Source organism: Prosopis cineraria, unplaced genomic scaffold (assembly GCF_029017545.1).
Source record: "Prosopis cineraria cultivar Desert tree isolate PC_DT_omini unplaced genomic scaffold, ASM2901754v1 PC3, whole genome shotgun sequence".
Lineage (NCBI taxonomy): Eukaryota > Viridiplantae > Streptophyta > Magnoliopsida > Fabales > Fabaceae > Prosopis > Prosopis cineraria.
The window spans coordinates 18,908,968-18,981,056 of record NW_026555334.1 but is presented as its reverse complement, the minus strand read 5'-3'; the positions used below and the strand labels follow the sequence as shown (position 1 = coordinate 18,981,056).

General features: G+C 32.2%; 1 protein-coding gene across 6 annotated transcripts; it reads left to right on the top strand.

Moving 5' to 3' along the window:
• Positions 1-38,967: 38,967 nt before the first annotated feature.
• On the top strand, positions 38,968-57,012 carry LOC129306379 (uncharacterized protein At5g43822). Of its 6 annotated transcripts, XM_054946947.1 has the most exons (8): positions 38,968-39,394; positions 44,319-44,560; positions 45,685-45,865; positions 46,072-46,190; positions 55,065-55,244; positions 55,567-55,626; positions 55,764-55,828; positions 56,869-57,012. In XM_054946947.1, exons 3-8 carry the CDS (start codon positions 45,734-45,736, stop codon positions 56,907-56,909), a joined length of 597 nt encoding a protein of 198 aa, XP_054802922.1. In that variant the 5' UTR covers positions 38,968-39,394; positions 44,319-44,560; positions 45,685-45,733; the 3' UTR covers positions 56,910-57,012. The 6 variants fall into 6 exon arrangements, with proteins under 6 accessions (XP_054802922.1, XP_054802924.1, XP_054802921.1 ...); XM_054946949.1 differs by lacking the exon at positions 44,319-44,560 and having other exon boundaries at positions 55,570-55,626; XM_054946946.1 differs by lacking the exon at positions 44,319-44,560.
• The last annotated feature ends 15,077 nt before the right edge of the window (positions 57,013-72,089 follow it).

Sequence of the window (72,089 nt, the reverse complement as noted above, 5' to 3'; positions counted from 1 at the left end):
TAAAATTGATAGTTAAGAGTTACAAAATATAAATATACTTTCTACTTTTAAGTTTTCATTTTCACTCATCCAACCATTAGTTGATAGTTAAGTCACATATGTAAGATATTTTCAACCAAATCTCACCCTAATAAAATAGTTACTTTTATTCAAACTAATATCATATTTCCATATTTACCATGTTATTGGGTGTTTCACTCTAAAATAAATATAAAATAATTTATTCATTAAAGACACTTTAAAAAGAAGACAATGATTACATTTTTAAATATTAAGAATACCTTATATCTTTAATATCCAACCCCAAAAAAATAAATTTTGAAAAATGCCTTATATTTTTTAACAAAAGGAGTAAGTTTACTAAAATATTATTTCAAACATGCATGTGTAGAAAGAAAATAATAAAATAAGAGATAAATTGGTCAATATAATTTATGTTTATGTTTATTTAAATTTTATAATCTTGATAAAATATTTTTAAATTATTGTCATAATTAATTGTTAAAAGTTTTTTTTTGGGCCAAAAATTGTTAGAAGTTCCTTAAATTAGGAAGCAAGAGGATAAAAAAATAGATTATGGGGGTAAATTAATAATTTAAATTTTTTAACATAAATAAAAATTATAAATTAAATATTGAATAATATTTAATATAATATTCCTAACACTATTCCTAACCATATGTAATATCAATATTTTTAAAAATTTTCACCTCCAACAATTTGAAATATAATCTAACTTGTTCTTTTTCAAAATGTGTTGCCCTATGTATCACCTTAAGAAAATTAAAACATGTACTATAATGAGTCATACTGCAATTTGTGTCATAATATTATTCATATATCATAATTATAATGGTTGTAAATTAAGCAAATAATATAATCCATATTATAGTACCATTTATCATTTATATATAAGCATTACAAGTAACATAATAATTATTAAAAAAGATTAGGTGTGAAGCGAAAGATAAATTTAGTAATATTATAATAATTAACTTGAAGCCCATAATTTTTTTCTTAAACTTAAAGTACATAACTATATCAATGTTTTTCATAAGTTTTTAAACCATAATCATCCATTAACTAATTTGCTCCCACACTCACATTTTTTAAAGGTAGATCACAAATCTACTTTTTTACTGAGTCGCACAACTATATTTATTTATTTTTTATTTTTTCAACAAAATTATCCATTAACTAATTTTTAAAAAATAAGGGAGGCTTGTAATCTATAAATATTGTATTCACTTTTAATTATAAGTTTCATAGTAATAATTTTTTTTAAGTTCCATGTGTACCTCGCCCACGTTACTCTTTACTTTTTTATTATATCATATAAAAAATTAATAAATAAAAATAAAAAAATGAAAAATGTAGATGTATACTATAAATTTGACAGTAATATATTATATCATTTAAAAAATTAACAAACAAAAAAAAAAAAAAGCAAAAAGTCATATGGGTACTTTATATATATAATATCCATCGTACTGCATATCTATAATATGGGTACTATAGATAAACAACACCGATTGACAGTAATATATTAAAAAAATTAATAAATAAAAATTAAAAAATGAAAAAGTTAGATGGGTACTATAGATTTACAGTACCCACCCCAACAATAATTACACTATATTATAGATATATAGTAAATTGTTTTTATCTAACTTGTCTATCTCTAATTTTTACTATGATCTTTCAAAATATAAAAATATCATCTCATTATTTCTTATACCTTGTCTAAAGTTTTAACATTTACAAAGAAAAATTTGTATAGAAATTTTTCATCCTTTATAAATACATTTGATTAATTAAATTACAAGTCCCACAACCATTTTTTAACCATTGATAATTTTTTTTCATATCTAACACCTATATTTTTATTAATAATCTTATATCCACTGCCAATTTTTACTATATATTTTACATAATCTTTTAAAATATAAAAATCTTAATATTTTTTACATATTGTCTAAATTTTTAATGTTTACAAACTTAAGTCTCACATCCACATTTTTTAATGGTAGATCTTCCATCCACTTTTTTCTGTTATCATGAGTCCCACAATATTTTTTATTTTTTCAAACCAAAACATCCATTAATTAAATTATAGGTCTCACACCCACTTTTTTTATCATTATTAATTTCCTTACATATCTAACACCTATTATTTTTACTAAAAATCTTATATTCATTATCAATTTTTACTATAAGTCCTACATGATCCTTTAAAATATAATTTTTTTTTTTGGTTCTCCAAGGGATCCCCTTCTCTTAAGTAATGTTTTTTCATACAAACCTCCAAAAATTGAACCCTGGAATGATGCTTAAAGGACCTAGACCGTTGCCATTTATGCTACTTTATTAAGTTATATGAATGAAAAGTGAAAATTAATTTATTATAAAAATAATAAATGATTAAGTTATATAAATGAAAAGTCACTACTACAGAAAGTTATATAATTGACGCCCTATAATTGACGTTTATTTAAAAAAAATGACAAATAAAAAAGGCGGAGAATACTTGACGGTTTCTACGAAACAAGCGTCAAATATTTAAGTAAATACTTGACGGTTATTTAAAGATAACCGTCAAGTATATATATTTGACGTTTTTTATAAATAACCGTCATATAAAGTAAAAATTTACATGTCGGTCTTCAATAAACAAACGTCAAATTAATAGTAGAAAAAAAAATTAAATTTTTTCACATACTTGACGCTTGTTTTGAAATAACCGTCAAGTTTGTCTGCCATATACTTGACAGTTGTTTTAAAACAAGCGTCAAATATGTAATACTTGACGGTTATTATGAAATAACCGTCAAGTATTGTCATTTAAATTCCCTCCAGATTTCTTTTTCGCTCTCCATTTCTGCAAATCTTTCGTCTTCAGAAACAAACCTAAAGCCACCGAAACCCATTTTTTGTCAATCTAACTGCCAAAAAACATGTTTTTGGTCTCAATTCTTGAGGGGTTTTTGATTCTCGGCCTCCATAAGTCTCGTGGGCACTCGTTCGTTGGGATTCTCGGTCTCTATCACTCTGCATCTGACTCTCGTCTCTGTTTTTCTGCACAGTCGGTGTTCCCTCTTCTTGTTAGGTAGGTTCTTGCTTTCCCAATCATTAATCTTCATTTTGAATGTATGGGTTGTTGATTTTGATTTTCATACATAATAAATAATTTTTATGTTATTTATTTTGATCTGCATTGTTGTTCTTCTCAGTAGTGTTTGAAGTTTTGAGTTTTTGGGTACTTAATTATTGAATTAAGGGATCATCCAATTTTTTTGTTGATATGAGGAGATTCATTAAGGATATGAAAATAGTATACCACCTAATTACCTTGTTTTTAATATTTTTATATTTTAAATTGATATTTATATAGTGTTTGATGTGATTTAATATGATTTTAATTAAAATTGAGTTTCTTATTAATGTTGTTATTATTGTTGTTGGATCATATATAGTCTCATTATGGATAACTTGATTTTTTTAAAGGCATAAAGACCTGGTAATACTCATTTTAAGCCGTTATATATACTATCAATTTTTTTTAAATTATTCTTGAATATAACTTTATGTGTTTGTTGTTGTGGATGTTGTTGTTGTCATTTAGATTAATAGGAAGAGGGGATAAGGCCTGAGCAACTCTCTTTTTTAAGTTGTTATGCTGTCAAAATTATTTCAATGGCTAGCATTAAAATATAATTATTAGTTTTAAACAAGATTAAAGAGGGAATGTGCAAACATGTGGTTAGTGACTTATTGACTAATTGATCTTTGTATCTAATTCTCCCACTATCTAGGAGTAGTCAAAGTCACTAATCATATTTCCCTCTTAATCTTTCTAGGAATTATGGATAAGGAATGGATGTTTGTCAATCGTCTATCCAAGGAATATTGGGATGGGGTGGCAAATTTTGTTAAGCTTGCAGTTAAGCATGCGGAGGATCCTACTAGGATTGTTTGCCCATGTTTAAAGTGTGGTCTTATGAAGCGGGTTAGTCCAGATACTTTTGAAGAACACCTCGTGATTAATGGGATGGATCAAAGTTATAAGTGTTAGACAATGCATGGAGAGACAAGAGATGATATTGGTTGCAGCCAGAAGCATAGTGAAAGCTGTGCATCATCTCCTGATGATTTTGACACATGCACACTTGAGGAAGATTGTCTTGAACAGATGGCCAAAACAGTTGAAGAGGACCTCAAGGATTATCCAAAAATGTTTGAGAAGTTGAAAAGTGATGCGGAGACACCGTTGTATGCTGGTTGTAGTGCATCAAAGTTGTCAGCAGTGTTAAAATTGTACAACATGAAGGCAAAACATAGATGGAGTGATGCAAGCTTTACTGAGTTGCTTGGGTATTTGAAAGTAGAATTACTTCCTAAGGAAAATGAGCTTTCTTGTCGAACATATGATGCAAAACAAGTATTGCGATCAATTGGCATGAGTTATGAAAAGATACACTCGTGCCCTAATGATTGCCTTTTATTTTGAAATGAATATGCGTCGTTAACCGAGTGTCCGAAGTGTAATGCCTCACACTACAAGCAGAACGAATCCAGTCCTGTAAAGGCACTATGGTATTTTCCAATCGTGCCTAGATTTAGACACATGTATAGCAGTACAGAAATTGCAAAAAACTTAACATGGCATGCGGATGAAAGGATAAAAGATGCATGCTTCGTCATCCTGCTGATTCTCTATAATGGAGAAAGATTGATTATGAGTACCCTGAATTTGAGGAAGAGAGTAGGAATCTACGCCTTGCATTGTCTACCGACGGGATGAATCCTCATGGGATTCAAAGTAGTAGCCACAGCACTTGGCCAGTCATTTTAGTGATTTATAACCTTCCTCCATGGCTTTACATGAAGCGCAAGTATATGATGTTGTCCATGCTAATTGCGGGACCTAAGCAACCTAGGAATGACATAGACATATATTTGGCTCCTTTAATTGATGACTTGAAGATCATGTGGGAGTCAGGTATAGAGGTATATGATGGGTATAGAGAAGAAAGATTTAATTTAAGAGCTATGCTCTTCGGTACAATCAATGACTTTCCTGCTTATGGCAATCTGTCAGGGTATAGCATTAAAGGGCAACTTGGATGCCCTATTTGTGAAGAGGGAACACATTCTATAAGGCTTCAACATGGGATGAAAAATGTTTACCTCGACCACCATAGGTTTTTACACCAAGAACATCATTATCGACGGTTGAGAAAAGCGTTCAATGGAAATCCAGAAGAAGGTAAGACACCTTTGCCGTTAACTGGTGATGAGTTGTTTGAGAAGATTAAGGATTTGGATATTGAATTTGGCAAACCATTTACAAGGCACTTGGGACAACCGGATGGAAGAAGAGATCTATTTTCTTTGAACTCCCTTATTGGACCACCTTGGATGTTCGGCATTTTCTTGATGTCATGCATATTGAAAAAAATGTCTGTGAGAGTCTTATTGGGACTTTACTCCAAGTGTCAGGAAAAACAAAAGATGGCATAAAAGCAAGGTTGGACATGGTCTCTTTAGGAATAAGAGAAGAATTAGCACCCCAAGATAAAGGGAACCGTACCTTTCTCCCTCCGGCAGCTTATACGCTATCTAAGAAAGAGAAAACTACATTTTGTAGTTCCTTAATGTAGTTAAAGTTCCTGAGGGTTACTCTTCAAATATAAAAAATATTGTATCAATGAAAGATTTGAAGTTGAAGGGCTTAAAGTCTCACGATTGCCATGTTTTAATGGAGGATTTCATTCCAGTTGCTATACGTGCAATTTTACCCCTTAAAGTACGAGGGACGATCACTAAGTTATGTTTGTTTTTTAAGTCCATTTGCAGTAAAGTGATTAACCCACATAAGTTGCCAAGGTTGCAAGCTCGAATTGTATTAACACTGTGTGAGCTTAAGATGTATTTTCCACCAGCATTCTTTGATATTATGATCCACCTAACTGTTCACTTGGTTAGGGAGGTTCAAATGTGTGGGCCTGCTTATTTAAGATGGATGTATCCTATTGAGCGCTATATGAAGATTTTGAAAGGCTATGTGAAAAATCGAAGTCGACCGGAGGGTTGTATTGTTTAACGGTATATTTGTGAAGAGGCTGTTGACTTTTGTACTGAGTACCTGAGTCATATTAACTATGTTGGGCTTCCAAAGTCTCGACATATGGGTAGAATAAGTGGAGAAGGGATCATGGGAAACAAAGTCATTACTATGTCAAGTGTATAGTGGGAGCAAGCCCACTTATATATGTTGAACAACACTGAAGAGGTTGAAGAGTATGTAGACAAGCATATGGCTGAACTTAGGAGGGACAATCTCAATAAATCAAAAATTTGGTATGCTAGGGAACACAACAAAACTTTTACAAGATGGTTTAAGGAGCACATTCTTCAAAAGTTAAATGTTGATTCCAATTCAGTTTCTAACAAATTGAGATGGTTAGCTAACGGTCCAAGCAGACAGGCCATTTCTTACACTGCTTACCTTGTCAACGGATACACATTTTATACAAGGGAGCAAGATGATAGGAGCACAATGCAAAATAGTGGTATAACTTTTGTAGCTCATTCCATGCATATTTCCAACACTAAGGATAAAAATCCTATCTATGCAAACATGTCATACTTTGGTGTAATTGAGCATATATGGGATTTAGATTACATATCCTTTCGAGTTCCAGTCTTTGGGTGCAAGTGGATTGATCGAAAAAATGGCTTGAAATTTGATTACCAATTTGGCTTTGTACAAGTCAATTTAAACAAGGAAGGGTATAAGGATGAGCCTTTTATTTTAGCGCAACAAGCCAAACAAGTGTTTTATGTCCCTGACCCTGCTAATAAGGGGTGGTCTATTCTTATGTTACATGAAAAAAATAAATGAAAATGTAGCAATTGAAGATGACCCATTTGAAGGGACATCAAATCAAAGTAACGACACTGTTGATGAAGCTCTATACATGAGAAATGATCACAATGAAGGCATTTGGATTTCAAAGAGGGGTAAATTATTTCAGCATAAGAAGAAAATATTTCAAGGAGGGGAAGTAAAAAACCCAAGTCAGGGAAACAAAAAAGAGCAACTTGAACATGTAACCTTTGAATTAATTATGCCATTTTTGTTTCATGTTTGAATTAATATAGTCGATTATATTTGAATTAATCATGGTTGATTAATTTTTTGAATTAATCATTGTTGATTAATTTTGGAATTTTATTGTGTTACAGGTAAATGGCTTCAGATTCTGAGTCCACTAAAATCCCTCCATCAGATCCCGCTACAACTTGTACTGATGCTCCATTGTCACAAAAAAAAAATTAGACCAGGAATATTACAATATCCAGTGAGGCCTAACAATAATGGAAGAAGTCACAAAAACAAGAGCAGCAGGGAAAAAAATATCAGTGCAGTGGAACAAGAAAGGCCAAGCCATTAAATCTGTAAAGTTTATAACTTATATTGGGGTTGTGGCAAAGACAATTGTACCTATCATGCAGAAATCTTGGCGCAAAGTTGATCAAGCCATGAAGGACATTGTTTGGGAGATTGTATTTGTAAGTTGCATTTGACTAAGTTATATTCTATTATAATATTATAAATTGATGCACCTAACATATTTATTTTATTTTACAGTCAGGATTTGAAATAGACGAGAGCAAGAAGGATTTTGTCCTTCAAAAGGCTGGGAGGGCATTACGGTCTTTTAGACAATTTATTACACAAAAATATTTGAAAGACCCTGATGCTGAATTTGTAGCCCAAGTTCCTCCCCTATTACAGCCTTTAGTAAAGCAAGAAGATTGGGATGCTTTTGTTGTCTCTCGGCGCGAGAAGGAATTTAAGGTATTTATGTTTCTAAAATTTAAATTTTAATGCCTTTTATTAAATATATCTATGTGTACTAATAGGATATTTTTGTTATTGATTAAAGGAACCGAGCGCCCAAAATAAGAAGAGAGTGGCCAAGAATGAATACCCTTACAGAGCAAGGAGGTTAGGGTATGCAGGCGTGGAGCAGAAAGAAGTTGAGGCTGAGGGATCAGATGTTACTATATCCCACCAAAGACTCTGGGCATTGGCACGAACAAATAAAGATGGAGTGATTGACAACCCTCGTGTGAAAGAGGTTGATGAAAAAATTGTAAGTGTCATTCTTATCTATCAATTAATAAATGATTATTAAAAAGCATACTAATTAGCTCTACTTTTCACAAGATTCCCTCTCTCAAGAAGTATCACAGGGCAAGCTTCCTGAGCATGAGGATATCTTAGCTAGAGCGTTGGGGACCCCTGACCACCCTGGTCGTGTTAAGGGTGTTGGCTTCGATGTCACAAAGCAATACTTTGGCAAGATTAAGAAGCGAACATCAGCTTCTTTATCCGAGGTCCAAGAGTTGAGAGAAGAGCAAGCTGTTATGAAGCAACAGCTACAAGCCAAAGCAAAGTTAATTGACATGCTATTGAAGGGCCAGATCCCTGGGAGGCTTTTGGGTGACGTTAGCCCCAGCGGAAAAGATAGCTGCACAGTCCCTTCAGACAAAATACCCGAGGTAATGCATTTTCTCTTTTAAATTTGCTCAACTAATTTTTTATCTAAACAACTAACATTCTTCATTTATTTAGGGCGAGAATGACTGCAACTGTTTAGCAGACAATCCGTCACGCAAAGTATTTGCAATGTAACATTGCCGGGGACACAATCCATAACCTTCCCCTCCCGCCCGATTGCATTAGGGTTTCCTTGCTTGTTGCAATCGACCCCAAGTATCCATTACCTTATCCTACCGATGAGATGCAGACAGTAGGAGATGCGTTGGGGAGCTTCGTTGCATGGCCCAGCCACCTTGTTATGGTTGGTACACTAAAGCCGACAAAGGACCCAAAGCCGCCAAAGGACCCTTTGCCACCAAAGAAAAAGGTATATATGATTTATATAATTATTTAAAATCTTTAATATATATATATATATATATATGTCTAACTTTTTCATTGTATAGCCAAGGGGGAAAAGCAAATTGAAGGATAAGGTGTCGGGCCATACTAAAGAGTCAGTCATGGTTTCGCAACATGCAATGCCTATGCCTGTTGTAAAAAACAAATTCCGTGACTCTCTTGAGACCTATGCTTCGGCTACGAGGATGATTTGTCAAGAGCCGATAGGGGATATCATTAATTTTGACAATGGGCTATTTGGTAGAACATCATTTGAAGTCGTTCGGGATGAAATTTTGAATGAAATCCTCAAGCACGATATGGCGAGCACTAGTTTGATGACTTTCTACATGAGGTAATTCTTCAACATTTATTAGTTAATTTCTTGAATTATTTATGTGTGTGAGTATGCAAGCATATTAACTTGTATATTTTTTCACCCAAGTTACCTTTATACCTCATTCGTGGTTCCTAGTGGCCTCGAGTCAAAGATCAAGCTGGTTAATCCTCATGATGTCTCTCCCCACAATAATATTACAAAGGAAGCCCTTGAAAATAAAGCAAGAACGCTTTCGAATCAATTTCGAGAAAGGGGAGCAGCGAAGGATACTTTATTTCTCGCTCCTTACTGCCAAGGGTGAGTTGTTAATATTTGTTACGAGTAAATTTTTTTTATATTTATTTGTTTGGTGACATGTGCTGTTTCTTGTTAGGGGACACTGGATGCTTATTGTAGTTAATCCCATTGCTCCAAAAATATGGTATCTCGATCCCCTTAATGGAGAGCCAAGCAACAGGGAAGATATGGTGGTACTTTTTAATGAGTAAGTTAGATTTTTTTTACTTGTTATTTCTTTTTAATTTTAGTTTTCATTCATATATATTTCTCATATTCATTCCATAATTCCTTCTTAGAGCTGTGGTGTTGTATCACACTGCGACCGACATGACTGTGTCCCCTAAGATGAGGGCATTCGAATCTTCAGAGAAATGGGTCACTGTTAAGGTATTCATTTAATTGGTTAAGTTTTTAATCAAGAAATTGTCTCATTATATTTTGCAATTTCATTGATATGTGTTTTTTTATAGTGTCTATTCTAGCCAGATTAGAGCAATGACTGTGGTTATTGCTTGATGAAGTTCATAAAGGACATTATTACTCATGCCCCTACCACATTATCTAACAAGGTATATATATAAAATTTAATTACACTTCAATTATAAATTTTAAACAATTTTAATTAGCTACCTATTAACTTGAAATTGTTGTAACTATTTGCTTACAGTACTTCGAAGACGTCTATTGCGTTCATTATACGACTGCACATGTAGAAGAGGTCCTTGAAGAGGTGGCCCAATGTGTTTTCAATATGTGGGTAGCAACAGTAGTTAGGCCAGTACAATAGTTGGTTACATTTATATACATATTTTTGGGCCAATTTTTATGGGATAAGCCACTTAATTTTGAAACATTAGTTTGCAAATAAGTTTAGATTTTAAGGTTAAATGTATAGGAATTTTTATGTTAATTAGATAGGAGATACTATTACAAACATTCATTATATTGCATTATTTTCGTTGCTGGCTGGCTGTTTTTTATCTTTATCTGTATCTTTATGCAGGGGGCTGCTTTAAAAGCAGCTACCATATAAAAAAAAATTATGTCATTAATACTTGACGGTTATTTCAAAATAACCGTCAAGTATCAATATAGTTGACGCTTGTTTCAAAACAAGCGTCAAGTATTTGTAAATACTTGACGGTTATAAGGAAACAAGCGTCAAGTATTTATGGCCAAAAGAACATTAGCCATAAATACTTGATGCTTGTTTCAAAACAAGCGTCAAGTATTTTCAAATACTTGACGCTTGTTTTGAAACAAGCGTCAAGTATTTATGCTGAGAAGTGCATATTTACTTCATATACTTGACGGTTGTTTTCAAATAACCGTCAAATATAAGATTAATACTTGACGGTTTTTAACCGTCAAGTATTATCTCTTTAATATATGTCGCACCCTTACTTGACGGTTAAAAACCGTCAAGTATTGGGAAAAATAAGCGTCAAGTATGGGTATTTTCTGTGTTAGTGAGTAAAAATTAATTTACCTCATAAATAATGACTTCTAGCACTACATCTTATTCTCCTTCTCATACGCTGTGACTGTTATTGTTGTTGTATCTTTCCATCTTCTTGAAATTTAAGTATTTCATTTATTTGTGTAATCAGTGTATTTAAATCAAATTAAAGTTATTCAACTAAAGAAATTGACCGTTGGGGGGTGACATATGCTTCGTTTGATAGTCTACCATCTTTAAAAGTAGAAATGTTATATTCAATCAAAAATAGCACAGGATCATCAAGTAAAGGCATGAAAGATCCAAAATAAGTAGGAGTGGGTGAGTTGAAAAAGGATGATGATGAGGGTGGCATGTAATAAGACTAGAATTAAGTAGGTTTGGGAGAGATGAAAATGGGAGAGATGAAAATGGGTGATAATAATAATGAGGGAAAGGAAGAGATTATCGCAGTTGACAATGAATATTATGTCATGTCAATGAAAAAAAGATGAAATCATTCTTGGCTTGAATAATTTCACTTTTCATTGAATAAAAAAATAATCTCTGACTAAAAAATCCCTAACCTAACCTAAACCTAACTCTGAAGCATAGAATCACACAAAAGGCATCTTGAAGTACATAATTGTGACAAACCTAAAGTTAGACACGTGGTATTTTCTCACATCCTTAAACCCTACTTATATATATATAATGATATATTATAAATAATAAAAGAAATTACTTAAATATTACATGTAGAAAGTATTTACCAAATACCATACTGAAAATCGTTCAGACCTAGAATGATTTTGTAGTTGTGAAGAAATCATTTAGATCGAGAAGTATAAAATATATTATTCAGGTTTGGAGTTAGGCACATAATGAATTATTAAGTTTTAGATGTATATGAAAATTTATTTTTACCTATTTGAAATTCAAATCTAATTATATTTAAATTTAAACTAATATCTATCTATTTAATAACTCTATCCAACCAAAATATATATTAGATTCATAATTTTTAGAGTATTTATATGCAAATATATATTGGGATTCAAATTCAAATTTATATATATATATATATATATATGTTAAAATTAAAAAATATATTTGTTTTGCTATTTAAATCTCTCTTCATTAATTTCAAAAATTATAAATATGATTTTTATTAATATATGAAATTTACATAATATATGTCCCAATTATTATAGCTAAATTTAATGCTCATAATTCCGTGTATATATATACACTGCATATATATATATATATATATTAGGATTAAGATTTAGATTAATATATATCTATTTAAATATTTACAAAAAATAATATGTGTTTAAAAATCTATTTTTACCTATTTAAAATTTAAATCTAATTATATGTATATTTAAATTAATATCTATCTATTTAAACACTCTATCCAACCTAAATATATGTTGAAATTTTAGGTCCATGATTTTTAGAATATTTATATGCAGATGTATATATTGGGATTCAAATTTAAATTAATATATAGATATTTAAATATTTTTAAAAAAGAATATGTGCTTTAGTATTTAAAAATCTATCCTCATGAATTTTAAAAATTATAAAGATAATAGAAATTAATATATTGAATCTGATATGATATATGCCTAACTATTATAGCGGAAATCAATGCTCATAATTCAGAGTATATATATCCATATATATATATATATATATATTAGGATTAAAATTTAAATTAATTTATATCTGTTTATATTTTACTATTTAAATCTATCATCGTGAATTTCAAAAATTATAAATATGATCAGATATATATATATATATTAATTAATCTATTTAATTGTTTGGGTATCATTATGTTAAATTCATATGTTAATTTTTCTCATATTTATATATTTTGGATTTTGCAACTAGTTGTTCGATGTGTTAAATTCATATATTAATAATTTGGATCTCATTATATTAAATTCATATATTAACTTTGGTAAAATTCAAATTTCTTAAATATCTACATTGAATAAAATAATTTTTAATATCTATCATCTTATTTTTTTTAAAAAAAAATCATCTCTTGAGTTTCCCTCCCAAATCAACCTTGTTCAATTATAAATTACTATGTTAGGCTAATAGCACATTTTACAACTTTACATCTGACTCACTCCTCTAATTAATTGCATTAAGTTCATTCTCCTCTCAACTATTATTCATGCTATCCATGGCTTCTACTTTTGAGATCTATGCTATTCATGCTATCAACACAACGATAAAATATTGGTGCATTATGGTTAAGGTGATTCGTATCTGGAGATTTTTAGGTAGAAATACATCTGAAGAATACAATAGTGTTGAATTGGTCTTCTAGGATGTTGGAGTAAGTATTTATGTCTTTTGTGTTTTGGATCCCCTCAATTATGTCCAATATATAATACTTATCCTATCCATCAGACAATGTTGTTGTAGGTTGCATCCCTTTAAAATATATATGATTTCAAAATTGAGGGTCTCTCAGTGCTATGCATTATTTATCAATAATTTATCCTTTTTTTAAATAAAAAGATGCATTGAATACAATTTCTGTTCATCATTGCTATTATATTGATATGGTGGCTTCCAACAACACGCGCATTCAAAAGACAACTCTAATAGTATCATTTGATATTATTAAATTAGCCGTGCATAAAAAATATTAGTGAAATTCAAACAATGTGATCAGATCTGTCATATCGTGAATAGTATTATTTGTTCTTACATTTCATATTGATTTATGATTAAGTATTATTGTAATAATCAACCTATCATAGGGTGATCGGATCTTTGCAAATTATTTAGAAACTTTTTGTGAGACACTTTGAAGATAGGTTGCATCCCTTTAAAATATATAAAATTTTAAAATTTGGGGTCTCTTTGTGCTTTGAATTGTATCAAACAACAAATCATCCTTATAAGATTAGCTTCATGTTCTCTACTACTATGAAGCTACGCCCTAAGATAGGTTCTATCCATCGTTTCAATTCAATTTTATTAATATTCCAGATATTGTAGATAGGGAGGCAATGAATGATAATTACCTAATTGGTATGTATTTAAATTTTCTAAATGCGTTCTTCAAAAACTCTATTTGATAATGTCCTATTTTAGTCCTTTTTTATCTATTAAAAATATTATTGCTTTTTGGGGAAAAAACTCATCAATCAAATAAAACTAGGACAATTATCAAGTTTAAATTATCTATTTTTATCTATCTTAATCTTAAATGGTCTATTTTTTTTAATGACATGTGATTAAATGGTATACTTTTTTCATGATAGATGTGATTAGAAGATTAGTTGGAATTGGAGAGTAGGAGGAGCCGATTAAGGATGGGAAGAAGCAAAAATAGATAGAAATAAGCCTAGAAGATGCAGAGTAATATGACACAAATTTCATCAATTAATATACTTGAAACCTTATTTTTTTACATTTTAATTTTTGGTGTCTGTGACCAAAATTAATTTGATACTATTCTTATCATTATAGGAAAAATAAGGTGAGTTGCACTCTATAGGAGGCCTTTGCAGATGATATACTAAACTTGATAGAGGAGGCACTAAAAAAGCCAGCTATTATCATATTGCAGTGGTTTAAGATTAGGGAGTTCAATAATACTTTACCTTAGATGAATGTTTGAATGATATTGATTTAGTTATACATGGATTCTCTCTAAATGTTTTGATTCTTACATAGAAATGAGGAGGCTTACTAGCATAATGTACTGCTCATGAGTGTTTGTACACCCTTCAATTCCAAAGGTTTCCAGTGTTATTTCTAAGTGAGTCTGTCATACTATCAAACTTTAATTTGGTATGTTATGTCATGTTTATACTATTGCCAGTGGGTTATAATTATGGTTTTGATAAGCAAGTTATACAAATATAATCTTATTTTATTTTTAGTCTTGAGGCATCAAGTAAATACTTAGATGAAGATATAGAGCAATTGATTTGCCAAAATTCTTAATTTATCGATGAATCTTTGCTCGTAATGCCAAATAGGGTTAGGATTGAAGAACTATCATATTGTAAACATGTAAGTATTGTGTATATTGTAGATATATTATGAATATTATATTGATTTTGTACGATGGTTGGAGTGTGATATGACATGCTAATATAATTGTAGGAGGATGAGGTTATAACTCTTGGCACTGTTATCGATATCAATACCAATAGAGATTGGTTCTATAATGCATGCAAGAAATGTAATAAGGGAGTACTCCTTGATGGGTTATATGCAATAGAAAAGTCAAGACTATTGTACTAAGGTATTTGTTAAAATTGTGTATTAATGCAAATAATATTTGTTTATATTCTAAAATTTTACATGTATGTTTACAAGTTCAAGGTGACATTTGCTGCAACTGATGATATTGGATCCAACACATTCATTATGTTTGATCCTATATTTTTTAAGTTTGTAATTGCATTGCTGCTCACCTAAGGGAGTCTATTCCCAAGGTATGTATTCAATGCCATTTTTATGTTTAATAGCAATATGAATATTGCACACACATATTGAATATCAAATTGCAATAGCAATACACATATAATAGATATTGAATTAGTGACAATTTTAATTTTATTAATATTGATGACTCTATTGAAATTTTTTAAATTTATATTAATAATTAAATTTTGTAAAATCAAATATGATATTGAACCATAAAAATACATTATCATCAATGTAGGACTCTAAAGATGAGGTTGTGCTTCTGGTTTGTTTTTATGAGTTTATTAGGAAGGAGTTCATGTTCAAGGTCTCCATTAGAGACCCCACCAAACAAGGCTTCTCAACTGGCCACATAGTGAGCCGTTTTTGTGAAGATTCAAATGTATTAAGAGTATATAAGGGAGGCATAGATGAGCTTCCAAATAGTCCACACAATGACAGTCATACTGAAACCCCAACTGTAAGTATGTTTTAAATTTGTTTTCTAAATATAAATAAAATGGATGAAATATTGATTTTCTTATGCAAATTTTATTCTATCAGAAATGATACTTTGCATGTAGACACGAAGTTTGGTAATGCAAGTAAAAGCACTCCTTCAGAAAGTATTAGCTTTAAAACATGCTCAAAGTTAAGTGAAAAAGATGCTTATGGTGGTTATTTTTCCATGAATGTGAAAAAGATGCGTGACCTTTCAATTGGTGCCTCAATAAAGGAAAAAAAAATATGTGTGACATGACTGTTGATAATAATAGTAATGATGATAAACTTATTTTGTCAGTAGTAAAGTATGTGATATAACATCCTAAAACTTCAAATCTGGAAAAATGGATTAATTAAGGGATAAATTAGTTAAAAATATGATTAATTTATTTAATTATGTTTTTGGGTGGCTAATTGAATTTTTGGATCATATTTGGCTCTAAATTGAGATAGGATGAAAGTCAGATCAAGTCGGGAGGCATCGGGGGGAGCAAAATCAAGTTGTTGCTCGCTGCATTGTGAGCCATGGCTTGCGTGGCATGCACTATGGCGCACGACACAGCAGGCAACTTAAATTTTCAAGAATCATCAAAAATTGACAGATTTTGGGGTAGAAAACCTAGAGTATGAAAGGGGCAACTTTGGGCACTGCTAGGGCATCAATTTGGAAGGATTTTGAAGATCATTTAAGTCTCCAAACTCTTGGAGAAGTTTTCTAGCCTTCTCCTCTACCTTTTCATCTCATTTTCCATGGGATTTAGAAGAGTGAGAATTTAGTCTGATTGGATTAAACCATGAGTCAATGTTTTGAAGGTTTCTATTGACTCTAAAGGTTTAATTTAGGTTTATGGATCTTGGATATGTGGTAATAGGAAGCTACTTTCATGTTTAGTGGAAGTTGGATCAAGCCCTCACTTGATCATGCGGTATTGAAGTGTGATAAGTTAAGATATTGAGTTTTATATTATGATAGAGTTAAAAAGAGGCTTAAAGGGATGGCATGAACAAATGTTAATCTTGACAAGCCTATTTGTTAAGAATTTGAGTGAGAAGTAGGAGAATTGGGAGGTTATTGGTAGTTAATAGTGCTTGTGTTAATTGACAATTAACATATAGTACTTGTTGTTGTGGATTGTGGTGTGGGAAGACTTACCTTGACACAAGAAGAGAATCAAGCAAGGATTTGTAGATTTGCTACATTGAATAGTAATGCCCGATTTGATTTGAGTGGTGTACATAAACTTGTTATATGATATTATATGTTGCCAACTAGGAATGCATATCATTTTAATTAGTTACACTTGTTTCATACTATGTTGTTGTGTATTTTAGCCCAATATAGTATATGATGTGAATATGTGAGAATTTTTATGGTGATAGGCTAAAATACCAATACAAGTACAAGGAATGTTTTATTTATGTAGTGGCAATGTAATTGTAATGTATTATGTGGCAATAGAGGCCAAATAGCATATATGATGTTGATTTAGTATTTTGGCCATATTGGGCAAAATGGCCATTGAGTGGCCAAATTTTGTGTTTGGTATGTTTTTGTGTGTTTGATTGGTTACTCAAGTGTATTTTGGTCCATTGGACTTGGTTCAAGCCTTACAATGGGTTAATGGTATAAGGTATGAGTTTTGGGCACTTGGATGGTTGAAAATTTCTTTGGAAAACTGACTTTTATATCTGAGTGTCTAAAATTCTCATATAGTGTCAGATCGTAACGAAACTTGTACCATTAGTTAGCTTATTGAATAAGCTTCGCGTGGGCGCTTGAATCACTCCAATCGAACATCGAATGTGAAAATGGTGTGCGTTTGAAGTTTGTCCAAAAAAGCTATCATGACAGCATTACTATCATAGACAAGTGCGCCGCAACGCATTTTGCGCAAGCCGTGGCGCATGGTACAGTGAGCGAACTTAGTTTCTGTGCCACATGCCGTGGCGCACGGACCACGAGCCGCAACGTATGGACCAAAACACTCAAAAATGACATTTTTGGCCCTATTTTGAAGTGGTTTGCTTCCCAAAACTTTTCCATACTTCCAAAGCCTATATAAATCATTAAGTTTGAGCTCAAACTATCAATTTAAAGGGCTTTTATGGGATCCCAATTATTCCACAATTATTTTTAAAAGATTATTAGTTTTAACCTTTATATGGATAATGTGAGTTTAGAAGCAATCCTTGCTCCTAACTATGATTGTTTATTATGATTGTGTGGTGAATTTTGGTAATGTCAAGGAGGACATTACATGTGAAGATAGAGAAATGATCAAATGTGTTTTTATATTCATTAATTAAGAGCATTGATGAAACTTTTTCTTAGTCTAACTACTTATGATAATCTTTTCAATTTTTTTTTTCAATGTCTTTGAGATCTTTATATTTTTTTATTGTGTCCTTTTATTGGTATGATGATAATAATTTTGTCCTTAAATTCAATGGTTCTTTATTATTCTACACATAGGGCCTCTTTATTATTTTATATTTGTTTAAGAGCCTTTTACAGACGTATAGGGTAAATCCTTCTAGCAGTAGAGTAAATAAAGGAATGACATTGAAATCAACATTTAGTTATGTTTAGATGTCTGTCTAAGTAATTGAATTCAAATTAATATCTATCTTTCTAATTAAAAATTTAGAAAAATTAATCTGTATTTAAAACTTCAAATATACCCTGATTATTTCTGTGCATTTCAATCTATCGTAATGTTTTATTAAATTTTAGCCTGATATGATAAAGTATATATAAATCTATTTGAATTCAAGGCAAGTATCTATCTAAACATTTAAAAAAATAACCTGAGTTTAGATATTAAGATATATACTCATGATTTTCAAAAATTTGGATAATATGATAAAGTGTGTGTATATACATATATATCCAATTGAATTCAAATTAATATATACAAACTAATGTCTAAGAAAAATGACTTCAAAATTTGAACTTCCCTAAAAAATATTAAATATCAATATTCTTTTGATATATGACTTAGTTTGGATTTTAGTTCAGATTTAATTGATATACTATATTTTTTAATTATGTACATAGTGATTGTGATAAATTTTGTCAATTTTTTAAAATCTAAATTACTTTTCATAATTCATGTTGAAATGTGTAAAACGTAAGAGTGCTTTTATTGAAGAGAGGAAAAAATATTAAACATTAAGTTATCATATCATGCTTTGTTTCCTAATATATAAGATGCACAGGAACGTAGTTGATTGGGAACTCTATTATTATTATTATTATTATTATTATTATTATTATTATTATTATTATTATTATTCTTTATGGTAAGATTGTTCTTAAAAAACCTAATTGAATGCGAACTGACCCAGATGTATATATGTTAGGCTCTATTATTGGAGGTATAATTCTCCAAATATTTTTTATTTTTAAATTTTATGAGATTGTCAGTTAACAAAATTCAAATCGTACATGAATATTTGAAATCAGTGGTGGAGCTAGGACTTGAAGTTAGCGAGTGCAAGTTTTTATTTTTTATCAAAGAAGGTTTATGTATATAATCTTGTGTAGTTATACATATTAATATTAAAACTATATGAAAATTAATATATTTGTATAAATATTTAATGGATATGTGAAAGAAATACATGCATGTAATTAAAGAAATTATGTACTTTCATTTTTATGAAAAAGTTTATAAATTAATATTATAAAAAATTGATTTATAAGCCTTAAATATTTATTATTACTTACTTAATTTTGATTGAATCTCAAGCACGCACGCATAGTTTAAAATGAGTATGTATATGATCTTGATATTAATGTTCTTTTATCAAGTTATTTTATTTTCTATTCAAATTCAAAGTATAAGAAATTGTAAAACCACTGATCCTAAATCATGTTTAATTAATTAGAAATATATAACCTTATGCATCAGGCATTTAAAATCACATCTTAATAAACATACACACACACACAAAAGAACAAAGGTTTTCTATCTCTCAAAATATTTTTAATATATAAAATAATAATATTGCTGTTATATATGTTTTTAAAAATATATATTTCGCACAATTATTTTTTAAAAAGTTATTTTTCACAACGTTTTGACTAATATTAAATGCTGATTCTACCCAATTAACAAAAAAGTAATCACTTGACTTAAAAACTTAACCAGTGTTAATATAACAAATGAGACAATAATTAATATAGTACTTTCATGCGGAAAAAAAATCTAAACTAAAATTATTATATAAATACAAGTGTGCAAAAAAAAAAGTAGGAAAATGAACTATATCTACAATTTTAAAAGAAATTAAAAGAACTATATCACTTAATTTCGTTCAAGATTTAATGTAATATAAAACCATCTTAGCTCTTCATCTAAAGTGCATCATTGATCATATTTAGTACATCCACTGAAATTGTATATTCCTTTCCTTGGTTGGTAAAAGCATGTTGATTTTACAGTCAATGCAAGTTGTTCAAGAAGTTGCTTTATATCATCTCTAATTGTATCAAAATCATCTCCAGCAAGAACATGTGCTAGAATTTTTATAGCTTCTTTAAAATTACCTGTGCCAAAAAAAAATTGAATTATTTGTTAAGATTAACACTGGGTATGTATATTGCACACCAACATGTCCTTTACTTGCTACAAAGTTTAAAAGTCCTATACTATATAACGATGAGTCTTGCCCTTTCACATAGCCTATGATTCCTCACCTAAATAAACTTTCAAACCAAGGAAGTGGGTTTATGTTTTTCAATGATACATTACGAAAAAAAAAAAAAAGCACTTGAACCATCCAAGCATCTTAGCTCTCAACACATATTCTTGAAGAATGTATACAACACCAAATCATTGGCTGCAACCTTGATCATTATTTCCATTAGAATATCTATAGAGAGTTGTAGAAGAGAATCACCTTCAATTTCCTCCATGCCTGTACCAAGCGTGAGACAAGTTATATAAAATGCTTAAATATAGTAGTGTATCTATATCTATATATATATATATAGATATGGATATATGAAAGTATCAGTTACTTTACTATTGCTTTATTCTATCCTAATTTTTATTAATGACATATATCAAAATCACAATTTTTGTGAGGATAGGTCTACTAATTGTAGTCTCATAATTATTAATGATAAATATCAATTTTAAGGTAACTGATAGAGTTTTTAACAAAAAATCGTTGAAGTTGATTTTAATATATTTATCCTCACAAAAATTATTATACCTTTTTTAATAATAATTTTCTAGGTAGAATATTCTACCATGATATTGTATATCCAATATCATTTTAATATTACCTAGCGAGAATATGATTGCAATATAATATCTAATATTAAATGAATAAAATATAAATCACAATAAGGTTGACAAAGATGACAACCAAGATCTCATAATAATATTATATGCATATCTAATATTATGCAGAAGAAGAAGAAAATAATAATAGTCAAAATCAAAAGCTATCAATCATAACAAAAAATTATAGTACCAAATGGTATAAATTTTATTGCTAGCAATATGTTTTTTTGATAATTTTGTTGCTATTTAATTGAAATGTGTGGTGTTGGGACTTAGGAGGTGCCAATTCTTAGGGCACAAGTATATGCCATCAACAACACTGGGTACAAGAGGAGTAGCGGATGTTTGGGAGACCAATCTTTGAGAATTGTGGAGAGCAACATGATAGGTTCATACAGGTTAGTTTGTACACTTATGTTAAGCTCCCTTTATATGCATGCATATTTTAATTCATACAAGTTAGTTGATGCATATAGACAAATAAAAGGTTTGCTAAATTTGGTTTGATAATGACATATTTGAGTTCTTCATGGATTGCAATAATGATGTAGGGTTTGGAAGAAATAGAGTGTAAAGAGTAAGTGAAAATAATTTATTGTAATTATTTAGAATATTTTGCATGAATTATACTAGCTCAAACCTACAAAACCATCCCTTTCTTCCTCCTTCTATATATATTAGGATTAAAATTTAGATTAATATATATCTATTTAATTATTTAGAAAAAATAATGTGTTTAAAAATCTATTTTTACCAATTTGAAATTCAAATCTGATTATTATGTATATTTAAATTAATGTCTATCTATTTAAACACTCTATCTAACTTAAATATATGGTGAAATTTTAAGTTTATAATTTTTAGGGTATTTATATGCAGATATATATATCGGGATTCAATATTAAATTAATATATATCTGTTTAAATATTTTAAAAAAGAATATGTGATTTAGTATTTAAATCTATCCTTATGAATTTCAAAAATTATAAAGATAATAGAAATTAATATATGAAATCTGATATGATATATTCCCAATTATTATAGCAAAAATTAATGCTCATAATTCCAAGTATATATATTCATATATATATATATATATATATTAGGATTAAATTTAAATTAATATATATCATTTTATATTTTACTATTTAAATCTATCCTCATGAATTTCAAAAATTATAAATATGAAAAGGTATTTATATTAATCTATTTAATTGTTTGGGTATCATTATTTTAAATTCATATATTAATTTTTTCTATATTTATATGTTTTGGATTCTGCAACCAATTGCTCGATATGTTATTTAAGCTTTTGGGTATCATTATTTTAAATTCATATATTAATAATTCTAGGGTTGGTGCTGTGGCAGTGGAATGAATTTTGGCATGTTGGTCGTCGCAGAGACCATACAAAAATATATAATATATTTCGTATTTTGTATTTTTTAACTTATTTTGTGAAAAATAAGCTTATTTTTGACCTCCAAAATAGTTAGTTATATGACCTAATCATATAAATTCATAAAATATACTTTTTTTTGAAGTATGAAAATAGTCAGTTATGAATTATGAAGATAAAATTCATAAATTCATTAAAAATAACTTATTTTAAAAAAATTCATCAAATATATTACTTGCTAACTTTGTGACCTCCAACATAGTTAGTTATATAATTTAGATTTATGATTTGGTGATATAATTTTTTGACAAAAATAAGTCAAGTGGAATCACAATAAATACTCCCTCCATTCCAAAATATAAGACATTTTTTAAGGAGTTGGATGTTCAAAAATGTAAGGCATTTTTAGGTTTTTGAGATATAATCATTGCCTTTTTTCAAAAGTGTCCCTATTGATAGTGACATTATATTTATTATAGGGTGTTTAATAGGGATAAATATAAAAAGATAAGGTTAATTTAAAAGTAGATAACTACTTTATTGGAGGTGTGATTTGATTAAAAATGCCTTATATTTTGAACGGAGGAAGTATAGATTAAAGTTTGGATAACTTTAATGTAGAATTTTATAGTTCAAATTATGTTATCTTATAAATTAATTTTGGATAGCCTTTGAAAATTAATTTTTTTAATGGAAACAAATCATTTATATTTTTTATAATAAATAAATGTACAAAATATATAGAGATATAACTTTAAAAGATTTGGGCAACAACATAGATAACATAAGTTCTAGCATCTAAATGTGTGATACTTGATTGATTTTGCCTCAAAATGTTTCAAAATATGAATGGCTTGTGTACCGTATTAACACATATTAATTTCTACCATTTCTATATGAGTGACAAACGATTTCACTTGTGTTTGCATAGAAGCAAGTTTACATGCAAGTCAACTCACTTTCCTATGATATAGATATTAACTCGGTCAACTCGGTAAGTTGACTCACATTTTTAACAACTATGCTCATACCCATTAATTAATTGTTTTTCTTTAAGATCCAGGTTTAGTGCACATAGACAGTGGCTTGGCCTAGCTCCATGCATGATGCCATTGCTTGGATATCATTAATAAAGAAAGTATGTAATATTTTTGTAATTATACTTTCTTGGTGATATTATATACCTTCTACTTGTAGTTTTATGTTGATTGTCCATTATAATATCTTTGGACATAACTAATTAAATGCTGGTGAAAATAATTTTGACCATCAAGGCTTGAGAAGTGATACGGTGCTTTGTTCTCCATTGTTAGATATCTCTAATGGTTTGTGACATAATTTCTTAATATTATATCCTTTTATACTAACACATATTTCATCACTAATTTTTATGAAACTTGTTTATTGTTCTCATTCAATATTTATCTAATTATTTAAGCTATAAATTTGTCATATCAAGGAAATAATAAAGCCCAAGTTCATGCACAATAGCATCGTAAACAAATGCTCAAGGAAAAAAGTACATATGACCGTTTTAAATGTAGTCATTGTGTGTAGGATATTAACTTTCAACTTCAACTCATGGAGTGAGTGTGATTATGCGTTTCTTAGGGCATAGGAGTTCAATTAATAGTGAAAATGATCTGCATTTATTGCAAACAAGCAATAGCATAGCCCAACTTAACACACGACGTCACTGTATAGATATCATTAGTAGGAAGTGTATGACATGCATAGTAATTTTTTTTAATAGTATTATGTATGTTCATCTTGAAAGTCTAGATTGATTGTTCCTTATAATTCCTTAAAAGCACCACATTTAAGTCCAACGGAAAATAACTATGACTATCAAGGCTTGCCTTTGGATGTGTTGATGCATTCTCCACTGTCAGATATTTCTAATGGTCAGTGATCACTCATTTTTTTGTTTATATATAAAATATTGAATCAACCCTTAAGTTGGGATATTAAGTTCGATGTTGAATATGCTCTATTGTATTAATAATAAATTAAATATCTCAGGTGTCTTTTCAACTCAACATTCAACACAACAATAACTAGCTAGATCAAAGAGGACAAAAAGTATATATATTTGAAAGGCACTGCAATTCTTTCATTCAAAATGGTTTTAGTTGCTAATTGGCTATGTTGGATGAACATGATCTTGCTAGTCAAGTTCTTCTATAAATAATCAAAGTAATAGGTGTGCTGTTTCAGCTAATTATCCTACATATATCTCAATGTCATAGGAAGGTAAGTTTATTTTAAATATTTTATTTTTTTTTAGTAGAAGTATCAATATTAGCCTACCTTTATGATATTGTTTTTATGATGCATAGATTACTATGATAATGGAGATTAAGTTTAGACATGTCAATATTGCCATGTGAAGTTCTAGTATGATGAGAGGTTAAAGAAGGATGCTAACAAATCTTGTCCATCATTTAGCATGTGTTTTCTCAAAGGGAAGATTAAGCTACCTCAACCTAAGATGCCACCTGAATCATTATATGAACTTAATAATGGGGACTATTAGAGTAAAAAATTTCACAATAATATTAGGATATATAATATGATGTTTGCATTCGTATCTATGGGGGTAAAATAGATGGATTGATAAATGATAGTTATAGTCCATACGTATATAAAATGAGTAGCCAAAATGTTCTATTAGGATAGGTTGGCACCTAAGAGAGAGGTAAATTGGGAGACAGTTAAAAACTTTTGAAAACTTGAAAGAGTGAAGAGCTAAAGAGTGAAGGAAAAAGATAAGATACTCAAGATTTATACTGGTTCAGCCATAAACTTCACCTATATCTAGTCTTCAAAATCACACTTGAGATTTTCAATTAAGATCACAAGCTTCAATAGGTGCCTGCCACCGCAATAAAACTCTCAAAACTAAACTTATCTTGATTTACTTAACAAATCTTGCTACAATCTAGCAAGTTGTTACAAACACTTGAAAAATTTTTTTTCAAGATTTATGAGAAAATAAGATAAGCTCATAAACTTATGAGCGCTTTTTACAATTCTTTTCAAGAATAATGAATGAATGCCAGATGTACAAGTATAATTTGAAAGCTCTTTAAATGCACAAATGATAATTTGTTCACTCAAGGATCATTAGTTCTAGTTCAGGTTCAAAATGAATCACTTACATAGTTTTTAAAAGTTGATAAACTGTTAGATCAGTGATTCTATCCATTAGTGCTTTTTTTTATGAGTGATTGGTATAATCATGCTTGAGTTTGCACTAAAGATGTTCCAAAAAATTGAATGTGATGAATCATATGTGAATATTTTGTCCTCTCACGCTTGGTTTTGCACTTCTGAATAACCATCCAGTTTTGCATGCCAAAACTCACGTGGTACCACATTGCTTTCTCATGTGGTTTTGCACTTATGAATATTCATTCAGTTCTTTATGCTAAAGCTCGCGCGTGCACCATTAGCTCTCACATGTAGTTTTGCACATAAGACACTATCATTAGTTTAGGGTGACAAATCATGTGTGGAACCTCTTCTCTCTCACGTGTGAAATGGTTGACAGAATGCCAAAGCTATTCTCTGTGATTAAAACTCACGTGGAACAGAATGCTATCATGCATGAAAGTGCAAGCATTGAAACAAAAACTTGTTTGGTGCATTTTCACATATGGAACTTCACATAACTCAAGCAAGATTTTGCATGACCAAGAGATATAGATTTGTGAATCAATGATAATACAAGTGAACAATTTTAGCTTGCTTGAAAAGACTTAAGACTTAACAAGGTAAAATAAGATTGTGTAACAAGTGATAAATCATGTGTGGCTACCATCAGTCTCACATGTAGGTTTGCATTTTGACATAATGCAATAAAGCACAGGTGTTAAAAATTGCATGGACAATAAAGCCTTTCACGTGCTATTTTACATGCAGAAACAAAGCTTAAGGCATCATACAACATAAGTGCTTAATCACGCATAAGGCACTTCTTCACACTCGTGTGATTTAGTTGTCAGTGTGCTTCACATGCAAAAAACTCATGAGTAACCTACAAAATCAGGCATGATTCTGCCTCTCAACATGCAAACATCTTCTATGGAAATCAACATGCAAGAAGGACATTGTTTGCAAGCTTTAATGTACTTAGATGAGTCTTAATGCATTAAATGTGACATATGATGCATTTATTTTATGATTAAGAAAAGTGATTAAACTCTCTAAGTTTTCACATTGAATCTAAGAGAATTTAAATTACTTTTCCTAAACTTCTTGATCTTCTCTTGATTCTTCATGCTCTTGAGGTTTTGTCTTCATCTATGATTTTTTATATCTACATACATAACAAATACCTCTTCTCTTAGTTTTGTAATTATCAAAACACATGATTCAACATGTTCACATTATTGAAAGTGTCCTCCTAATAGATAGGCCACCTCCTAGATTTGAACAACTTTACATCTATGACACAAACAATGAGATTTCAAATAGGATGAAGGCTGTTTGATGAGTTTGATAATCATAGATTTTTATCAATGCTCTTTAGGTTTAGCCATGTAAATGTTTGAAGTTAACTAACCAGTTCTTTATATGCCTTGCAGTGGAAGTAATGAGATAGACATATGTTGTCATGGTATTGTTGAGGAATTAAGGAGAACATTGGATTCATGCATCATTCTTATGCAAACATACAAGAAGGCAAGAGATATGATAGGTGCAAATGATTTCACAAGAGGTCAAGATTTGATTGATATATAAATGTCGCACAGATGGTAAGAGATACAACCTTCCAACTGCATCAAATGAAGTTACAGCATTGATTGTTAATGACATTCATTATATCAAAAATGGTTAAGACATAATTGTACAACATAAGACTGGGTTGCTAGAGTGTATATCTAAAAGGCATCCATTTTATTTACTAATGCAATATCCTTTATTATTTCCATATGGTGAGGATGGGTACAAAGAGGATGTTTCCTATAATGTTGAAAAGCCAAGAGGTAAAGTTACTTATATATCACTGCAAGAATACTTTGCATATATGATTCAAGATCGTGATATTAATCATCTATTAATTGGACGAGGTGGGAAATTGTAGGAAATTGGTCTAACAATTCTTGGTTGATAAATATACAATTGTTGAGTCACAAAGATTATCATTCGTAAGGCATAATCAAAAGAAATTAAGATCAGAGTTGTACCAAGGTCTTGCAAATGCTGTATTAAGAGGTAAAAATACTCTGTCTTCAATGGGTAAAAGAATCATCCTCCCATCATCATTTACTAATGGTGTTCGCTATATTGTTCAGAATTACCAAGATGCAATGGCAATTTGCAAATGGATGAGATATCCAGATTTATTCATAACTTTCACATGCAATCCAAAATGGCCTAAGATTTCTCGATTCACAGATTTCACAAATCTTTAAGCAGAAGATTGTCTTGATATATTAGCGTGTATTTTTAAGGTTAAGTTAGGCATGATGATAAATGACATTCATGAGAATAAAATTTTTGGAAAGGTCAAAGCAAGTATTTATCATTCACCGACATTGTAATACCAATTTTTTATCATCCTTATTTTCCATTTAATATAATGCAAATTGTTTCTAAGTACAATTACTCTTTCTTTTCCAGTGATATATACAATATAATTTCAAAAGCATGGAATCCACATGTGCATATTTTAGTTTGGTTGTGCAACAAGGATAAATTTTCAACACCTCAGGATGTTGATAAGGTGATTTCAGCTGAGATACCAAATAAGGATGAAAATCCAAAGCCATTTGAAGCAGTCAATTTTTTATGATGCATGGTCCTTGTAGGTCGATGATTACCAATTTATCATGTGTGGTTGATGGTAAATGCTCTAAACATTATTCTAAGTCATTCAACTTTAACACAATTATTGATGAAGAAGGTTACCCATGATATAGGAGATTAAACAATGGAAGGATAATAACAAGAAATGGCATTGATTTGGATAAAATGTATGTAATACCATATAATCTATATTTGTTGCTAAAGTATAATGTTCATATAAATATTGAAAGATGCAATCAAGCTCAATTAATTAAATATCTTTTCAAGTATGTGACTAAAGGACATGATAGGGTTATAGCTGCATTTTTTACTGATTTGTATGACCCAACTATTGGGAGAATCCATGATGAGATTAAATTGTATTACGATTGTAGATATTTTCTCCTTGCGAATCTGTATGGAGAATATTTGCTTTTGATATCAATTACAGAAAACCATCTATTGAAAGGTTAACTTTCCACTTGCCTAACCAACAAAATGTCATATTTGATGATGATAAACCATTAGATTAAGTTATTAATCACTATATAAAAAGACTACAATGCTTGAGGCACAGTTTAATGCTAATGATGATGAGGATAATGATGAGGCTAAAGGCTTAATATATCATGAATTTCCTATAACATCCTAGGTTCCAAACTGGGAATTATCAGTGTTTCTAAGGGTATTTCGGTTAATTAGATAAATTATTGATTAATGACATTTATAGAAGACTAATATAGTTTTTGGATCCTTGGACAGCTTTAGAAGAAGGCTGGGGTAATGTTTGAGTAGGCTATAGCACAAAGGGAAGTTTAAATTTATGGTGGGGCTCTTTATGCCATAAGTCGCAACGAACACGTTAATGCACCGTAGTGCATGTGCAAAATTTGCACTTATCAAATTCCTAAGCTAGACTAAAAATTAGAAAAGAGGAAAGGGTGAAAGTGAGAAGAGCGACGAAGGAAGCTCATAGTCTGCTAGGGCACGACCTTGGGACCACTTTGGAAGTATTTGGAGCAAGATTTAGCTTTATATAAACTTCCTTTACTTCTCCTTCTCCCTTTATGAAAACTCTTTTTTTTGAGGTTTTGGGTATTTTAGGGCTTTGATTTCTTGTTTTCTTGAATAATAGTTGAATCCATTATCTTAATTAAGGCCTTAGGGAGTTAAATCAAGCCTCTAACTCTAAGTTTATGGGTTTTATGGTGATTTAAAATTTCTGGTTAGGGTTTGGACGAACCCTAGGAAGGAATTGGATGATTAAAAGCAATGTGGGTTATGTAATAGTATTGTTTATGTGTTAGGATGTTAAATAGGACTAATATGGTGTGTTGGAAAGATTGTTGGGGCTAAATTAAGGTTTTGAGCATAATGGATACCCCTAGTTGTACTATTAAATGGGGTAATTAGTAGGAGGATTTGACAATTAAGGGTTAATTATGTAGATTAACCTTTGATCAAACATTATAGTGCTAGTGGATGTGTGGAGACATTAGCAGATCACGATAACCCTTTTAGTGATAAAAGGGTTGAGATAACCACATTGTCTAATCTCCCTTTTTATATGTTTGGATGGTAGTGTGTAGTTGCAAAAGTAATGTTTTGGTTTAATACTAGCCTAGTAATAATATGAAATTATGATTTTGAAGTTATGTGAAGTGAAATAAAAAGTTGTTTTAAAGTTTTAATATTTGGAAAGCTAAATGCTATTTTATGTATAATTACTTGCAAAATTTTATAGTTTAAGTGGAAATAAGAAATTGTGATAAATAATATGTTATGGATATGTGTTGGATGTATTAAGTATGTTTGGCATGATCATTGTGAGAGGGTGGGAGTTCACCCTAGTGTGTTGTCAAGACGTTGTTTGGAAATCTATATGGTATATTGGCACCATGGAGGCCCCGGTGCTCAGTATTATATTATTTGGAAGTCCTAGTACTATAAGTGGTAGATTGGGTATCGACACCCCTAGCAATTGTGGACATGAGGAATCTGTAGTCTATAATGGGTAAAGGCGCTTTTGGCTGAGGCTGCCTCCTACTAGTGGTAGGCTTAGGCCAGTCCAGTCACATGGACTTGATCCTAGTGAAATGTTAGCCCACAAATTTAGTTGGAAGACATAAGGAAAATATAAGGTGGTGTATTGATCATGCATGCCATTCTATAGCCATATGTGTAGATTTATGAGACACGTTATATAATTTGCTATGCCACTTCACATACGCACAAACTATTCTCACACACAAGTAGTTGATTAGATTATTTGGTTACTAAGTACTCGACTCACCTTGTGATTACATTTTAAAAGTGAAGGCTCTGATAGGGGAAAGGGAAAGGAAGGTGCAATAGAGCATTGAGGAGATTAGCTCTCAGTTGTATAGACCTTTCATTTATCTTTGGTTTGTAATGAATATTAAATGCATATGCCAACTTAGGACATATATATATATAATCTTGTGACACACTGACATGGACGATGTGTGAGAGCAAAGGTTCTAGCCTTCGGAGTGAAAACTGGCTGAATAGGAGTCACCACGAAAATTTTGAGGAAAATCTTGGGAAACTGCTTAAAGGAGATAAGGATGGTTTATGAAATCAAAAATAGATTCGGGAGTTGATTGAGTGTGGAAAAAGTGTTAGGCATCCCACAGTACCTTTTTGTAAGAATGGTTAGTTAAAATTAATTTTGCTAAATTAATATAGTTTTAAAGTTATTTGAATTATCTTTTTCTTATTTACATGTTTAATATAAAAATGATAATAATAAAATATGGAATATTTATTTATTTATAAGGGAGAACTTGACTCAAAATCAAGCTTTGAGGTCTATGTATCTTGTGATAGGGATCAAAATTCATGTAGTTCAGGTTTATAAGTTAGTTGGTGAAAATATTTTTTTGAAGAGAAATTAATTAGAAATAGTTTACTATTTTGCAAATAAAATAATTTTTTAAAATTTTGATATGCACGTTTTAAATTACAAAAATTAATTTAATTTTAATTATTTTCTCAACTTTTGAAATAAATAAAAGAAAGAATTTAAAATTATTAATTTTTTATATTTTATTATTATTGAAAATTTAGCCACTATACTTGCAGAGCCTTATTGGCTTATACAATAATACAATTATTTTAAATATCTGTGGAGATTCAAAAATCTCATACAACAAAAGACTCTAACAACTTAATTTATTTACTTATATTTTTAAGTATTAATAATATATATGTATATATATATATATATATATGTATATATTTAAGCATGTTCATACATATATACTTTTTAAAAGACTTTCAATCATCATACTTGCAAAGCATTTTTGACTTATACGGTAATACGATTATCCTAAATGTTTGCGGAGATTCAAAATTCTCATATAATAAAGAATTAAATAATATATATTTTAAATATATTTTAATGCGTAATTATACAACGTATATTTTTAAATATAAAAATATTAATCATAATACTTGCGAAACCTTATTGACTTACATGGTAAGATGATTATTTTAGAGATCTATAGATATTCAAAAATCTCACATGACCAAAAGATTTAATAGTTATTATGTAAATACATTAATTTAATTAATTAATTTTATTAAAAAATGTTTATTATTTTATTTACAAAATTTATTTATTTGTTTACCATATAAATTGAAAATTATGATATCTGTGAGAATTTATTATCTCATACGATAATAGACTTAATTTAATTTTCTATAAAAATTCTTGAAATCTCACATGAAACTTAAATATTTTATTAATTTAAATTATAAAAAGAGTGTTAATTTTAATGATGGGCCTTTAGAACCCATGTGTAATAATAAAGATTGATTATCACACCTGCAAAATCTTAATGATTTATAAGGCATGAGATTATGTTAAATGAGGTTCTAAAAACTCTTGTGAAAAATTTTAAATTATTAACAACTAAAATAGAAATGGTTACATGTTTGTGAAATAATTTTTTTGTGAAAATCCACTAAAGGCAAGGGAACCAAACTAATTGGATATTGTATTCCTAGTTTGACTTGAGGATATGCTATATGAATTAGTACTCAAAAAAAGGAACAATAAAAGGGAAGAAAATTGGCAACAACATCCAAACATTTAAAATCAAAACAATCTTCAATACTCAATTGATCCCTAATGAAAATTATACGCCAAATGGTGTCATGACTTAGAGAAACAATCAAATTTGGGTCAATTAATATTCCTTCATGCTACAAGATAAAATTGAATCTAACTTATCACTTAGCTTAATAATCTAAATAATTTTCCAAATGTTAGAACCAAAAACATCATGGGAAAGTATTATAACTAAATCAACCTCACTTGTGGAAGCAAATAAACATGTGTTGGAGCATATTTAAGATGTTGGAATAAAGGATTAATAGCTATGAAGCCCAAGTTCTACTCATGGATAAATAAGTTAGATATTTTTTTTCTTCCAAATTCCAAATAGATCGACAGCCTTAAACAGGATCTTGAAACAAGGCCAAACCTATGATAGCTTTGAATCTCTATAATTCAAACAATCACACATAATTCTCGCCACCATCAAGATTAGCATACATCATTATCTAAAAAAAGTTCCATCAAACTAAACAAAAGAAGCTGTTTAAATCTATTTAAAAAAAATAAAGTAACAAAATTTCAATGCTTAGTGTCAAGCCACATATTGCAATAAGAACCTAAACACACAACATCTAAAACCCAAAAATGATTTCCTTTAGACTGCACAAACAAGCACACACTAACTCAAGATTATATATTACAAGGCAACTCTAAATAACATTTTAATCAAAATCTTGGAAGCTCCCCAACAATATGCTAGCTATTAGACTATGAAACAAGCCTTAATCATAATCAGAAATATAATTTGAGATTAAATTTCATCCACCATATAGCAAGGCACATGAATCATGTGAACAAAGCATATAATCCATCCTTGTTCACACAGCAGCAAGCTAGAATCAATCCTGCAATAAAAATTTTGATGAACATTAAAAATAACTATTTCCAACACCTAATCCATATATCCAATCAAGTCTATAAGAAACATATCCTCAAAATTTTTGCTTAAATAATATGGACTAATTTCTAACCATTGGAAGTCATGCCTATGAACAAGATTGGTACATTCCAAAACCAATTAAATTTTTACATAGTAGTGCAAGAGGTTTAAACTTGAAATCAAAAGCCAAAATTTAAAGCATGGGAATTAATCTCGAAGTTGTTATAGAAATGGGTGTCTTCTTCACCTTCTGTAATGTTCGCCTTGACATTACCAGGATAACACTCACACAATTGTTGTAATAACTAGGATTAAATAAAATCCTCTAAAGGAGTTACCACAACTCAAGGGTTTAAAAATAATTAGTTAAAACATTAGGATCCCAAGAAAACTCTTATTAAAATATTGTTTGAGTTTAAACCACGGTTAAAAATCAATTAAAAGCAAATACGGAAGCATGAAAAATCAATTCACTTCAAAACGGACTAAAACAAGTCACTGAGCCCTTATCTGGTCCGTCCACCATGGCGAATGACACAAAGGGACGAATCCCTCAAGGGCCTCATGTGCCGCGGACCGCACCTGCTGTTATGACAGCAAATTGTTGTCATGACTTTTCTCCGAACTTCCAGAGCGTGCCATTTTACTATCCGACATTCAATTTGAGTGGTTCAAGTATCTACATAAAGCTCTTTGAGCCCTCTAGCTAATGGCACTGGTTTCACACTCAAACAATCATCTATTTAAAAGATGGACACTTGAACCCAAAATAGTTTGTTTTCACAACAAAACACATAGTATGGTGTTCAACTCACAATACATAATGCCATTAGCCCCAAAGACACCTTGACCACCTCAAATGGACCACATATCACATAACAATCCATTCATATTGCACAATTAAGCAATAACACTCAAAATGACCACCCAACCCTCATTAGACAAAAACACAATGGGGTGGACAGAATTCAACAAATCAATTAATTGATCATTTTGACACTCAAAACACTTGAAAAAAAAAAAATATATATATATATATATATATCACTTGTAAGCAACTTGGCCAAGCATACACCTAATCCATAACACCATTCTTGGACAAAGATATACATACTTATCACAAATTCATACAAGTGATATCCAAATAATGTCATGTTCCTAAGTTAGTAATATTTAGTGACAATATTCATTACGTTACACAAAAAGAGAAAAGGGAAGAGCTATACAATGATACTCTTCACTCTTTAAATGCCATTTCCTTTCCCTTACCTCTACCGGAACCTTTACCTGTAAAATATAACTATCGGTGAGATAAACATCCCAGTAACCAACATAGCTCATCAAATGTTTATTACCACAAATAACCATGAAAAAGTATCAAAACCATAGTAATAACAAGTATAAAATAATTATGAGATATATGTATTCCTTCTCAACAAAAACACATAGTTTTACACTAGCATGATCATCTAATCACTGAACCTCCAATGCTCCCCAACATGAAACCATAGGCTCTCTCGGTTCAACCACTTGTTGACCCGAGCACACTTTCAATGGTAAAAATACCCGGCTAAAGATAATCTAATCCGCCAACAGACTATGCTTTTTTCCTCTTCACACACTTGTGATAGAGGAGTTGTTAACTCCTAACCACACCCTGATGGGTACTAGGGAGTTGCTAGACTGCTCGGATGTCCCATGGTAATAGTCTTATATAATGCTACGCCGGATATCCCATTATGTTAGCCCGACTATATGAATTTTTAACTCACATATCTCCATACACACACACACTCCCACATGTTTCAAGTGAACTCCCACCCTCTATGATCATGCACTTTCACAAATTCTATTACTTTTCATCACATTCCCACATCACAATCTTATATATATAATGTGTGTGTGTGTATCAACTAAAATCGATAACCTTTTATAAATCAATTTTTCATGCTAAAATCATTTACAATGTCACATTATGCACAAAACTCTTCAAAACCACAACTTTATCATTTAAAATTACTTCTACATAGTTAAAATAGTTAATAAAATACAATAAACTATATGGTTACCTCAACCTTTGTCACATAAAAAAGTTTACCATGGCTCAATGTTAGCTCCACACATTCTATATGCGTGATATGGCGCAAGTAATACTCAATCTATATAAATAAGTGATAATCGTTAATTATCACTCCGGATAACTCTGAATTTACTACGTTCTAAGTGCTTAAAATACTCAAATTCCTTTTTTAACAATACCAACCATTCCCACACACTCTAACCATCCTATTAAACATTCCAACACACCAAATTCGCTAATCAATGTCCCACATTATCTTAAAATCCTCAAATTATACTTAGGGTTCATCCAAACCCTTACCAAAAATTCTCAATCATTATAAAAATCATAAACTTAAGGTTAAAAGCTTGATTTAACTCTCTAAGATTTTAAATAAACCAATGCGTTCAGCTTAAACCTAAGGGAACCAAAATTAAAGCCCCCCATTACCTCAAATGTTCAGATTTTCGCATAAAAGAGGGAGAAGAGGGAATGTACAACTTATCCAATGGTGATTCAAGCTCCAAATGCCCTTCAAGTAGCCTAGGGATCATGCCCTAGTAGACCAAAAGCTCTCCTCTATCATTCTCTCATTTTCTCTCTTTTCTCTTCTATTTTTGATCTGTTTTTTGCGTTTGATAAGTGCAGATTTTGCATGTGCACTGCGGCGCATTAACACGACCACCGTGATGCATGGCACAGAAAACCCCATGAAATTTTAAACTTCCTTCTATGCCATGGCCCACTTGAACCTCTACCTAGCCCTCTTCTAAGGTTGTCCAAGGATCCAAAAACTATATTAGTCTCCATAAACTTCGCTAAATAACAATTTATCTAAATTGACCAAATTACCCTTAAAAACACTGATAATCAGTAATGAGGGAACTTAGGATGTTACACTTTCAATCTCTTGATTCGATCAGCCTTCCCTCTTCTCCTCTCTTAAACTCTGCCTTATCCTTCTTTCAAACCCCAATCTCTAGAAATCTCCTTGAGTCTCTCCTTCTAACTCTTAGTTCCCTCTCTTCCCCTTTGGATTTCGATTTTGTTCCCTCCAGCCTTCTAATCCCACTCAAACTCTTAGTCCCTTTTTCTTTTTTTTTTCAGATCTCCGACCATCCCCTTTTATCCAAGGTGAAAATCATACTTGGATCGTTTAAATCCACAAATGTCTTACCCAATTTAGCTTCTCCTTCTTCACACAGCATCAAATCTTCTCTCTTGTGATGTCAGGCCTCTTTTATGTCGTTTATGATCTTTTCTCTTCTTAACCAATTTCATTCTCTCTCATCTTGAAAGTAGAAGCAGGGAAGAGTTTATTAGAGCTTGCATGTGAGATGGAAGGCTATTTGCATGCTTTACTCTTCTTGCTATGTCAGAGATTCAATTGCAACCTGTGCCTCTTCTCTCTGCCTTCGTATCTTCTCTCTGCGTGTAAGGTGGAAGAAGATCAGAAGTCTTTGCGCGTAGCTCTTCTCTCTACCTCTGTATCTTCTCTCTACGTGTGAGATTGAAAAAGATCAAAAGTCTTTGCATGTAGCTCTTCTCTCTGCCTTCGTATCTTTTCTTGTAGCTCTTCTCCCTAACCGCTATGCTCATGTTTCATCCAAGAAGAGTCTAGGGCTCTCAATAAATTGAAGGGTTAAGCACATATGTATGTGTTTAACCTTTCAGTCTTTTATTTTATTTTTTTATAACTCTTTTTTTTTGTCTTTTAAATGATATTTATTATTTATTATATCAAATTTTCAATTTAAAAAGTAGAATAGCAAGATTGAAGGATCTTATCTCAAAACTAGATTTTTTTTTTATTTTTAAACTTTAAAAGGAATTTTTTTAATTAATGTTAAGATTTTGCTTGATTTGTTTAACTATCATTTTTAAATTTTGATTTTAAAAAGAAAGATTATCTAAAATAGAAGGTGTTTTTTCAATCATAGATTTTCTTATTTCTTAAAATTTAAAATAAAATATTATTTTTTTAATTTTTCAAACTAATTATTTTAACAAACCAAAATAAATAAAATCCTAACTACTAGAAGATTATCTAGAATAAAAATAAAATTATTCCCTATTTAATTTTTTTATCTATATTATTAAAATTTTATTTTTTTAAAAAATTATTATTATTATTATTAAATAAAAAAATGTCTAAACAAAATATAGTATTCACAGTTGCTCTTCTTTACTTGTTTCTTATGAAAGCATATGAAAAAGTGTGGTTTATTAAATTCTTACATAAGTGACAAGTAAAAATAGAACATGTATTTTGGTCGGCCATGCAATATCTATGAAAAGACCTAATTGCACCTAACACAACTAAATATGATTGAACACAAGACTATTGGATATCAAACATAATAAAATGATTTTTGGTTTAGCAATGTGATGAGATGATGTCATGCAAATGGAAATAACCAAATAAAATATTGAAAGATGTTGTAAACAATTGACAATGATTCAAACAAAATATATGTTGACTAGATTCGGACAAAATACAGTGTTCACAATAGGGACATGAATTCACTTGATGACTTGCATTCTACATATTTTCTAAATTCAATTATAATGTTAGGACTCCCGAATCATGAAATAAGATTGAAAGTCAGTGTCCTAATTATTTTAATGTGAAACATTGATAAGTCTATAGGATTGTACAATGGTACATATTTCATAGTTACAAGAACTAAAAAACATATTATTGAGGCTCAAAAAAGGTTTGAGTAAACTACAAGAATGAAAGTATGTATATTTTGTATTGTTATGTGTTTATGTGGTTTTAGGTTTCCATTTACTATGAAAGGGAGGCAATTTCCTATTATACTAGTTTTTGCAATGACCATTAATAAAAGTCAAGGCCAGAGCCTATGTAATGTCAGTTTGTACTTGCCTCATCATGTTTTCATGCACGACTAGTTAAATGTTGCTATTTCTCGTGTTTAAAGTAGGGAAAGTTTAAAAATATTAGTTCTTGATGAGAATAGTCAATTCACCGACAAAACTTCTAATGTTGTTTATAGAAAAGTTTTTGATAATTTAATCTAATTAATTATAAATTTTTATTAATATGTTTCTTATTGTATCCATTCATATCGTATTCATTTAGTTTTTACATTTACTTAACTCTAATATTTATATTTAACATTAAAAATGATAATTATGTAGCCTCATTACATATAGGATGATATGGAGTATTAGAGATGATATTTTACAAGCTATTCTTCTAAAAAAATCCTCATACAAAATTGACACTTATTTATAAAAATATTAATTCATCTTAAATGATATGTATGTCATTTATTAAAATAATTATTGTACATAGCCCATGCATTGTACGGTACTTCACTACTTACCCAAAAAAGCTGATTTTGGTTCAATTTTATGTAAAATTACTTTACTAGCGTTAGTCATATGCTTTTTTTTTCACCCCTTCGCCCTATCGAAATCGCTGCTGCTTGTCTCTTCCACCGAAGCTTCAGTCTGCACTCTCGGTTGCAGCATCGTGCCCAAGTTCGCTCTCGCATCACATGCCCTAATCCCCTAACCTCGCCGCTGCACCTTGGTCACTGAACCTCGTAGCTGACGCTCGGCTTGCTCCTCTGCCGTTAACTCATCCCGCACGGTTGTTCTCTCCTCCTCCATCCTTAACCCATCTCCTTCAACGACTCACCGTTCTCTCCTCCTTCGATGTGAACTCATCATCTATTCATCTCCATTGTTGTTCGCTTGGCCTACTCCTCTTCGTGCCCTCCGTGTTCCTTATTCATCACCAGTCCCGTCCTTTCTAAACGCTAGATCGTTGCTCTCTGTCTTCATTGCTGCATGTGTTCCTCCATTGTTGCTAGGAGAAGAGAGGTAATGTTCTATTGATAATTCTCTATTTTTGTGTCGACAGCTATTTCCATTGCTGCTCATTTTATTTTTGGCAGAGGTCGCATGGATAGTGGATTGGGGATTGGGAGACTTTCATATTGAATTTTATTTTTTTGGAAATCAAATTTTCTGGATTTTTTAGGGCAATCAGAAATCGATGATTGAACGTGAGTGGAGATAAAAAAATAAAGTACTTTCATTTCTTGTGATTTTTAAGGAGGAAATTGATGAAGAATTTTTTGTCGACCTTGGAGAATTTCTTATTGTTTTACTCTTCTTTATATCAAACTGATTGTGTGAAAAGAATTATTGGAATTATCGAATATCATGATTTTATTAGATGGAATTGGAGATGGGCTGTATGACTAAACATACACCAAACCAGAGAGTATCTCTTGTCATGGATGAATCCTGTTTCTAATAAACGTAACTGATTATTGTAGATTTAAAGAGAACAATAACTGTAAAGAGTAGAAGTGAGTTGCACATGTATTTCCATGTGTCTGTCTGCTTACAAATATTGACTGTGAATGACATCATCACTCGATGAAGTATAGAAATCCAATTCAAATTTTGGCTGGACTCTTGGTTATGTATAATTCAAAGCTCAATAAATGTGATAAGAGTATGGGAAAGTGGAAGGACTTGTAAGTCCTGCAATGTGTTGCAATGGATGGACGTATAAAATGTCGCTTTAATCTGTGTGTTCGTTTTTAGATACGGTCGCATTGGTCAGGTCCATGGATTAATTTGAGGAGTATTGAAAGGACACTGTCACTAAGACTAAGCTGCATATGGTTTTAACTTTTAATTGATCATAAGTTTGTATCGCATGCTTTGAAATATTATGTTTATATGTCAGCATGAGTAGTTTTAGAAGATAATCTACTGATATTGCCATCATTGCAAGTCTAAATTGTAATTCTGAATGGTATAAAATCATACTTTCAGGGAGAATGATGTTGAATGGTTTTTATCGTTGATGAGTGCTTAACTAATGCTTTCATGAGTCATTTGGAATTAAGTGAGACGCCTGTTGTTGCTGTATTGAATCTTTCTCGTGTTGGTTTCTCTGAAGATGGTGTGAGATATATATTAGAAATAATTTTATCATGTGTTGAATTTAAAGATAGTAAACGTGGTATGCTCGGATCCAAATATTGGTTAAATCAAATCTCAGGTTGTTCTCAAATTTGTAGCTCTTTCAATGCCACAAGAGTTTCCTTTAATCTCACCATGAAAGAAATCAAGGATCTGATTGAAAGATTCCATATTTGAATGTCCATTTTTGAAATGATTAATATTTGAATATCTGTATGCTGTGATTGATAAATTTTAATGTACAACATATTTTTAAATTCAAAGGAGCTATCATCCCCTGTCATGAGGACATCCAGTCAAGTTATTGTATCAGAATCCATTATTCCCTCTGTAACCAGCATGAAGTGTAACACCAAGAGGATTGATATTGCTTAGATGCGGGATCAAGAAGCTATTAGTCATCTAAATAATCATTTTTGTACTCAACGTAGTTAAAACCGAATCATTCTAATGTGTCACACTGTCACAATTGCCTCAGGAAAGCAGCTTCTTGATCTGCGGTAGTATTGTGAAACTAGAGACATGTCATAGTTGGAGCTATAAGGGATGTTCCAAATGTGCAATAAAGCCTGGGGAACTCAATGGATTATTGATCTGCCCAAACTGTAAAAAGAAGTCTTGGGCTGTTGAACCTAAGTATTATTTAAACTCAATATCCCTTTGTAACAACTTTTTAAACTAGTTTTGCATGATAGATTAACCCTATATCAATAGGTTGAAAGTACACTACACTACTACAACAACAACAACAACAAGCCTTTATCCCACTAGGTGGGGTCGGCTACATGGATTATAAGACGCCATTGTGCTCTATCATTTATCAAGCTTTTAGGAATATTATTAATTAACAGATCACGTTCAATAACTTCCAAAAGTATTCTCTTAGGCCTTCCTCTATCTCTCTTAATCGGACTCAAAGTTATATGTTCCACTCTTCTCACCGGTGCCTCCCTTGGTCTTCTTTGTACATGCCTAAACCATCTCAACCGATTTTCTACCATTTTTTCCTCAATAGGTGCTACCCTCACTTTTTCGCGTACGTACTCATTTCGAATTTTATCTTTACGTGTATGTCCGCACATCCATCGTAACATTCTCATCTCTGCTACTCCAACTTTATGCTCTTGCTGTTCCGTTAGAGTCCAGCATTTACTACTATATAACATTGCCGGTCTGATAGCAGTGCGATAAAACTTTCCTTTAAGTTTATTAGACACCTTACGGTCGTAAATAACTCCTTTAGCTTTTCTCCAATTAAACCACCCAGCTTGAATTCTATTTGAAATATCTCCACTGATTTCGCCATCATTTTGAATAATGGCTCCCAAATATCTAAACTTTTCCACTTGAGGAATAATTTGATCTCCCAATTTCACTTCCAAATTATTGTCGAATAGTCCTTTACCAAATTTACAATATAAATATTCCGTCTTACTTCTACTCAGACGAAAACCTTTCGACTCCAATGTCCTCTTCCGTAACTCAAGTTTGCAATTAATCTCTTCTCTTGTATTTGCTATAAGAACTATATCATCCGCGAAGAGCATACATTTCGAAATTTCCCCTTGAATATGTTCCGTCAAAACATTTAAGATTAAGTTGAACAAATAAGGACTCAGAGATGATCCCTGATGTAGTCCAATCTTTATAGGAAAATCCTTTGTTTGACCACTAGGCATTCTCATACTAGTTTTTACCCCCTCATACATATCTTGTATGGCTTTAATATAAGCAATCCGTACTTCCTTTTTTTTTTAACGCTTTCCAAAGCACTTCTCTTGGTATACGGTCATAAGCTTTTTCCAAATTAATAAAAACTATGTGTAGATCTTTATCTTTACAACGATACTTTTCCATTAATCCCCTTAGTAGATAAATCGCCTTTGTAGTTGATCTACCTGGTATAAAACAAAACTGATTCTCAGAAATACTTGTTTCCAATCTCAACCTGTGCTCAATTACTTTCTTCCACAATTTCATTGTGTGGCTCATGAGCTTAATCCCTCTATAGTTAGTACAATTCTGAATATCTCCTTTATTTTTATAAATAGGAATTAATGTACTTCTCCTCCATTCATCAGGCATTTTCTTGGACCGTAAAATCACATTAAACAACTTAGTTAACCATCTCACCCCTTCTTCACCTAAACATTTTCACGCTTCGATAGATATACAATCAGGTCCGTTGGCTCTACCATTTGCCATTTTCTTAAGAGCTTCTTCTATCTCCTTATCACGTATTATTCGATAGAATGACAAATTTTGTTCTCCTTCACCAGTTACTAAATCCTCCAAGTTACTAGATGAATCCTCTCCATCATTGAAAAGTTTAGAAAAGTAAGTCTCCCATCTATTTTTAATTTCATCATCTGTAACTAAAGTTCTTCCCTCTTCATCCTTAATACATCTTACTTGTTCTAGATCTCTTGATTTTCTTTCCCTACTCTTGGCAATCTTATAAATATTTTGCTCTCCTTCCTTCGTCTCAAGGCTCTTATAAAATTCTTCAAAAGCTTTAGAACGAGCTTCACCCACAGCTCTCTTAGTTTCCTTCTTAGCCATACAGTACCTCTCCTAATTTTCCTCATTGTTACACAAATGTATGGCTTTAAAACAGTTCTTCTTATACTTGATTTTGTCCTGTACACTATTATTCCACCACCAAGACTCCTTATCTCTCGGGCCAGAACCTTTTGATTCTCCCAAAACTACTTTTGCAACCTCCCGTATCTTTTTAGCCATATCCTCCCACATGATGTTAGCACTTCTTGAGATTCCCAAATTCCTTTATCCAAAACATTTCGCTTGAAAATATCTTGCTTCTCACCTTTTAATTGCCACCACCTAATCCTTGGTGCTACTACTTGTCGACGTTTTTGGATTTTACTCATAATACACACATCAAGGACTAGGACCCTATGTTGTGTCGTTACAGCATCTCCGGGAATCACCTTGCAATTTTTACAAAGTCTTCTATCTGTGTTCCTAACCAAAAGAAAATCAATCTGTGACCTTGAGGCTCCACTTTTGTAAGTGATGAGATGCTCATCTCTCTTCTTGAAATAAGTGTTGGCAATCTTAAAATCATACGCCAATGAGAAATCAAGAAGAGTTTGTCCTTCATTGTTTAGCTCTCCAAAACCAAAACCACCATGCACCCTTGCATACTGACCAGCTTCCCTCCCGACATGCCCATTAAAGTCTCCTCCAATAAAAACCTTTTCACTCTGTGGTATGTGTCGAATCAACCCCTCCAGATCCTCCCAAAATAATTCCTTAAGACTGGCTTCTGTCCCGACTTGCGGCACATAAGCGTTAACAATATTAATAGTCTCACGTCCAATTATCATTTTTAAGGAAATAATTCTATCTCCAATTCTGCTAACTTCTACAACGTTCTTCTTCCACTCCTTATCTATAATGTTGCCTACTCCATTGCGTGCACTTACTTTTCCTGTATACCAAAGTTTGAAACCTTGAATATTCTTAGCTTCTTCTCTACGCCATTTTGTTTCTTGCAGGCAAAGGATATTGATTTTCTTTTGAATCATAACCCCGACAACCTCTACAGATTTATAATTCAATGTCCCAACATTTCAAGTACCAAATCTAATTTTGCTCTCATGGACTAACTTCTTTAGCCGCGTGCGTCCAGAATGTTGGTTGTTGCTAGTTCGTGTGATCTTCCCTCCTTAACTCTTCTTCTTGCTTTTGCTTCCCTATCATCTTCTCTCCTCCGTTGATGCCACACCAGCACTCTTGGTCATTGACTTTTTGGTCTGTTCTCTCCTCTATTGATTTGCAGTGCCAGCTGGTCTTGTTAATGTAAAACACAAAGAGGAGGGGAAGGAGGTGAGACCACTAAAGAGGTGGAGAAGAAAGAGGAAGAATGCAGTTTTGTCGAGCCACAAAGAAGAACAAGTGAATTCACTAAGTATTAGGAGATGTTTATAGCTGTCAGAGCAACCCCCTTCACGTTTTGATAGCAGGAGTGAGGGGAAATTTTGCGTCTATATTGGTTTCTCAAGTAACAAGAGACCCAACAAGGTAACCAAACTCTTCCTTCTGAATTTCAATATAGCTTATCCAATGGCAATGCCAGTTGATTGCCTAGTGCCATAATATCCTAGTCTAGTAGTTTGTCCTGCATATATGCAAATGGGAAATCAATCCTTCTAGGAGTGCACGTGCTTCTCCAAAACATTTGTTTTGAGATTGTATGCATATGTATGTTGTCCTATGGCATGTTAAGTTGGGAAAATGGGCTGGCTTGGCCCTCCTTGACGGGCTTAGGCCTAAAAGAGCCAGCCCGTTTAAGCCTGAGTTCTTTTTATGATCCTAAATGTGAAGCCTGGCCCTCGACATAGCGGGCTCAAGGCTAGTCTTACGGGCTTCAAGCCCTTTTAACTGTTTTTATTTTTTTTTTCAAACAAAAAATTACTTCATTCTAGTATAATACCCAATTAAGAAAACAATGAGAAAACTAACTAAACAACATCTAAATGAACTAAAAACACAAATAAAATGACAAGAAGGCGCCAAGCAATGGATCAGCTAACCCAACAAATACCCAATCTAGATCAGATGAGATTAATGAACTGAAATATGAGATTGAGAGATCTAGATGAATTAGGGGATTTAGGGGTTTTTCTTTTGACTTTCCTTCAACAAATATGGGCTCACATGTGATGTGGAGTAAGATTTAGTTTATTTTTTTTTCAAGTCTAAAAAGAGTTAAAGTTATGAAATTATATGTGGGCCCGAAATTAAATGGGCTTTGGTGTCCAATTTACAAGCCCGACTGTATTGTTATACAGCTTTAAATGGGCTAGCCCGACGGGCTCGGCCCGTTTTCCCTGCTCTTGATGTGTTTGGTGATTCATTTTCTTAGGTGTTATTTATGATCTTGTTGCTATCTCTTTTGTGTTCCTTTCATTTTGGGGGTGTTGAATTATGAATGCATCGTGTTTGCTTATGATAGAACTTGGAACTATTATGAATGAGTGATAGGTCAATTTGTTTTCTCAATAGTGGATCAAAGAAGTAATTTTACACACGGGATTTAATTTATTTGACACCAAGACCAGAGTAATTCTTGCGTTTGCATTAGGTATGAGGTTGAAAGCCTCAATCGAGGATATGCTACTTGACAAGTGCTTTTTCCTCTGTAGAAAATCTGCAGCCTTTGGCCTCACACCTCTTGGTCTTTAGGCATTGGCAATGGAAGTGATGGTGAACAAATTTCAGGCAAAATATAAAAAAGCTAGGGAAGAAATAAGTCGATGGGATGAGCTCCAATCTCATTTAGTTTCACAGTTTAGGAATGCTTCTTCTATCATTGATAGGTTGCAGGTGAGCAAGTCGCTTTTAATCCTTCCTTTTCAGTTGAAAATTTAATTATTGCCCCATTTTTTTCAATCCTTCCTTTTTGGTTGAAAATTTAATTCCTCTCCCATTTTCTTTGACTGTTCATAAGTTTATATAGCATGCGCTGCTCGGAAGTTCAAATTGGCAATACATTGGTTCTAAAATTACTTGGGATGTCTGGATGTAATCAGGTGCTTCAAAATTCCAAGAACTATGCTAATTTAATCTTTATTGGTGGTATTCAAGATGCTCTTTTGTCCAAACAGATGGGATCCTTGGAAAACATTATGGTTTCTATGAGAAGTACTGTGTAAGATTCTATACTTTTTGGGCCTACAATTTATTTAGATTGGCTAATGTGGAGAAATTAATTTATTATGCTTCACTCCATTTCTTTCTTTCCAAATTTTCATTGCATGAGATCTGAAGTTATTCAGCATATTATTAGGTATTTTGATATTTTGAATATGTTATATTACTAGAGTCTGGACTTGCTTCTTCTGAGGTTCTGCTTTTCATAAGGGCAATTATTGAAGTGTTTGTTAAATTTATTTGAATCTACTTTTTTGGATTTGGTACTCCTCTTTGGGGCTTTGTTTTAGAAGTTACTTGCACTATTGGTTTCTTAAAATACCCAAATTATTCTTGCAAAATTACTATTTCCATGTTTATTTGGGTAATTTTGGTTTTTTCAATATGGAAGGCGGTCAGTTCCCCCCCCAACTCCCCCCCCCCAAAAAAAAAAAGGACAGGCTTGCAATAATTGATAGGGATGCGAAAGCAGAATCGTGCTAGTTTAGGGACAGAACTCTGAAACAACAAAAACACAAGAACAAAAAGGAAGGGACGAAATTTATGACAGAAATAAAGAAAGGTATGAAGTAAACAATAGGATAATGATCAAGGAGAAGATCCTCTAGAGCACCTGCCTCTAGGAACCTCAACCTTCGAAGACACCACAAGAGTTGATCACGCTCTTGATCACGTCGGTTTCTCACACGGGATACCACCACAAAGCACTAAGGCTCACAAGAGTTATAAACTCTAAAATGAATAATTTCATTCAACTTCTGTATTGTTTACAATAGGGAGCATGCCTAATTTATATAGGCTCATAGAAAAATATTTCCTAAGATTAAAACCCTAATTTCCTAATACTAAAAGGAGAAATAATGATAAAATATTTAGCCACATAATTTAGGAGATGTGATCCTAAAATTATGGGATTACAAAATTTAGAAATTAATATTATAATTAATTCTAACCTTTGACTAGACTCAAAATAGAAAATCAAATCAAAGGACCATTAAAATAGGAAATAATTTAAGAGACAATCAAGGGATCATAAAGGATTTGAAATCACGCCACCCTTGACTTCTTTACTAGGGTTTCATGCCTCCTTGCATGCAAGAGGCTCAACTTGTAGTCTTCCTTGCATTGGGCTAAGGTCTGCATCTCTTGGGCTTGACCTTTCATGAGTTTGGATCTTAAATACATTATACACGTATAGATGCTCTCCTTTGGACTTGAGGGGAGTGCCCCAATGCTCTCCAAGCTCTTGAACTTCTTGCACAAGACTGAATAAGGCTTGCTTCATGGCTTTGGTTCGGGCTCTTATCATTGGACCTCCAATATGTTGCAATGGGTCTTTAGGTACGTTGGATTGGAAGTATTGGGCTCCTTCTATGTCACCATGCTCATGATTACCATCCTCAGGCTTCGTTGCCATTAATGCTATGTCACCCGTGCCATGGGGTCCATCATTCCCTCCCAGTTGGAAAGGATTCGTCCTCGAATCTGCAGAATCATATAAAGATAAATCAGAAACATTAAATGTGGCACTAACATTGCCATAAGAGCTAGGCAAATCAATTTTGTAAGCATTATCATTAATTCTTTCCAAAACTTGAAAAGGTCCATCTCCTCGAGCTTGAAGTTTGGACTTCCTTTGATTAGGAAATCTCTCTTTCCTTAAATGTAACCAAACCCAATCTCCAAGCTCAAAGATCACACGTCTCCTGCCTTTATTAGCTTGCTTGGCATATTGCTCATTCTTTCGCTCTATGTTTGCTTTAACCTTAGCATGTAAGTCCTGCACAAACTTAGCTTTTTTCTTGCCATCAGTATTAGCATGCTCAGAGAAAGGCAAAGGTAAAATATCAATAGGAGATAATGGATTGAAACCATAAACAATTTCAAATGGAGAATAAGAAGTAGAAGAATGAACAGCCCTATTGTAAGCAAATTCAATATGAGTAAACAATTCAACCAATTCTTCAAATTCTTCTGAATTATTGCTCTTAATAGTGTAGTCAGTTCTGTTAACTACCTCAGTTTGACCATCAGTTTGTGGATGGGCAGTAGTGAAAAAAAGTAACTTAGTCCCTAATTTATGCCATAGGGTACGCCAAAAATGACTAAGAAACTTCACATCTCTGTCACTCACAATAGTCTTAGGTAAACCATGCAAACGAACAATCTCTTTAAAGAATAAGTCAGCAATATTAACAACATCATTAGTCTTAGCACAAGCAATAAAGTGTGCCATCTTAGAGAACCTATCAACAACAACAAATATGGAATCTTTGCCTGCAGAAGATTTAGGCAATCCAATTACAAAATCCATAGAGATATGTTCCCAAGGGTGAGAGGGGACGGGTAAAGGAGAGTAAAGTCCATGAGGTTGGATCTTAGATTTTGCCTGTCTACATTTAATGCATTTATCACAAACAGATATGACATCTTTTCGCATGTGAGGCCAAAAGAAATGATCAGACAAAATAGCCAAAGTTTTATCTACACCAAAGTGTCCTATCAAACCACCACTATGTGTTTCCTTAGTAAGCAATTCACGCATAGAACAAATAGGAATGCATAATTTATTTTTCTTAAAAAAAAACCCATCAAATTTAAAGAAATCACCAGATCTATGATTTTCACAAGATTTCCAAATATTTTCAAAATCAGGATCAGTTTTATAAAGATCTTTTAGAATCTCAAAACCAAGTAATTGAGCATGCAAATAGGAAAGTAATGTATATTCGAGATAAGGCATCAGCAACGATATTTTCTTTACCTTGCTTATGCTTAATCACATAAGGAAAGGTTTCAATAAATTCCATCCAGCGAGAATGTCTCTTGTTTAACTTACCTTGAGACTTGAGAAACTTTAAACTTTCATGATCAGAATGAATGATGAATTCCTTGGGCCACAAATAATGTTGCCATGTTTCTAAGGCCCTCTTTAGAGCATAAAGCTCTTTGTCATAGGTGGAATAATTCAAAGCTGCGCCGTGAAGCTTTTCACTGAAGTAAGCTATGGGCTTAGAATCCTGCATTAAAATAGCACCTATACCAATACCAGAAGCATCACATTGAATTTCAAATGCTTTAGAGAAATTAGGCAAAACAAGTAAAGGGGCATTAGTCAATTTATCCTTTAGGGTTTGGAAGGCCCTTTCTTGTGTTTTATCCCATTTAAAGGTCGCATTCTTCTTAACAAGTTCATTAAGAGGGGCAGCAATGCTAGAGAAATCCCTAACAAATCTCCTATAGAAGCTTGCTAAGCCATGGAAGCTTCTCACTTCACTTGCATTCTTAGGGGTTGGCCATTCACGAATAGCCTTAACTTTCTCCTCATCTACACGAATTCCCTGTGATCCAACAACAAATCCCAAAAAGATAACAGAGTCCATGCAAAAGAAACACTTTTGAAAATTAGCATATAATTTATATTCCCTCAAGATGTCAAACACATTTTTAAGATGATTCATATGATCAGTCAAAGATTTACTATAAATCAAAATATCATCAAAGTAAACCACAACAAACTTGCCTATAAACTTTCTAAAAACATGATTCATTAATGCCATAAAAGTGCTAGGAGCATTAGTCAAACCAAAAGGCATAACTAACCATTCGTATAATCCAAATTTAGTTTTAAAGGCAGTTTTCCATTCATCACCCTCTTTCATACGAATTTGATGATAACCACTTCTAAGATCAATTTTAAAAAGATAGAAGCACCATGTAATTCATCAAGCATATCATCAAGTCTAGGGATAGGGTAACGATACTTTACAGTGATTTTGTTGATTGCTCTACAATCAACACACATCCTCCAAGATCCGTCTTTTTTTGGCACCAAGATAACAGGGACAGCACAAGGGCTAAGGCTCTCACGCACAAAGCCTTTCATCATCAATTCCTCTACTTGGTGCTGGATCTCCTTAGTCTCTTCAGGGTTAGCCCTATAAGCAGGCTTGTTTGGAATAGCAGCTCCAGGCAAGAAATCTATCCTATGCTCAATTCCTCTTAAGGGAGGAAGTCCATCAGGAATTTCATCAGGGAATAGATCTCTATAATCCTGCAACAAAGAGACAGCACTAGAAGGCAAAGTGGGGTCAAAAGTATTAGTAGAAAAATAAATATTCTTGGAAATTACAATAAGAGCTTGCTCACTCATCAAAACCTCTTGAATCTTACTTTTCCCACACAATAATATTTTTTTTTCACTATTTTCCTTCACTCCCACCATTCTATTTTTTCTTTTCTCACCTTCTCACCACTCTTTTTCCTCTCTTTTGATTGATTTTCAAGTAAAGTAATACTCTCTTTCTTTTCTCTCTCACTCATGCCACAATCAAGGAGATCTCTCCTTTGCTTGTAATCTTGAGTAATCTTTAGTTGATCTTCATAGGCTTGGATGGGCCTAAGAGGATTTAATACAACAGTCTTGCCTTTAAAAGGCACCTTGTAACAATTTCTAAAACCATCATGAGTAGCCTTACTATCAAACTGCCAAGGCCTACCTAATAACAAGTGTCCAGCAAGCATAGGGGCTACATCACATAATACATCACAAGTATAAACTCCAACAGAGAAAGTAATCAACACTTGCTTAGAAACCCTAATTTCAGCAGAATCATTCAACCATTGCAATTTGTAGGGCTTAGGGTGTGGGGTTAAAGGTAAAGATAATTTATCTACAAGTAAAGTGCTAGCGACGTTAGTGCAACTACCACCATCAATTACCATGCTACACACTTTCTCTTTGATGAAGCATCTAGTGTGAAAAATATGCTCGCGTTGCTCATGTTCATCATCCTCCTTTGGTTGAATATTGAGAGCTCTTCTTGCCACCAAGATAGAGTCAACTACACCATTGCATTCAAGCTCATCATTTGATTCATGGGAGGTAGAATCATCATCAACATTATCAGCATCATCTTTATCACTTTCATGCACACTATCATAGCCACCATCATCTCTCAAGATCATAACCCTTTTATTGCTACAATCTCTCGCCATGTGGCCCACACCATGACATTTGAAACACTTAATAGGAGAAGTGTTAGATGAATAAGAAGAAGGTTTAGGGTTAGAAGTTTTACCCTCATACTTGGTCTTTATTTCTTCCTTGGCTTGGGATGTATCTTTGGCTTTGGAATCCTTCCATTTGGAAGTTGTCTTGGAGTCTTTCCAAGAGGACTTAGAACGTTTGTTCTTATTTCTCTGCTCCAACTTTATAGCCTTGTGTATGAGCTCTTCCTTGTCCACAAAAGTGTACAAGTCAAGCTTATCTCTCAACTCTGGCCTCAAGCCATCCATAATTCTTGACATTGCTTCACGTTCATTTTCTTGAATGTTTGCACGAAACTTCAAGATATTCAACTCGTGCACATACTCCTCCACTCCTCCACTGTCATAGATCCTTGAGAAAACATTCTCAATTTTCTATTCAGCTCTGTATAGTAGTAGCTGGGGACATAAGCCTTTCTCAAGTACCTTTTAAGCTTCTCCCACGTTTTAATGTGCTTTTTCCCAAGTTGGCTTCTTTTGTACTGTAAATCTTGCCACCAATAAACAGCATAGTCAGTGAAATTCAAAGAAGCAGTTTTTACCTTCCTTGACTCAGACAAATCAAGAGTCATGAAGATTTGGTCCATTTCATTTCCCAATCAAGGTATTTTTCTGGATTGTTGCTACCCTTGAATGAAGGATACTTTACTTTTTGGTCCGGTAAGTCAACACCACGCTTTAAGATTTCTTTCCCTTAGGAGAAGGGGGTTCTTCATACTCCTCATCATCGCTGGGGATCTTATGCTTCTTTCCTTTAGAAGAGGAAGTCTCCGGCTCATCTTTATCCTCTTTATGGAACCTATGATCAAGTTCCAAGCGAAACTGCTGCAATTGTGTTTTGATAAGTTCTAAAACAGAGTTCATATCAATACTAGGGGATTCATCCTTGTTACTCATGTTCACAGAAGCACTAGAAACCATATAAGATAAAAATAGGTCCTCACACACACAAACTCACGTGTTTACTCTCAAGATAAAGTCACTCGTGTTTCACAAAAAAAAAATTAATGGCTCTTTTTTTTAATGATGAAAAACACACTTGCCTTTTACCACTCACTAAGCTTGTGGATAGAATCCAATGGTGAAACCAACACAAATCAAGAAACTAAGGAACAATCAAGTGAATATCTTCTAAATTAAGGAAACTAGAAAACAAGCACAAGGTGAAAAGAGGATTTTTTTTTTTTGCAATTTTGAAACAAATAGGAAAGCAAAATTTTCAAATAAAATTAAGCTTGTTAAAGGAAAAACCACACGTGACAACAAAAATAAGAAAGAAAGAAAAAAAGTCAAAGAGTCAAATACTCAAAGACAAAAATTAAAAACTAAATAAAATAAGAGAGTAGCACAAATAGCAAATAAGAGAGTAGAGAATTTGAAAAGTGCTACCAAAAATTAAAAATAAGAAAGTGATCAACGTATAAGACTTTCTTATCACCCAAGTTGACTTTTCTCTTTAGGCAACCTCTTGGTGACTTGGAGTTCAAGAATAGCCTTTTTCTACAGTCATAACTCACAGCAATATATTTTTTTTGTAAATTTTTTTTTTGAATTTTCGGATTTTTTTTTCTCTTTTTTTTTCTCAACACACTAACGCTTTTTTTTTTGCCCTTTTTTTTGCACGAATTTCTAGGTATTTTTTTTCTCTTTTTTTTTGAGAAGGCTAATAAAATGAAAACTCACATAAGATAAAAAGTCACAAAGATGAAGAAGAGAAAAACCAAAAGATAGAAGTAGATGGGGTAGATAAGAGATGATCACAAAAAGAAATAACTCAAGATGAAAAAGAAGAAGGAAGGACAAGAATTTAAACCAAAACTAGCAACCAAAGCTCTGATGCCAATCTGATAGGGACGCGGAAGCAGAATCGTGCTAGTTTAGGGACAGAACCCTGAAACAACAAAAACACAAGAACAAAAAGGAAGGGACGAAATTTATGACAGAAATAAAGAAAGGTATGAAGTAAACAATAGGATAATGATCAAGGAGAAGATCCTCTAGAGCACCTGCCTCTAGGAACCTCAACCTTCGAAGACACCACAAGAGTTGATCACGCTCTTGATCACGTCGATTTCTCACACGGGATACCACCACAAAGCACTAAGGCTCACAAGAGTTATAAACTCTAAAATGAATAATTTCATTCAACTTCTGTGTTGTTTACAATAGGGAGCATGCCTAATTTATATAGGCTCATAGAAAAATATTTCCTAAAATTAAAACCCTAATTTCCTAATACTAAAAGGAGAAATAATGATAAAATATTTAGCCACATAATTTAGGAGATGTGATCCTAAAATTATGGGATTACAAAATTTAGAAATTAATATTATAATTAATTCTAACCTTTGACTAGACTCAAAATAGAAAATCAAATCAAAGGACCATTAAAATAGGAAATAATTTAGGAGACAATCAAGGGATCATAAAGGATTTGAAATCACGCCACCCTTGACTTCTTTACTAGGGTTTCATGCCTCCTTGCATGCAAGAGGCTCAACTTGTAGTCTTCCTTGCATTGGGCTAAGGTCTGCATCTCTTGGGCTTGACTCTTCATGAGTTTGGATCTTAAATACATTATACACGTATAGATGCTCTCCTTTGGACTTGAGGGGAGTGCCCCAATGCTCTCCAAGCTCTTGAACTTCTTGCACAAGACTGAACAAGGCTTGCTTCATGGCTTTGGTTCGGGCTCTTGTCATTGGACCTCCAATATGTTGCAATGGGTCTTTAGGTACGTTGGATTGGAAGTATTGGGCTCCTTCTATGTCACCATGCTCATGATTACCATCCTCAGGCTTCGTTGCCATTAATGCTATGTCACCCGTGCCATGGGGTCCATCAATAATACTTACCACCACCTATGAGCAGTGTTTAATATATTTCCTCCCAAATTAGTGACGGAGTAGCTTCGAAAATTGGCATAGAGAAGTGGCTTTAGCTGAAAGCTCCCAGAAAGCATCAGCAGTATCAAACTTAGCCTTGCAGTGCCATTTCATGTTCAGCTATCCTTATTTTTAGCATTAAGGGTTATTTTTGCCCCTCAACTTTACACGAAAGGGTCACTGGGTGCCTTTAACTCAATTATGAATCAATTTTATCCCTCAATATTAGAGATTCCCTTCCTCGTTACCTTGCCGTTAACTCGCCGTTTTCTTTACCGTTAGTGGGTCTCACATGGCAATTTTTTAATATTTTTTATTATAAATATTGGTTATTTATTTTTTTAAAATAAAAATCTCTTTACCATTAATTCACTATTAGTGGGCCTCACACTACATTTTTTTTTAATATTTTTTATTATAAAATATTTAAGTTCAAAATGCCCACCGACCTTTCGGGGTAAAGTTGGGTGGTAAAAATGACCCTTAATCTAATATTTATAATAAAAAATATTAAAAAATTGCCATCTGAGACCCACTAATGGTAAAGAAAATGGCAAGTTAATGGCAAGGTAACGAGGGAGGAGATCTTTAATATTGAGGGACAAAATTGACTCATGATTGAGTTTAGGGTATCTTTTGACTCTTGGGGTAAAGTTGAAAGACAAAAATAATTATTAATCTGTAATTTTATATAAACTGTGAATGCTAATTGTAGGAATTAAGCAGAGATGTTTGCTGTGTTATTTTTGGCTGTCATGTAGATTTTATCTGGAACATTATATCTCTATTGGTTTTCCACTTACAACGACATGAACTTCTTCAGGTTCTTTTGATTAAAATTTTGAAGGAATGTCGCATGTTTTGCCTTTTAAAAGAAAGCTTATGATCTTAAGAGATGTCTTTAAAAGTGAGCTAATAAATTTAAATGGCACTTTCAGGGAAGAATTTCATAAAATTGTTTTATCTCTTGAGAGAATTCACCGTGATGGTAGACAACTAGTGAAAGGTGGCTCTTCATGTCCAACTATGAAACAGCTGCAGCAGCGACTTGGCATTAAACCTAGCCTTACTGATTGCTTGGATGGCCTGTTGTTTCTTCATGACATACACGACTCAGAGTAAGTGGTATATTTGATTTTCGTTTACATTGTGCTGTTAGCAAAATTGTGGAAATGAAATTCTTCTGTTTTCTTGTGTTATCTTGGTTTCTTGTGGGGGCTTCACTAATAAGTTTTTCAAAGGGTGTTTACTTGTTTGATATGCGAAGGGACTGATCTGGTATTTTGAGACATACATACATTATACATACATACATACATAAATACATACATACAAATATGTATTGGAAGGAGAAAGAAGGAAATAATGGGAGGAGAGGAAGTGATGAGGTTGGGAGAAAAACCATATTTCTCTGGTTATTACCAGCACACCTTTTTGTAGCAGGTATCAATTGAAGACATCAATAATCTTGGCAGTATCAGCTGGTGCCTTGAAGCTCAGGTATGGAGATTAATGGTAAAATTCAAAGCTTTTGGAGATTTCTTTTTCTCCATGTTTATATTTATTTATATATTGAAATTTTATATCAATGTTGTCCTCCTTCTTATTCTATATTATCATTTTGCGTTGCATCGCAGTGGCAATGATCTCAGTGAACTACTACAACTCTTGATTGATCAACCCAACATCCCTAGTGAGGAAGGTATGCAAGAATTACTTGTTAGGTAGAAGTACTACTCGATAATGAATAAACTATTAAATTAATTTATGTCTATATGCACATCCATGTCATTGCTTTGGCTACAAGCCTACTAGACATTTGTGAAAGTAACCATTTTTTATGGAAACTCCGTGTAGAACCTCGGTACGCACAATGGTTCTCCTATACGATCCTTTGGTAGTTAGGTTACTTACGTGGTTTTCTAAAATTGAAACTTCACAGTTAATCTGTGTTTCAATTCATCAAATCTCCTATTCATCACTCGGAAAAGTATTGGTTTCCTTTGAAATTTGTTTCAAGTAGCATTTGGACTGGTGGATGTGGATTTAAATTTTAGATTTAAGATCTTACATTTCAAATTTATATATTAAAATCTTTTGTTTGGATAGTTTAAAATATTTTAAATGAAAAGAGATGAGTTGAGATTTAAAATGAAAATAAAAAAGTAAAAGTGATGAGTTTACCTATATTTTTTAATTGATGAGAGATAAAAAAATATACAAGAGTGATAAAGGCATCAATAATAAAAACACGAAGAAAATAGATTTGAAGTAATTATAATTTTAAATGATTAGGGTGTAGAGAGAATTTAAAATTACAAACAAAATGTAATTAAAAAAAATGTATTTGGATTTGAATCAAATTTAAATTTATAAATTTTTGTAGATCCAGATCCATATCTAAATCCCCATTAATCTACACACATCTTAAAATGGATACATTTCAGTTTTCTTTTTACCCTTTTTTCCTTGGATTTCCAAGATGTTCTTGCCTGTTGGTGAGCCATAATTGAAACCCGCGAGTCCTTTTGTTTCCTTGAAAAGCTTGTAGATTGTGTATAATCTTTATGGAGCATTTCCATGCTCTTGAACTTTGAAGGTTTAATCTGAAGCTATTAAACCTGGCCAAGTTCACGAGTTAACTCGGGTTTAACAAACATGTACTATGGTTAAATAAGTTTCTTGCCTTTTCTTTGTATTATGTTAACTTCTTCCTATCTGACAGTAGACATTTCCTTGCAGTTCAATTCGTCTTTGACGTCATATGTGCTGAAGAATGTTAATACTGTTCTATTGCTGCTATTGACGTTGTGTATAAGATGAGATATTCTAGTATCCATTGTTTTTTAATAATAACTATTTATTTATTTTATTATATTTTGTTTAGGAACACAGCTGTCTTTGAGCATTCACAAAATGATTTTTTAAATTCTACTTTCCAACCAATGTATTTCATTTTCCGTGCCAAAATGATTGGATAATTTCCAGTAAAAACCTGTATTCGTGTCCAAATGTAGACTACGGTGAGTCCCAATAATTATTAATGCTGTCTCAAAGTAATTGGCACTTTGGCAGTAGTTGGAGGAATATAATCTTTTTATTTACTTTTTCATTTGCGGTAGAGCTAACGGACCTGATTGTATATCTATCGAAGCGTGGAAATGTTTAGGTGAAGAAGGGGTGAGATGGTTAACTAAGTTATTTAATGTGATTTTACGGTCCAAGAAAATGCCTGATGAGTGGAGGAGAAGTACATTAATTCTTATTTATAAAAATAAAGGAGATATTCAGAATTGTACTAACTATAGAGGGATTAAACTCATGAGCCACACAATGAAATTGTGGGAGAAAGTAATTGAGCACAGGTTGAGATTGGAGACAAGTATTTCTGAGAATCAATTTGGTTTTATGCCAGGTAGATCAACTACAGAGGCAATTTATCTACTAAGGGGATTAATGGAAAAGTATCGTTGTAAAGATAAAGATCTACACATGGTTTTTATTGATTTGGAAAAAGCTTATGACCGTATATCAAGAGAAGTGCTTTGGAAAGCGTTGGAAAAAAAAGGGAGTACGGATTGCTTATATTAAAGCCATACAAGATATGTATGAGGGGGTAAAAACTAGTATAAGAACGCCTAGTGGTCAAATAAAGGATTTTCCTATAAAGATTGGACTACATCAGGGATCATCTCTGAGTCCTTATTTGTTCAACTTAATTTTAAATGTTTTGACGGAACATATTCAAAAGGAAATCTCGAAATGTATGCTCTTCGCGGATGATATAGTTCTTATAGCAGAGACAAGAGAAGAGGTTAATTGCAAACTTGAGTTATGGAGGAGGACATTGGAGTCGAAAGGTTTTCGTCTGAGTAGAAGTAAGACGGAATATTTATATTGTAAATTTGGTAAAGGATTATTCGAAAATAATTTGGAAGTGAAATTGGGAGATCAAATTATACCTCAAGTGGAAAAGTTTAGATATTTGGGAGCCATTATTCAAAATGATGGCGAAATCAGTGGAGATATTTCACATAGAATTCAAGTTGGGTGGTTTAATTGGAGAAAAGCTAAAGAAGTTATTTGTGACCGTAAGGTGCCTAATAAACTTAAAGGAAAGTTTTATCGTACTGCTATCAGACCGGCAATGTTATATAGTAGTGAATGCTGGGCTCTAACGGGACAGCAAGAGCATAAAGTTGGAGTAGCAGAGATGAGAATGCTACGATGGATGTGCGGACATACACGTAAAGATAAAATTCAAAATGAGCACATACGTGAAAAAGTGAGGGTGGCACCTATTGAGAAAAAAATGGTAGAAAATCGGTTGAGATGGTTTGGGCATGTACAAAGAAGACCAAGGGAGGCACCGGTGAGAAGAGTGGAACATATAACTTTGAGTCCGATTAAGAGAGGTAGAGGAAGGCCTAAGAGAACACTCTTGGAAGTTGTTGAACGTGATCTCTTAATTAATAATATTTCTAAAAGCTTAATAAATGATAGAGCACAATAGCGTCTTGCAATTCATGTAGCCAACCCCACCTAGTGGGATAAAGGCTTGTTGTTGTTGTTGTTGTTGTATTTACTTTTTCATTTGCAATAAAATATAAATAAGTCAATAGTAAAATTGAATGACACATTGATAAGAGATAAACATAAAGATTAAAATTTTAACAAAAACAGAGAGTTTAATGGAACAAGGAGTGGCAGTGGCCTATCGTCGTTTTCAGCATTCACTTCACTCAGTCCTCTGTGCTCAAACAGTCTCAGCTTCACCATTGAAGTAATCGATGAGCCAGCAGTAGCCTCTCTCCCTGGCGGACCATGTTTTCCTTTTTTTTTTTGTCATTTTTAAATTAAATTTATTATTATAATATTACGTATTTATGCTATAAAATAAAAATAAAAAGTTTTAAAATTTAGAATAAGTAATACAAAATTTAACTTTAAAGTATAAACGTATTTTAAATTTACATTTTATCCAAAAATATGAAATATATCAACTTTCCGAGTATTAAATAAATGCCATCTCAAATGGGATCATTGTGGTAAAGGGTTAAGGTCTATTTTAATTACTTAATTTTTTTCTTTTAAGGAATGGTGAGATGGAGGGAAAAAATTAAAATACAAATAAATTTTAAAATTATATTCAGTATATTTAAAATTTAAATATTTTTTATTTTATACATGTTTTGAATAATTAATTTTTAAGATAATATAACTTTTAGTACTTTTTTTTTGAATTATTGCTTCTTCAATTTTGACTCGATCTTAGTTCTTGTGGTTTCTTGAGTTAAAGAATAAAAAAAGAGACAACAATACTTTTAATTTCTGCACTTTATTTGAGTTTTGTTATAGGTCCATTCACTTTTTTTAGTATTTTAGGTTTTTATAACTTTTTCAAACGTTGGTCCTTATAATTTTATAGAGATATTGTCATGGCACAATTAGTGTTAAAAATGTTAACATGTCTACTAACACCATTAAATTTGTGCTTATGTGTTAATTTGGCATTGATGTGGATTTTTTAATAAACAAAAATACAAAAAAAGGCTACATTAGACCAAATTAAAAATGCTAATGTAGAAACAATTAAGAGGGTTTTGTATAAGAGCACCCTTACTAATTCACAATTAAATTTTCAAACTTAAAAGAATACTCAAATATCATTTTTGCAACTAAAATTAGAGTATGATATAAATATAAAAGCATGGGATGCCAAATAGGTTCAAAGTATTTGCATTTTAAATGAAAAACAACAATTCAGCAAAATTAGAGGAGTGTGTTGAAGCAAGTCATTATGCATCGCAACATATTCCTTGCTATGTTGGTTTCTCCATTCGACGTTTAATTGAGATGATCTAAATGTTTATAAAAATCTTTTTTTACAAACAAGATAATGGCATTGGTTTGACTCTTAAAAGATTTCACACAAAGGAGTTAGACACGCAAACATATTTTATCTACTTTTCAGAACACAAGGGTGTTCAAAACTCAACTACATATGCCAAAGCTAGAATTAACACTTATACTACACTCAATAAATTCAGGACAATCTATACAATACACCATATACACACAATAACAACAAAGTCACAATTTCAAGCCTCAACCTCCTAATATAAAAAAACAATGAGAGAGATCAAGCATTTGAAACAATGTTCATGCAAAATAAGCAATACACTTTTTTCCTTATATTTGCACTAATGTTTTAGCCCTATACAAATCAACACATGACATATAAATAACCTCAAGACTCAAAATATAGCAACCTCAATCATGCAACAACTTAGTGCAAGTATAAATTAAATCATGATCCTAGTTGGTGATATCTTAGAGATTGCATATAAACAAATGAAAATGGAAGAATTACAATAGCAATGAGCAAATTCCTAAACCTCAGGAGCTTTTCCCTTTGAGCTAGAGCCTTAAAATGTTAAGAGAGAGGAGTAAGTACAACTACTCAGTAACTATGATACATCTATCCTATGTAATTGTTTATTGATTGTCAATAAAACATGGGTAAAATTTATAAACGTAATGTTTTGGCAATTAGCAAGAAGAATAACATTTATTCATACCAAACACAAGTAATCTCGTCATCTCATTCACAACTTAATTATAAAACATGTTGCCACACAAGGACAACCATGTGATAAAGTCATAAACAATTATCTCAACTTGCCATAAACTTAACAACCATATGATAATATTAGATACAAAATTCATGATCTAGTCATCCTTATTTCCCCTTTATATCTTCCAATTGAAACCGTGGGCTATCATTCAATTAGGGCTCCATCAGTGTGAATGGAGTATCCAAGCTCACCAATTGTGAGGAGTGTCCTGACTAAAGAGCATTACACTGACTCTCGGACTATGACTTCTTTCATTCTTGAATTCCTAAGGTGTCATAAACTCTAAGCTAATCTCCTCAACAAACTGATGGAGTTAGCTAGGTTTAAGTCCTTTGACAAACAATAAGATAGTCCCTCAATAAATAGTGGCATAGGGCTTACCCCTCGATTCCAACAATTGGTAGCCATTACCATGTAGAATTTTTTAATCTACTCCTCTTCCAAGGCAAACTCCTGCAAAAAAAGAGTGTGCTATGTACTATGCTCTCTCATTTCACATAAAACTCATAAGGTTTACAATAATATACTAACACATGTGAGAATCATTAGTATTTTCATAAATATTCTCCACTTCAATTCTTACTTTCGTAACATATTTTCAATTCTCCATTTAACACATAAGGCATTCATATGCTAACACAACCACACAATTGTCTCATCAACTTAACAGATTGCATATTTCAACACAGAGTTATGATATATGCACATTTCAAATCGCATTATGCAATTATAAGCATAATGGGATAATTAATACTTCACATATATTGCACATAACTTAAATCATAAAACTCAATCTTTAAAGTATATCATTCCATTTTCACAATAAAAAATCAATTAACAAATAATTACAAGGAAAAGACTCCCCCAATTACTTCTAACTTTTGAGAGGTCAAACATTTACCTCTTAATAAATGCTTCCAAACTTGCTCTTAAACTCAAACTGGTGCTTGGACCAAAACCATTACCATCATTTACACACCTTAAGCTTCCAATTTCAATTCTATAAATACTCTAAAATTCTCATTCTTAAAATCCAAATTTATCCATTGGGTTTATTAACTTCTATCAACCCCAACCAATTTCATTAAACTCTTAGCTCATCATTAATAGCATTCAAACCTTTCTAGCCACCCTATTTATTATGAAAATTCAGCTATAAATGCCTGCCCCACAACTAAAATGTGTAATCTCATGACTCTTAGGTTTAAATACTTCAAATAACTCCTGGCAACTCCATTTGAGTCAATGGATTCATACCATAACCTATAAGAATCAAAAATCAACTCCCATCAACAAATCTGTAACATTTAAAAACTTCAAATATGAAAAAGTTGACTAATTAAGGGATAAATTAGTTAAAAATATGATTAAATAATAAAAATATGTTTTTGAGTTGTTAATTGAATTTTTGGGTCATATTTGGCTCTAAATTGAGTTAGGATGGAAGTTGGATCAAGTCGAGTGGCATCGGGGGGAGCAAAATTAATATTTTACTCACTGCATTGTGAGCCATGGCTTGTGTGGTGTGCATTACGGTGCACGACACAGTAAACAACTTGAAATTTTGAAAATCATCAAAGAATGATAGTTTTTATGGTGAAAAACCTAGAACACGAAGGGGCAAGTTTTGGGCACTGCTAGGGCATCATTTTGGAAGGATTTTGAAGATAATTTAAGCCTTCAAACTCTTGAGTAAGTTTCCTTCCTTTCTCCTCTACCTTTTTATCTCATTTTCTATGGGATTTGAAGTGGGAGAATTTGCTCTGAATGGATTAAGCCATGAGTCTATGTTTTGAAGGTTTCTATTGACTCTAAAGGTTTGATTTAGGTTTATTAATCTTGGATATGTGGTAATATGAAGCTACTTTGTTGTTTGGTGAAAGTTGGATCAAGCCCTAACTTCATCATGGGGTTTTGAAGTGTGATAAGTTGAGATATTAAGTGTTATATTGTGAGAGAGTTAGAGGGAGGCTTAAAGGGATTTTGTAAATAAATTCTAATCTTAACAAATCTCTTTGTTGAGAATATGAGTGAAAAGTGGGAGAATTGAGAGGTTATTGGTAGCTAATAGTACTTGTGTTAATTGAAAATTAACATATAGTACTTGTTGATGTAGATTGTGGTGTGGGAAGACTTATCTTGACACAAGAAGAGATTTGGTACCACGAGTAACCCTTTTAGTAACAAAAGGATTGAGGTAGCTAGATAATTTACATTATTTATTACCTTATATAAGTTATTTTCAAGTTGTTCTTGCATGATTTGTTATGTATATATGCATGAATTTTGTAAAAGTTAACTATTTTAGAAAATAAGTGGAGTATTGATTTGTAAAATGTCAAGTTTTTGAAGTAAGTAGTAATATTCATTATATTGGTTTAGAAAGTGGTTTATGCATGGTCAAGTGAAGATATGTACTGAAATGTGGCATGTTAGAGGGTTGGAGGTCGCCCTAGTGGAGTTAGTGAAAATTAAGTTCATATAACAAAGCTGGCATCTCGGGACACCAGGTGCAGCACTTACTCTCGTTAGTACCCGAAAAGGGTGCGGTGTGACACCCCAATTTCTTGTAATAGAGGAAACCAGTAATCCAGAAGTGGTTTAGGACACCTTAGTGGGGTAGTCCTACCATGGATGGTGAGCTTGGTGACCATACATGTGGTTTGGTTATGTGAAATAGCCTACCAGTTCGGTCGGGAGTATTAGAGGACCGAATGGTTAGGGATCATGCATGTAACTTGTGGTGATCTTATATGGTATGTTTATTTTACTTGATTTAAGGCTTGTTTATAACTTGGCATGTTAATCAATAATGTAGATTATCTTAGTTACTGAGAGTTTTATCTCACCCCCTGGTTATCATTTTATAGGTTCTACCACTGAGATTGAGCCAAGGAAGGAATCGGGCAAGGGCTAGCATACTAGCTATAATCTTATTATAAAGCCTGATTTTATTTTGAGTCATGTGCATAAACTTATATGGATGGGATTATATATTACCAACTAAGAATGTATATCATTTTGATTGGTTGCACTTGTCTCGTACTATGTTATTTTATATTTTAGTCCAATATTGTATATGATGTAAATATGTGACAATTTTTGTGGTGATGGGCTAAAATACTAATACAAGTGCAAGGAATGTTTTATCTATATTGTGACAATATATATATATATATAGTGTATTATGTGGCAATAGAGGCCGAATAGTACATGTAGTATTGATTGTGTATTTTGGCCATATTGGGTGAAAGGGCCATTGAGTGGCCAAATTTTGTGTTTGGTATGTTTTTGTGTGTCTGAATGCTTAATCAAGTATATTTTGATCCATTGGACTTGGTTCAAGTCTCACAATAGGTTAATGGTATAAGTTATGAGTTTTGGGTATGATACAACGTGAAAACTTGCCTTTCTATGCCACATGCCGTGGCGCATTGACCATGAGCCATGGCGCATGGACCAAAACACTCAAAAATGACATTTTTGGCCCTATTTTGAAGTGTTTTGCTTCCCAAAACTTTTTCATGCTTCCAATATCTTTATAAATCATTAAGTTTGAGCTCAAACTATAAATTTGAAGGGTTTTTATAGGATCCCAAATATTTCACAATTGTTTTGAAAAGATTATTAATTTTAACCCATATATATATAATGTGAGATTAGGAGCAAATTCTTGCTCCTAATTATGATTGTTTGTTGTGATTATGTGGTGAATTTTGATAATGTCAACGTGGACATTACAAAATCCTAACCTAAAACTTGAGAAAATGGGTTGGGAAGGAAGAAGAAAGAGTTAGGAAACTTATTCTTGGGGTTTAATGGCTTAAAAACACCTCCAATCCTTTAAAAATGGAAGCCCTAGTAGAGCTCCAAAACTCTTCCTCATTCTCACCTTCTTTTTCTAATTTTTGAACTATTGTATGCTCTTCCTTATCAAAATTTTGAGCCGTGTGCCGTGGTGCATGTTTATTGCATCGTGGCATATGGCATAAATTTAGCCATGTTTTCTGTATTGAAAAGAATTAAAGATAAGTGTTGAAAATATGGAAGATGAGCTTTGAAAAATATTTAAGATGACTATTAAAAACATTGAGTATCGAAAATGCTAAAGATAAATACTAAAAATGTGAAATTTGAGTGCTACAAATTTGAAAGCTAAATATTAAAAATATTGAATATGCATATCAAAGAAATTCACTTTAATTTTTTTTTAAATTCTAAACAAGGATGTTGGCCCTCTTTTGAAAAGGTGATAGGATAAACTTCATGCAATATTTCAATTTAATCCTTTAATTTGATAAAGTATGTTTTCATTCTTTTAACTTTAGCATTGTTAGTTTCATTTATAAAAAAAATGATGGTATTGAACTATTAAACATTAACAAAATATTAACAAACATGGACATGTTAAGTATAATTTTTTAAAATAATAATAATTGACATAAAAAATAATCATTTATGACTAATAATATTAAGATTAGAAAATTGAAAAGTTTAAAAAACATCATGCAGTAGTTCATTCATGACTTCAAAGAGCTTGTGGAGCAGTATGTGTTGAGCCATGTGTTTTGATGATTATAAAATTAAGAGAAGAGATGATTATTACTTGTGCAGATATCAAGATCCATGAATGCGACAAAACCTCTAAGAACATGAAGAATCAAGAGAAGAAGAAATTCTATAGGTTTAAGTTATTTATTTCTCTTAAATTCAATGTGAAAACTATAAGAGCTTAATCACAATGTCATTTATTTAAAATGAATGCATCATCCTTAGGCTTTTAGGCTCATAAGTCCATTGATCTTAATTATCATACATTTAGAGTGCACTTGTGTTAAATTGTACATTTCAAGCTTACTCTGGAATGATCCACATTTGAAATGATATTTGTTATGCATTATAGGACTTGTCTTAGTTAATTCAAGTTTGAAAGAAAAGTAAGTCATGTTTGAATTACATCTAAGAAGTTGAGCTTTACATTGCATGACATTTCAAGCTTGAATTAGGATTGATTTACTCTTGATTTGTTACTTTAGGCATACTACATGACATTTCATGCCTGAATCAGAAATGGTCCACATGTGGTTTGTCACCTATGCATGTGCGATGTTTTGATGAAGCTTCTATGCTCTAATTCATGCTTGAAAGGTTTTTGCACACACGCTTAAATTGTCACATAGCATCATATTGCATTTAGAAGAAGTGACGATTCATGCTTGGGAGGAGAATTTTCATGTTTGATTTGTCATTTGATCATATGAACACAAATCTACCATAAAAAAGCCTCAAGTCAATCAAGCCAATTCAAGCTTGATTTGTAAAATGCTCAAGCATGATTTGTCACCTAAATGAACTAAGTATTTCTGTCATGCTATCTATGCATGAATGTATTTTAGATTCACCTATGATCTATCATGCAGAATGGCTTGGGATTTTGGCCAGTCACTTTATGCGTGAGTGGAAGTTAGTTCTACGTGTAATTTGTTGTCCAAAATGGCTTTGGCATTCTGCTAGTCATGTCATGTGTAACCTTCCCCTATATCCACTAGACATAGGAAAAGATTAACTTAATCATCACCATAACAAAACCAAACTATAATTAAATAGTTTGTTTGAAAAGCTTGGGCCCAAGACTTGTTTTACAAAATCAGCAAAATCATAACTTATCAAAGCCATATGCAACATAAACAAATCATGTGCATTCATATTAATTATTACATGCCTTAAAAATAAAGAAATCAAGTCAGGTTATGGACTATGCACTGTGACGGGCAATACATGTGCTGTGGCATGTGGCACAGAGCCACATGCCCTGACCTTTTCTATGTCATGCACCATGGCACACATGATAGAAAATGCTATTGTCAAAAACTAATTCAAATGGAGAACTTTCGGCATGCACCGTTTACACAAATAATGTCCGATTGGAGTAATTCAAGCGTCTACATAAAGCTTATCCCATAAACTAGCTAATAAGATAAGTTTGGATATAATCTAATCGTTCAATCAAAATGTAGACACCCGGGTATAAAAAGTCATTTTTTATGAAAATTTAGCACACCTAAGCGCTCAAATTGAGCTCATTGTCCCATTAAACCATTCTAGACCTTGAACTAAGTCCTAAAGGACCTAACACACACTTGATTGACCACATTATATAGCATAAATATACATATATCAAAATTTAGCTGTTCAACAGGCCATTTCCACAAGTGTAAAATTTTCCCCATAAAGTGTAATACCATAATTTCATAACAAATTCACTTTATATCCATTACTAACATATTTAAAATGCATTCACAACTAAATCTTAGCCCCAATCACTCATTTCACCATATACATACATAAGGATTAAGATTTACAAAATCATTATAATTCTCATTGAATCATAACTCAAAACATGCAAGCATATTCCTATGGAAACTTGTGTACACAACATTCACAAGGTTTAGGTTCATTATACAAAGTCTCAAATCACACAGCTTTAATAACTTTAAGTTGGTCCTAACTCTTTTTCCTTGCCTGGCTCATTGCTCTGTCCTATAACTATAGGGGTGAGATAAAAATCTCAGCAATATAATAACTCTCTACTATTGACTATCATATGCAATTATAAGTAGGTATAGCAAAATATACAAGTAAACATAGCATATAACATATGTTTTACTTTAAATCACATCAACACATTGTTTTATCTCTTTTACAACTTTATTCACCACAATTAACCACTTTTCTAGTATATAGTATGATCACTACCGATCGAACCTCTAAATCACCCTGACTTGAAACTATAGGCTCGCCTTAGATTAATATATACTCTGATTGACCTTGAGCTCACCTTTAGTGGTAGGAGCACCTAGCCAAAGGTGTTTTATCTTACTTCTGGACTATAGTTTCCCCCAATACACATAATGGGGCATCGTTGACTCCAATACCACATCATATTGACACTAAGGAGTTCGAATCTCTAACACTGCACCTCGAAAGGTACTAAAGAGATAATCTCCAACACCACACCTCGAATGGCACTAAGAAGATACAATTTTTCAATACCACAACCCGTCGGGAACTAAGGAAAAATAATGCTATATGGTCTTTCTCTACATCTTCACACAGGTGAACTCCCACCCCTATGATTGTGCTTTCCATTCTAATCACAAGATTCACATTCATTAATGCAACTATGTATATATGCATCATACATATACTAATTAAAGACACATGTTTTCACTCATTAATTAAGTAAAGCTTTGTTTTCATGTAACATTCATGCAATGCCATAAAACATGCTTAGTTTAAAACAATTTCATGCAATAAATAACATACTTTCACACAGTTACAATAAATAGTCAAATAGAGAAAATTATTTAGTTACCTCAACACCCTTCTATTACAAGAAAGGTTATATGTGGATTTTTCAACCACTAATATGTCTCTACAAGCTCCCTTTCTCAACTGACACGCGCGATATGCTAATCTATATATAATTGGCATTATTAGTCAATTAGTTCAATTGACTAAAAATACTTAATTGTCAACTAAGGCTACATTTAGCTACCTATACATTTTCACTTAGCCAATATAAGTTAATTATCACTCAGTCATCATTTTTAACAATCCCATTTCACCCCAACGCAATTTTCACCCCTATATCTATTGAATTAAGGCCAAATTTGAGTTTACATGTTTAAAGCTCTATTGTTTAACTCTAAACTAATCGCAAAGCTCTAATTTAACTTTTAAAAACCTGTTTATTACTATTGAGTAAGAAGCAAACCCCTAAAATTTTCCTGATTTAATTTTTCTATAACTTATAGTATGAGAAATTATAGTAGAATTAAAGGTAAGTGTTATATGAAGCTTACCCAATAAGTTACTAGTCAGAAACCTCTTTTAATACTCTACAAATGCTTGCCCTAGCTAACCCTTACTCTTTTTCTTCTCCCTTTTGTGATTTTCTTTCTCTTCTCTTTGAACTCAGATGCTAATTCATGACTTTAGAAGTCATTTCCTAGTCCATGTGCCATGACACAAGTAGCCTTATGCCGTGACGTGTGCACAGTGAGGAGAATCCTCACCACACGCATATACTTTGCTTTAGGACGTGATTCTTTCACCCATATCCACTCATTCAACATCCTAAGGAGTTAAATTATCAAATAACCATCCAAACTTCTAATCATCTACTAATTATTAATTCACCCTTGATTAATAGCTAATCATAGGATTAGAAAATCAGGATGTTACATCACGCATGAAAGATTGAGGGATCCATGACTAATTTATCACATAGAATGCTATGACTCTTTTACCTTACAAATCATGCATGAGTTATCCTATGTTCACGCTTGAATTGACATATATGGTTAAGCTCCATTTTACATGTGAATCATCTTGTTCCATGCTTGAAATGTCATTGACGGCTAGATTCATTGTTTCAACAAGGTGACTATAAAGAACAAATATCTGTTGCCATGAATTGACGACCTACTCAATCAACTTGTTGAAGCTACCATGTTTTCTAAAATTGATTTGAGATTTGAATATCACTAGTTGAGGGTTAAGGCAGATGACATACCGCAGGCCACTTTTTGAACAAGATATGGGCATTATGAGTTTTTAGTAATGCCCTTTGGTTTAACTAATGTGCTTGCGATCTTCATGGACTATATGAACATGATTTTTAGACCCTACTTAGACAAATTTGTAGTAGTTTTCATCGATGATATCCTAATATATTATAGAGATGAAAAAGAGCATGCGAAGCACATGAGAATAGTTTTTCAAATATTAAAATATCACAAGTTATATGCCAAGTTAAGCAACCATGAATTTTAGTTATGGAGGTTAAATTTTTAGGTCATGTTGTTTCTGCTAATGGCATAGTAGTAGATCTACATAAGGTTGGCATACTGCTATAGTGAGAGAGACTGACTGATAACCAAGATCAAAAGTTTCTTGAGTTTTGATGCAAAAATCCTTACTTGTACTTGGAAGTAGACCCTTTAAATTTCAACGGATCGTTGTGTAGTTGTCAAGTACTACGCAAACAAGAACAAAAAATAGAATAGAAGTGGAAAACTAAAAGAAATAGTGAAATGAATATAAGAAAGCAAACAAGATAGGTTTGGTTGGTTAATCCAAGAGGAGCTTGTCTCTCAACCCTTTCTCCAATGGTCTAAGATTTAGAACCCAAGAGGCACTTGGCTCTTGACCTCTAACTTCACGGGCACTCACAAAGGATAACCAATCCTTTGATAATCCCAATCTTCTAAAGTACTCAAAAGGCACAAGAAAAGCTCTCACAATATGTGAAATAGTTCAAAAATTTCTATTTAACTTGTTTTCAAAACCAATTGTATAAGGTTTATATATAAGCAACTAAATGGAAACCTTAACCCTAGAAGGAAAGAGGTGGATGGCACCACCTAAGGCAAATAAATAGGAAAGTTAACCAAAATTACAATAGAAATCAAATCTAGAAACTTTCCTAAATGATGATACCTTTTAGGCACCTAATATATAATAACTTAAATTGTAAGTTTGCATTCCTAAAAATTAAGGAAATTACTAAAGATATTACAAATAAATGCCTAAATGAAAATAATAGCTAAGAAAACTAATCTACCAATCAATGCTTGCTTGACTAATTAATGATCTAATCTTACACTCTAAGTTTGCATGTGACAAATCTTCTTGGATGCTCCAAAAAGTGAAGATGGTGCCTTGGGCCTCTTTATTAGGTATGAGCTTGGCTTTAATAAAGTCTTGAATCAATCCATTAAGAGCCTTCTTTATAGCTTTAATCCTAGCCCTAGTCATTAGGCTCCAATTCCTTGTAATAGATCCTTGAGCATGCCTTTCTTGATATGTTTAGGTTAGGCTTCTTCTTCTTAGACCTCATCAACACCTTGTTCATCCTAAGCTAGGCTATCATTCCCTCCTTCTTGAAATGGATTCATCCTCAAATCTATAAAGTCGATAAGGGAAAGATAAAAAACATTAAAAGTAGCATTAACATTCCTATAAGAGCTAGGTAAATCAATTCTATGAGTATTGTCTCCAAGGCATTCTAAAACTTGAAAAGGTCGATCTCCACGAGGTTGCAACTTAGATTTCCTTTGTTCAGGAAACCTCTCTTTCTTTAAATAAACCCAAACCCAATCTCTTGGTTCAAAGATACTCATCTGTGCCCCTTGTTAGCTCGTTGTGCATATTGCTAATTCTTCTTCTCAATGTGAGCTCTCACTTTTGTATATAAATCCACAAATTCAGCTTTCTTTTTGCCATCAAAGTTAGCATGTATCTTAGAAGGTAAAGGAAAAATATCTAAAGGAGTTAAAGGATTAAAGCCATAAACAACTTCAAAAGGAGAAAAAGAAGTAGAGGAATGGATAGCCTTGTTATAAGAAAATTCACTGTGTGGCAAACACTTCTCCCAATTCTTCAAATTCCTTTAAATAATAGCACGTATCAATATAGTCATAGTTCTATTAACTATCTCAGTTTAAACATCAGTTTGTGGATGAGAAATAATAGAAAACAAAAGTTTAGTCCCTAGCTTATGCCATATGGTTCTCTAAAAATGGCTAAGGAAGTTGACATCCTTGCCACTCACAATCATTTTAGGCAACCTATGCAACCTAACAACTTCCTTAAAGAACAAATCAACGATATGAGTAGTATCATTAGTTTTTAAATAGGTAATAAAATGAGCCATCTTACTAAACCTATCAATAACAACGAATATGCAATCATGCCCAGTGTGTGATCTAGGCAACCTTACAATAAAATCCATGAAAACATTAGTCTAAGGATGGTAGGAACAAGAAGAGGTGTATACAACCCATGGGGTTGTACATTAGATATAGCTTGCTTATAAAGAACACATTTATCACATAAAGAAACAATATCTTTACCCATTCTAGGCCAATAAAAATATTCTTGTAACATAGTTAAAGTTTTGTTAATGCCAAAATGACCCATTAAACCTCGACTATAGGTCTCCTTAATAAGAAGTTCATGTATAGAACACTTAGGCACACACAACTTATCTTTCTTAAAAAGAAAACCCTCAAAATGATAAAAGTCATGGTGAAAGTCATGACTTCTATGCTTTTCACAAAATTTTCAAATTTCAATAAAGTCAGAATCAATCTCATATAATCCCTTTAATAATTCAAATCCAATCAAACGAGTATGAAGGGAAATAAGAAGAGTATACGTACGAGAAAGGGTATCGTTAACCACATTCTCTTTACCTTTCTTATGCTTGATGATATAAGGAAAAGATTCAATAAACCCTAACCATCTGACATGTCTCTT

Coding starts and splice junctions, on each gene's coding strand:
- LOC129306379 (XM_054946946.1), top strand. CDS start 45,734: ATGGAAGTGATGGTGAACAAATTTCAGGCAAAATATAAAAAAGCTAGG. Junction 55,245..55,566: donor CATGACATACACGACTCAGA/GTAAGTGGTATA, acceptor ACCTTTTTGTAG/CAGGTATCAATTGAAGACAT. Junction 55,829..56,868: donor CAACATCCCTAGTGAGGAAG/GTATGCAAGAAT, acceptor ATTTCCTTGCAG/TTCAATTCGTCTTTGACGTC.